This window comes from Callithrix jacchus, chromosome 1 (assembly GCF_049354715.1).
Source record: "Callithrix jacchus isolate 240 chromosome 1, calJac240_pri, whole genome shotgun sequence".
NCBI lineage: Eukaryota > Metazoa > Chordata > Mammalia > Primates > Cebidae > Callithrix > Callithrix jacchus.
This window is the reverse complement of record NC_133502.1, coordinates 27862856-27933933: the sequence shown is the minus strand read 5'-3', so window position 1 is coordinate 27933933 and position 71078 is coordinate 27862856. Positions and strand designations below refer to the sequence as shown.

The 71078-nt window shown below is 46.4% G+C and overlaps 1 protein-coding gene, 2 long non-coding RNA genes and 1 pseudogene across 4 annotated transcripts in view; 1 reads left to right on the top strand and 3 right to left on the bottom strand.

The window, feature by feature from the left end:
- Window positions 1-7348, bottom strand: part of LOC144578963 (uncharacterized) — a 17530-nt gene extending 10182 nt beyond the window's left edge. Inside the window, exon 1 of the long non-coding RNA XR_013525618.1 lies at window positions 7126-7348. This is a non-coding gene — a long non-coding RNA (uncharacterized LOC144578963). The remainder of the gene's footprint in view (window positions 1-7125) is intronic.
- Window positions 7349-17798: 10450 nt separating this feature from the next.
- On the bottom strand, window positions 17799-67346 carry SPACA7 (sperm acrosome associated 7). The gene is made up of 7 exons (XM_035294454.3): window positions 67219-67346; window positions 54676-54747; window positions 50674-50763; window positions 49711-49818; window positions 47792-47875; window positions 19799-19879; window positions 17799-18026 (listed from the first exon to the last, which is right to left on the bottom strand). The coding sequence occupies exons 1-7, from the start codon at window positions 67313-67315 to the stop codon at window positions 17962-17964; spliced, it is 597 nt and encodes a 198-aa protein (XP_035150345.1). The 5' UTR covers window positions 67316-67346; the 3' UTR covers window positions 17799-17961.
- Window positions 20118-21684, bottom strand: LOC100407730 (ADP-ribosylation factor 1 pseudogene; annotated as a pseudogene). Its single transcript, XR_013525617.1, has one exon. The product of XR_013525617.1 is annotated as an ADP-ribosylation factor 1 pseudogene (transcript).
- On the top strand, window positions 55824-64363 carry LOC128930702 (uncharacterized). Its single transcript, XR_008479001.2, has 3 exons — window positions 55824-56152; window positions 60944-61136; window positions 64124-64363. It is a non-coding gene; the product is annotated as an uncharacterized LOC128930702 (long non-coding RNA).
- Window positions 67347-71078: the final 3732 nt, after the last annotated feature.

Below are 71078 nucleotides of genomic sequence, written 5' to 3'. Positions count from 1 at the left end.
ATTTCACATCATCACAGCAGGAGCTAATCTATTTTCCATAATAATCTGCAGGTAGCTTGATTAGTTTCCTCTGAAGGGGGATGGAGGCTTGGCTCACTTCCAAGGGGCTGGGGCTGTGCCTGGCCACGCTGACGCCTTATTGCCCACGTCCTCACGCAAGGCTTCACACCTTTTGTGTCATGGTCTCGGGAGTTCGGAGATGCGGGTTCAATGTGGGTTGGGGGTGAGCCCTTCCTCAGCAGATCATGGCCAGAGGTGGTCGGGCCAGTGCCTCTGCTTGCCGCCTACTGGAGCCCCAGCTCCCTCAGAAGGGGTGGCGCTGCTGACCTGGGGTCTGACCTTGCCCTTCTTTCCTCAAGGCGGCTGAGGCACCGTCCCAGGGCTCAACACAGATTCCCATGTCAGTGCCACAGGGTGGGCTCCTAGAAAGTATGTGTGAGACAGACGTGCAGACAAACTGTCGAGGAGCAGGGCGTGGGCCGGAGCAAGTCCTCAGGACTGGGGCGGGGCAGGGGTGGGGGCAGGAGCAGGGTGAAATGGGGCAGGGGCAGGGCAGGGCAGGGAAGGACTGGGGCAAGGGTGTGGACAGAACTGGGGCAGGGGTGAGGCAGGACTGGGGAAGGACTGGGGCAAGGGTGAGGCAGGAGTGGGGTAGGACTGGGGCAGGAGTGGGGCAGGACTGGGGCAGGGGTGGGGCAGGACTGGAGCAGGGTTGGGGCAGGAGTGGGGCAGGGGTGGGGCAGGAGTGGGGTAGGACTGGGGCAGGGTTGGGGTAGGACTGGGGTGGGGGCAGGACTGAGGCAGGGTTGGGGCAGGACTGGGGCAGGGTTGGGGGAGGACTGGGGCTGGGTTGGGGCAGGACTGGGGCGGGGTTGGGGCAGGACTGGGGCAGGAGTGGGGTAGGACTGGGGCGGGGTTGGGGGGCAGGACTGGGGCGGGACTGGGGCTGGGTTGGGGTGGGACTGGGGAAGGAGTGGGGCAGGGTTGGGGCAGGGTTGGGGTAGGACTGGGGCGGGGTTGGGGCAGGACTGGGCCAGGAGTGAGGCAGGACTGGGGCGGGGTTGGGGCAGGACTGGGGCGGGGTTGGGGTTGGACTGGGGCAGGGTTGGGGCAGGAGTGGGGTAGGACTGGGGCAGGAGTGGAGTAGGACTGTGGTGGGGGGCAGGACTGGGGCAGGAGTGGGGCAGGACTGGGGCAGGGTTGGGGTAGGAGTGGGGTAGGACTGGGGCAGGGGTGAGGCAAGAGTGGGATAGGACTGGGGTAAGACTGGGGCAGGGGTGGGGCAGTCCTGCGCAGGGCCCCCAGTTCCTGCGCTTGTGATCTGCCTCCTGTGTCCCCACCTTTACAGACTGTCCTGTCCCTCTGGCGGCCTGCTCACGCCTGCTGCTTCCTGCTGGAATCTTGCTCGCACGATGCAACATTCTGATCACTTGTGGTTAGAGTGACTCTCAGACTTCTGTGTCTTCTCCCCCAACCTTTGAAACATGAACCACGATTGAGGTGGTGAATAAAAGCTGGCATAGAATTACGTGGACGATGGACGCGACATCATCTTCTGTGCTGCGTGCATGGCCGGGCTTGCCGCTGTCGGTGCTGGGGAGACACTCGGGGGTCCTGACGTCTGAGCGGTCCTTCTTCGATGCCACCTCCTGGGCATGGAACCCCCTAAATGAAGGGGCTTCTCTCTGTTTTCTCAAGACAGTTTCATGACTGGCTTTGGCCTCGTGTTCCTTCCTTCCCTCACCCGCACATGGGCCGACAGCCTGGGGTCAGGGCGCTGCTGGGGGTCAGGGCGCTGCTGGGGGTCAGGGGTGTGCTGTGGGCTGCAGACGGCTGTGGTGAAGCCTGGCCTCGAGCCCATTGCAGGCTCTGGGAAGCCCCCTGCTTCCTAGTACTGACGGGGGCTGGTCTCCACCTTCCTTTGGTGCCCCAGAGGCCTGCAGCAGAGTGGCCAGTGTGGCTGGGTGGCTGGGGCTGTGAGGTGGGCTCCAGAACCCCGAAGCGCCCTCTCCACACCCTTCCCAGCCTCTGGGATGCCCCAGGTTAGGCCTCATTAGAAAGGGCTCAGGAGCCAACTGGGTGTGGGCCAAGGAGAGCCTCTGTGGGCCGGCGTGCTCACCTCCAGTGCCAGCCAGGGCCCTCCTGTGACACCTGTCCCCTGTGACAGCCAGCCTCCTGATGCTGTCCAGGTGGGCAGGGGCCTTTCAGGCCAAGGGAAGAAAGTGATGCCTGCCCTCAGGGCACTTGTGCCTGTCCCAGGCTGCAGGGCACAGCTCTGAGGGCTCTGCTGGGTTGCTCAGCCCCTGGCACAGCCCCGACAGCCCGGCCCTGAACACCTCTCCCCTCCAGGCTGGGGGCAGACAGCCCCCACCTCCCGCCTCCCACCTCCTGCCTCCCACCAGTCCCAGGACGTGGAGTCACACCCTGGACGAGATTCTTACTGTGCCATTTCCGGCACACAGGTGACTCCGGAGCGAGGATGGTGTGGTTAGCTCGGGGAGGCCCTGCCCGGCCACCACCTCTCCTCAGGCCCTCCACCCAGGCCCATCCACCCCCTGACCCACACGCCCTTGGCTCTCACCCAGGATTTAGGGGGTTATCGGCAATTTAGAAATGGCGTTCTTACTTGCTGAATTCTAAAAGTGAAGCAGCACAGCTGGCCAGTAAATCAAATGTGGTGGATAAACGAGCCGTTCTTGCTCACATTGTCTTTAGGTCTTATTTCTCATGGCTCCTTTCATCAGAGGTTTTCATTGTAATCTCTTCGGCTCAACAAAGACAACTGAATCTGCCCTGTTAATTTTGTAATTGAGGTCTGTGCAAACATATTGCCACAGCCACGGAAAATGTTTACTCTTTTTCAGCTGAACACACAGTACATTTTTAGTTGAATAAGATCCAAGTGAAAGGCATAAATCAAGCGTTTAAAAATAGAAAGAGCATCGCAAAGCCTAGTATGTCGTACGCTCGTCGAGTGTTGGTGCTGCCAGGCAGAGGGGCCGGCCGGGCGCGGGAACGGCATGGGACCTCCTGTGCGTCGGCAGCTCGGTTCTCACGGAGGCCTCTGGCCGGAGGAGCCAGCACTTAGAATACAGACGGGAAGGGAAACACCATCTTTAAATAGTTACTTTAAAAAAATCCTTTCAGATGTAAGAATCTGCTATTGTTGATCTTTCTGGTGCTGGAAGGAGAACTACCTGTGTGAGGAGGCCCCAGGCAGCGTTCGGGACCCAGCCCTGGGCACCGGGAAGGCCCCGGACCGGACCCATCTTGCAAAACAAGCCTCCTGTTAACAGCATCTAGGTCAGTTGAGGAGATGTAAGAAGACAGGTCCCTTCCCAAAAGCACCGTGATTAGCTCCAGCTGCTTGGACTCGCACTTAGGGGGACGATGGGATCAGAGAAGGCTGGGCCAGGCCAGACCCCGGCTAGAGGCAGAGCCTGGAGACATGGCTGGGTGAACATGCCTTCCGTCGACCACCTTCCCTGAAGGGCTGCCTGGGGTTGCATTTGTGGAAACTGACCATCTCTCATCAAATATCAATTGTTACAATCTACACATTTTCATTTTCGTAATTTTATTTGTATGTATTTGAACGCCCTGAGGTTCGTAAACATTTAGTAACTTATCCGAAGGTCATAGGACTATCGCACTTCAAATCCAGGCCCCTGTCCTGGGCTTGGGGATGCAGGGTGAAGCAGCCCCAGCCCCGCTGTGAAGGACCTGAGGCCGCTGGGAGAGCTGGGAAGTGTGGTGTTGGCGATGAAGCAGCGTGCACGGTGCCAGCGTCACAAAGCATGGCAGAGGCTCTGAGCAGGGTCCCCAGGGGCCGGGGGGCTGGGTCTACCCAGGTTGGGGCTGGCCTCATGGAAGGAGCGAGAAAGGCGCCTGGGGAACAGTGATGTGTGGCAGTGGGGGGATGAGACGTGCCCCTAATTCTGGAGGAGACCCTGGTGATGGCAAAGGCGGGTTGGGACAGAACGCGTGTGAGAGGCTTTGAATATCGAGACATGAGGCGGGACTTGTTTATAGTCAGGAGGTTTTTTATGAGTTAAACAAACAAAAAGACGTGGCATTTTGGGGTCTGGACACTTTTAAATCCATGACTCCTAAGGGTTTACAAGGCAGGAAACAAGGTTTGAACCATGGGCTTCAGGAGCAAGACAGGCCCCTGGAGCCTGGAGTGAGCCGTCACCTTCTCTGTGGGTGGCCAGATACTCCCAACTTGGGTCAAGAGGGAGAGTCGTTCTCCTGGTCTCCTTGCTGGTCCGTGACCACTGCCTCTCATGCATGATGTCCCTTTCGGGGTGTCCAGGACTGACGGCTCTGGCATGTCACCTACCTGTAACCTAACACAACCTGCGCAGCTGCATGGGTGCTGGGAGGAGATATGGGGCTCTGGGCTCAGGGAGGGAGGACAGTTTGTTGGGGACCCGCAGGGCCCTGTGTGTAAAGGGACCAGTGCTGCCCATACACACCATGAGTCTGGGTAACGGGAGAGCAGCCCGTGTGGCCTGCCATGGAGGAAGACCCTGCCCCTGCCTCCCAAGGCTGTATCTGCTTTCAGGTATCCTTGACAGGTCGCCCAGAATGGAGGGGAGGCTGGCGTCTCACTTCATGAGGGGCATGGAAAATATGTGAGACTCACTCACTCCCAGTGGTGAGTCAGTGGGAGCTGCCAGGCCCAGCCGAGCCGTGCTGTGGGCGAGCCGGTGGTGGGAGAGCCCTCGCCCGGTGAAGCACGGTGCCCACGTATGCCGCCACGGCCGCGTTCCTGGTGCCTCCGGGCTGGAGCTCCAAGCTCGTCTTCATCGTGAGGAAGCACATCAAGGCTATGGGCGGAGCTGCCCTGAAGCCATCCAGCGGTTTAAATTCTGCCTTCTGTGGTGCATGCACAGCGTTGGCTTATTTAACCTTCCTTCCACCCTCCCTGTGACTGGAGAAAACGGAACAAAGTGTCTCATTTCCGAGATGCTTGGCAGTTGGGTTCTGCAAGCCAGGTGGAGCCCACCAGAGGCAGGCGGGAGAAGAGCCCGTCTTGTGCCATCGTGTGCTGTTGAGAGGTGGGTCTTTCTGCCTGGTGTCTGTTCTTCAAACCCCAGATGTGGGCGATGACGGCTGCAACCCATGGGCTCCTGGCTTCTGCTCCTGGCCCCCAGCTGGCCGAGGTAAACCCACGAGTCTATGGCAGCCCAGGAACGGTGGCCCTGTGCTGGGTGGACTCTGCATTGTCCTGCAAGTCATTTCAGGGAGCCAGCCACGTGACAACCTGCTTCCACTTCCCAGTCACTTTCAGGACACAGGCATTACCTCCTTTCCTGCTGAAGATGCCTGGAGCAGCTTCCCCGCTCTGCCTCAAACCCTGACTGGTTCATGTTCTTAGTTCACAACTTACTGTTGGTTACAAATCACTTGCAAACTCCTGACACAGTGCAGCAGAGGCGTGGCTGAGAGCTCTCCTCCCAGGGTGCAGTCGGGCAGGGATCCAGGCTGGAGAGGGGGTGGCCCCATCAGGGGCGATGCATGCTCCTGAATTGGATTCCGTGGTCCTGCCCCTGCTTGGATTCCGTGGTCCTGCCCCTGCTTGGATTCCGTGGTCCTGCCCCTGCTCCTCAGCCCTCTGGAGCTGCGGGCCACCTTCAAGGCTGCTGAGATGTTGATTTACACCTGGCGTCCACGGATAGCCATGCCCAGTGGGGAGAGGTGTGGGAGGAGGAGAGCCTCTCGGGGGTCCCAGCCTCCTGCCCCGGACACACTGCTGCTGCTGGAATGGCAGGGGACACAAGCTGTTCCAGACACAGCTAGCCCTCATTAGCGAGCTTTCCTCATGGGCCCAGGAAGGTCTGCGGCCTTCTGTCTACTTTTGTGTAATAAGTTATCCCAAAATACAGTGGCTTACAGCACACGTGATGGCATAGTGTGTGGGGTCGGGAATCCAGGGCCTGTTGCTGGGCACCTCCCACCCAAGGCTTCTCCTGAGGGCAGCAAGCTGTGGCCAGGCCAAGGTCTCGTCAGAAGGCTCAGCGGGAAAAGGATCCCCTTCCACGCTGGGCTCCCACGGACTGTGGCCAGGGTATCCCTCTGTTCCTCATCACGTGAGCTTTCTGAAGGGAAGCCACAGCCTGCCAGCTACCTGCCTTGGAGCACATAAGAGAGAGAGAAAGCATGAGAGGCCCTGAAATGGAAGCCACTGTTGTTTTGTGGCCTGAGGTCGGAAGCAATATTTCTGCAGTGGTCCCCATCAGCGTTCAGTAGAAACACACAGAGCGTGGCGGAAGTAGATCGTGTGGCTGGGAGTTGGTTAAAGGTAAGAGTGGATTCAGGAACACTGGGAAGCTGCTGCCCAGACAAGTTGGGATGCTGGCGGGGGCCGAACCTCCCCAGGACACGGCACTCTCATCCTCTGACCGCTGGGCCCCCTGCCCCACCTCTGACCACTGGACCTGAGTGTGGTGTGTCCCTATTCTGTGCTCAGCTGCTCCTCCCAACTCCTCCCAGCCCCTCCCACACATGCTCCTTGGAGTACTCGTTCAACTTCGTTCAGCAAAAGACCATGAACCCTACTGTGTCCAGGTACAGGACTGAGGTGAGGCCTCAATCAAACAAAACAGATGCCAACGCTGAGACAGTGACAGTGAGCCTTAGTGAGCACCAGCGGGTCCCCAGCCCAGCTTCTCACTGTGAAATCATGAGGGGCTGTGGGGACATAGGGGCCGACCTCGCTCCAAGTCCCTAACAGGGAGCCCACCTCCCCAAGGGTGAAGGCAGAGGGGCTCAGCTTGTACAGGTTGGGGGGTTGCGAATGCCCAGTGAGGGCAGGGTGAGGCAGGCAGGGGTGGCATGGGGAGCTGACCTTGAGTGGCTGCCTGCCGCCCCCTCCGCCCCCCATGGGGGTACACAGGGTGGAAGCTGTGAGTGTGGACCTAAGTGAAGCTGACCTGGGCAGGGCAGCCTCGGGTACCTGATGGAGGATTTCTGGGAAGAGTGGGAGGGGCCTTACATCTGTGGCTCTGCGGTCACACAGCCCTTACCCAGTATTGAAAGGTTATGTTGCCTTGTGGGGAAATGAAAGTGGCCAACAGGAGTGGGTGGGCCAGTCCTCCTCACTCCCACCCTGCTGTTCACCTTGGTCTCTGAGACAGGACCAGATGCAGAGTCAGCGCTGGTGCAGCAGGGTCCAGGGGCAGCCTGGGTGCCCTCGGGCTGTCGGCCTCTCGGCCAGTCGTCCCTGAGCCTGTCTCAATCTGTTGGTGCCTCCTTGGGTTCTTCCCCAACTGGCATCATTTTCAGCAGCTACAGGGAGGCTGCGGAGGCTTCTGGGCTGTGTAAAGCCTTGACCAACAGAGCCAGGGGCCAGAGTCATGAGTGATCATAGCCACTGTTGCCGAGCGGGCATTCTAGACCATAGACACCATCACCGAGCGGGCATTCTAGACCATAGACGCCATCACCAAGAGGGCATTCTAGATCATAGACGCCGTCACCGAGCGGGCATTCTAGATCATAGACACTGTTGCTGAGTAAGCTTTCTAGATCACAGACGCTGAGCGGGCTTTCTGGGTCACAGACGCTGTTGCTGAGTGGACTTTTACACTCAGTCACAGGCCACATGCTCTGCATTCACTGCCTCCTCTGCTTCTGCTGACTTCTCTAGGGCTCACCCATCCTGCAGATGAGGAGCCGAGGGCTCAGAGGGAAGGGGCCATGTACACTGAGTGGATCACTGTACAGATCCCACGTGGTGAGGCGTGGTCCCAAACCCTGGTTCAACCCCAAATCCTAGTCTTTACCCCCACCCCAAACCCTCAAAGCCCTACATCTCCCAAATCCTTTCACAGTCGCCCAAACCTCCATATCTTCTAAGCCCTTTCACAGTCTGCTCTGCCCACTCCCCACTCTCAGGGCCTCTGGTGCAGCCACAGGGCCTTGGTAATGAGGGGTGGTGGGGGTTATATTTTCAGGGTCTCCTCTGTGGCCCCGTTTGCCGGGGAGGGAAGGTCATGGGGGCACCTGTGGGGAAACGCAGCATGAAGGGCTTTGCTGTTTTGCTGTGGGGATGTAGGTCTGGGATGGGCTGTCGGTCACCCTGCGGCGGTGGCCACTGGTCGGGTGTGCACAGCTGAACCTGAGCTTCCTGACCGCAGGCAGCTGTCATTCCCAAACCAGCCATAGAGGGGCAGTGCAGGACAGGGGTTGAGGTCCCGGCCCAGTCGCGGCAGCTTCTGGGCTCAGCCTGGGCTCTGTCCACTGACGGATCCTGACAGGTTCTCTGCCAAGCCTCCCTGTGTTCACCAGGGTGAGGATGGAAGGGTGAGGTGATGGTCAATCCTCACGCCCACCTGGCTGGGCCATGGCACCCAGATATCTGGGCAGACACCCTTGGACATGGCTGTGAACTACTTTTTCTTTGAGATGAATATTAATTCAGTCGACTTCGAGTGAAGTCATGGGCTGTGGTGTGGGTGGGCCTCATCCACCCCGTGGAAGGTCTTAAGGAAAAGCCTGGGGTCCCCACAGAAGGGGGGGCTCTGCCTTCAGAGAGCTCTGCACTTGAACAGCAGTGTTGATGCTTTCCGCTTGCTGCTGGTTCCTGAAAATCTCCCCCTCTGTGAGGCATGTGTGCTTGTGTAGAGGGTCCCTGGATACAGCTGGTGTGTAGTGTGTCTGTCTCCTGGAGCCCCTCACACCACAGGCGTGGGCTGCCCTCAGGGCTGGAGGGTGCGTGATGACCACAGGGTGATGGTCGTGTGTCCTCACGGGACGTGCGACTCCGAGTCAGCCCCCAGCAGTGGCGAGGGGGATCCGTTCTTATTATTAATCACGTCCTTCACTTCCTGCTGTTTCCATTGTCAAGTCTAACTCCGTCCTCACCACCACTGACTGAGACGTGGAGCCTGCCTTTCCCAGGACGGGGCGACTGGGCTGGAGCTGGGAGCACCTGGTTGCTGGGCTCCAGCCAGGCCTGCCTGCTCCACGCAGCCCCAGGGATGGAGTCCTGGTGTTTTGGGGGTGTCTACTGGCCATCTGCCTTGTAGGGCTGTTGGAATCACCTTTTATAAAGCTCTTTTATCAGTGATTCAGAATCAAGGCGTACATGCTTTCTGGGTTGAAAACATCACGTGGACTCTTTAGCTGGAAAACATTTTCTTACAAATATTTTTTAAGTCTGTGTGGCCTCTTGAGAAGTCCCATCATTTTAAAACAGCGATTCCCGGGCCCGCCACGCTGAGCCTTCTAAAGCTTCACATGCAGCCGTTCTCTTTCCAAGGAAACGGTGCTGCTGCTCAGTCTTTCACAAGGAACAAGCCTTTGGGTCTGAGAAGCAGCATCGTGGGTGGAAGAGGTGGTGCTCAGAGACTGCCCCCAGGCACGCATGGAGGTGCGGCTCAGGGGAGAGGTGGGGCCTGCACTCCCAGAGCTGTGCAAGGCAGCGTGGAGCCACCGGCCACACAGCTGGTTTACATTTAAACTCATCAGGTAAAATTAGTTCAGTTCTCCAGTCACACACACTTCCTGGAAGTGCTCAGGAACTCACTGCAGTCCCTGTGCAGGGAAGGAGTACAGGGCAGGCCTCTCTTCCTGCTGAGAAGCTCCAGCAGCTCCCACCTAGGTTCATAAAGATCTTGGGACACAGCCATGCTCATGTCATGGACACCCCTGCTGCTTTTTTCCTTTTTGAGACAGTCTCCCTCTGCTGCACAGGATGGAGTGCAGTGGCGAGATCTCAGCTCACTCCAGCCTCGGCCTCCTGGGCTCCGTGATTCTCCTGCTTCAGCCTCCCAAGTAGCTGGGATTACAGATGGCCACCACCATGCCTGGCTAATTTCTTTTTGTATTTTTAGTAGAGACAGGGTTTCATCATGTTGAGCAGGCTAGTCTCGAACTCCTGGCCTCAAGTGAGTCACTGGTGCCTGGCCCCTAGCGCTTTTGTGCTACAATCTGGAGGTGGAATTACCACAGCGCACGGAGGACCTGCGAAGCTCCAAATGGTTTTCATCTGGCCTTTGATGGAGTGTTTGCTGACCCCTGCCCTGGAGCACAGCTGTGAAATCCAGGTGGGTCTGCCTCCAAGGCAGCGTGGCCGGGTCACACCTGAGGCCTGACGTAGGTGGCCACGTGGTGCACTGGGGAGCTAGCCTTGCCACGGTGTGAGTGGCGGGTGTGGGTTGTGCTACGGCACTGGACACAGTGGGGCTTCTGTGCACAGAGGCAAAGGCACCAGTCGCAGAGAGCACTGCAGACCGGGAGGGAGCGGCCTCAGCACAGCTGATCTCAAGTGTGCCTGCATGTGCCTGCTTCCCGTGGGGTGCGTCCAGCCAGCTGGTGGGTGGCATCTCCTGGGCAGAGATATGTCAGGCATGGGACTGCCTGGGACCATTTCCTCTGGCCGGGACACAGGGAGATAGAGGACCACACCAGAGCAGAAACCACCCTCTGCCAAAGGAAAAGGACCACAGACCATTTTCAGAGATGAGAAGGAGCAGGCCTTCCGGCCCACTTTCCCCTGTGGAAATAGGCACATGATTTACAGTGGACCAGAGGACAGGTTCTTCTCTGGGGAGCTGTGTCTAGAAAGTGCAGTTCACCAAACAGCATCAGGAAAGGGAAACTCACACATGGAATAAAGGCAAGGAGGGCACCGGCATCAAGAGCAGAAGCCATGTGGACACTGGCACTGGGGTGTCAGGCTTGGGCCCATGCATTCTGGAAGGGTCTGTTCCAGCTGTCGAGGTCTTGGGCTCAGCTGACTGTGCAGCGAAGACAGAGGTAAGGCAGGGACAGGGTGGGTCATGGCAGTCCATCCCTCTTCTCTGTGGGAAAGCCATGGCCCACAGCCAGGTCCTGCATAGCTCTTGTGTAGACGCCACTCAAAAGTAGCATCTTCTGAAAGGTGGGTGAAACTCCTGTAGTTGGTTTAACTTCAGAGTCTGTGCTTTTGTGAATAAACAAATGGTTTGTTGACGCGTGTTTGGTTAAAATCTCAGGGAGGACCAGCAGGTGCCCTGCCTGCAGTCATCTGTCTCTGAGCGCAGCATCTCGCCTCCCCGAAGGTGACTGTCCAAGTTCTGCTGCTGCTTATCTCTGGTCACGGCAGGGCAGGGGGATGCTTTGGGTCCCTGGGCCTCTGAACTGTGATTCTCAGAGGACCCGGGGTTGGACTCTGTTCATCTGGACACAGCCATTGGCTCGTGGGGACAGAGGCAAAACCTCCTCTGGAATCAGAGTGAGGAACTGGGAGGGTCTTGGGCGAGAGGTCAGCTGTGGTACCGTGCATCAGCACTTCATCACGGTGTTTTAGAAATCCAGGAGTCTGGGGTGTGGCTCTCAGACTTGCTCAGGCACCAGTTTTCAGTTTCCCCCAGAGCACCAGAGGCGACCATGCCCTGTTGCAAGATGCGGAGAGAGGGTTGGTGCCTTTAACATCAGAGCGGCTGAGAAACCCGGACTGCAGAAGGGATGATACGTAGTTCACTAATGGGTGACTCACTCTGTAAAGATGGAAGAGGCGTTGCAGGTAACATACAGGTGTAACCTGATTATAGTTTGAAGTTCCAGTTCCTCCTCATTGATAGAGCCCTTAGCCAGCAATTCTCTCTCTCTCTCTCTCTCTCTCTCTCTCTCTCTCTCTCTCTCTCTCTCTCTCTTTCTCTTTCTCTTTCTCTTTCTCTTTCTCTTTCTCTCCTCTCTCTCTCTCTTTCTCTCCTCTCTCTCTCTCTCCTCTTCCTCTCTCTCTCTCTCTCTCTCCCCCTCCTCCCCCTCTCACACACACACACTCACCCACCATGGATGTATCGAGCAGTGTCCTTCTGCGGAGCACTTTGTCAAGGTGGTTTGGGGACCAGCCTTGCCCTGGTCCTGACCCTGCTACCTCTGTTCTTCCATTACCCTGGTCTTGTTCTGTTCTGGGTGCACGTGCTCTTAGACATTGATGCTTTGGTGACAGAACACAATGCTCACAGCCCTCTCAGTCTGCAACAAAGTAACATTCAATCCTAACGCTCTGGAGAGTTTGGGAAGTGTCTGGCTGGCGCCCTTGGTGTTAGGCTCTTGGTGGGTCCTGCCAGACCCACAGGAGGTGGCACGGCTGCCACCTCTAGTTTCTAGAGCTGTCTGTAAGATCCCTAATGTTGCAGCGCTCCCCACAGGGCACACACACCCCTTCCTCTGAGGCAGTTCTGGTCTGTTCCCTCCCTGACCCCAACTACAGAAGCCCTGTGTTTTCCAATTTGTGGCAAAATCCCGTCTTCCTTGCAGATGTCAGGATGAAGCTGGTTAACTCCTCTGTTTCTAGATTAATGATTCTCAAAATGGGATTCTGGGATAAGTAGCAGCCACATCCTCACTGAAAACTACCGGAAAACCCAGATAAAAATGCAAATGTGTATATTGAAAAACTCCCAAGATGGGCAGAACTTGAGTGGTCAAGATTGAGAGAGAAGGAAATGTATGGATGTGTTACATTCTGAGCTCATTGCCCCTCGAGGCATTTGCTGATTCTTACGCATCGCAGGTTGAGCAGCACAGCAGAAAGCAGTTGCAGCTTTCAGCAATCTCCCAGGGCTGGGAAGAAAAATATTTGAGTTAAGAGCTTCTTACACAGCCGGGGATTCAGGTGCTAATATCCCAGAAAGAAGGCATGTGCCGTGTAGTGAGCCCAGCCAGCCAATCTGCTTGTCTCCCTAAGTCCTCAGCTGTGCAGCTGGAGAGAGGGTCAGCAGGAAGTGGCAGCAGAGAGGCTGAGGAGCTAAAGAGCTTTCAAGCAGTCTCCCAGTGTAAAAAAGAAAAATTGCATTTGAAGGGCCCTGGTAAATTTTCAGACCTCTAAATTGGAACTCCCATAGGAACAAGGAAAATTAGAAGTAGACCAGGTGTTGCAAAGACAAATCCAGTGTCAGAACAACAGAACAATCTGTTTTCTAACTGGCTACCAGAACTAGATGCCTTTCAGAGTTTCTAGTTTTTCATAACACGATGTTCACCAATCCATCCAAAAGAACCAATCATAACAATAATCTAGGCAATAGAAACAGACCTCCAGATAATACAGATACTGGAGTTACCAAATACGGGCTAGACATATAATTATGTTAATATAGTTCCATAGAACAGATGACATAATGGTGAGTGTCACAGGTAAGTGGAACCCATAAAATAAAACCAAATGGAAATTCCAAGATGAAAAGACATAGTAATTAACATTTAATTATGATGAATAAATGATTAGCCAAAGCTGGAGAGATTTAGTGATCTGGATATAAGTCAGGGAAAAATATTCAGGTGAAAATCAAAGAGAACAAAGAAAGAAAAATAAAAAGAGTATAAGAAACATGCGGGACACAGCACAAACATCGAAGATGTACAATTGGAGGAGAGAGGAGAGACAGAAAAAAGCCACAGAATATTTGAAAAGACAGCTTAGAATTTTTCAGAATTGACAAAAGAAACAAGCCACAGGTTCAAAGATCACCATAAACCCAGATGAGATAAGCAATAAAAACACAGCTAGGGACATCATTGTAAATATGCTGAAATGAAAAGGCAAAGAAAAATGATTCACATTAGCCAGAGGTAGAAAGACAGTACTGTCTGAGGGGCAGTCATACAACAGACAGCAGACTTCCCCGGAGAAATGATGGAGTTCCAAAGACAATGGAAAGCATTCTGAAAATGCTGAAAGAAAATGACTGCTAATCTAGAGTCTACGTCTGGTGAAAACACTCTTCAAAACATGAAGATCTTTTCAGACAAAAACCTGAGAACCTTCCCAGTAGGCCTACACCAAAATACTAAAAGTAGTCAGTTGGCAGGAATGTACTGATGGCCAGAAGCACTAAAAATGCACAACAGAACGAAGAACAAATGAAGGGGTCAATATGTGGGTGCATCCAAGACAAGTACTAACTGCATAGAACTGGGTATAATATTTTGAAGCATTTAAAATATATGCAGAATTAAAATTTGTGACAAAAATGCAAAAAATGGTGAGTGGAGTTAAATATTCTCCTATTCTTGCATTACTCAGGAAATGGTGAAAGTACTGATTTTAGGTTATAGGAAGTCCAGGATGCATACTGTAGTGGTCTCTAATATAACTTTTAAAATAATATTAAAAATATATAATGAATCATATAGTAGAGGGGGAAATTGAATGAAAAAGAAAACTTGCTCAATCCAAATAAAATGAAAGAAGAGAAAATTTAGGAAGTGGTGAAAGAATTAATTTTAGGTGATAGTAAGTGAAGGATGTATGTTGTAGTGTCTAATATCACCTTTAAAATAATATTAAAGTACATAATGATCTAATAGAAAGGAAAATGGAATGAAAAAATACTTAATCCAAATAAAGTGAAATAAGAAAAAAATTATGCATGTGAGATGAATGAAAAATAAATAGTACTATCATCTACACAGTAAAAGTAAATAGTTCTATCATATACACAGTAAAAATAAATAGTTCTATCATCTACACAGTAAAAATAAATAGTTCTATCATCTACACAGTAAAAGTAAATAGTTCTATCATCTACACAGTAAAAATAAATAGTTCTATCATCTACACAGTAAAAATAAATAGTTCTATCCATACACATAGTAAAAAAAAAGTACTATCATTTACACAGTAAAAATAAATAGTACTATCACAGATACAAACCCAGCTGTTATAGCACTACTTATATTTCATGTAAAAGGATGAAACATTCCAATTAAAAGATAAAAAACTGGATTTCTAAAAACGTCCTCCTATATGTTACCTAAAAATATCTATGTTAACATTACAATGAAGTTTTAAAGTGATAGGACAGAAAATGATATAGTGTGCGAACATTTACCGAACGAAAGTTACTGTGGCTATTTTAATATCACACCAAATGCATATCAGGCCAGAAGAAACACTAGAGATAAAGAGGAGCATTTCACAAATATAGAGGCTTAAATCCACCAGAGACAGTTCAGTCTATAAAACCCTAGCAACATAGCTTTGAAACACATAAAACAGAACTGAGAGCAGGAAAGAAGTGCATCCCTTGCACTCGCAGTGGGGATGGTTCCCGCACCTCTCGTGGTACTTGATGGCAAAGAGCCATGTGTAAGGAGCCATTTTAACCACATAATGAGCCAACTTGACTCACTGACTCTGCGGGATCCTGCCCTGACAACTGTGGAATACACCTTCCTCCCAAGTTCCAAACAGAATATTTACCAAAACTGTATGTTTGGCCATAAAACACGTCTCAATAAATTTCAAAAAACTGAAATCATGCAGTGTGCATTAATATGTTTCACCATTTTCTCTCACCCATAGTATATAATAGGAAACCACTCTAGCTGCAATTCCCGCCCTGGGTGGCAGAGCCTCAGACCCACCCACCCCTGCCCTGGCACCTTGGGATGCTTTCTTCCTGGAGTGCCCATCCTAGTACATGTCGGGGGTCACTGCCCCCTCACAGGCATGTCTTTAACTCCCCTGTAAGCCAGCTCCCTTGCCTTGGGGTAGCTCATATTAACACTGGTGTTTTTCCTCATCAACTTAGTTCCTGCTCTGTTTGAAGCTCCCAGGAACAGCACTGCTGTGTCCCCTCAGCAGGAAGAACGTGTGGAGCCTGCACAGCAATTGTCCATCTGGAGACTCAGCGTGTTTCCTTGGCTGTTTTCAGTGCTGTCCTGAGAAAGGGAATATCCTGATGTGATCAGACTATTAAATCAAACTTCCAGCTTTTGAAGACTATGTGATCAGGGCTGTCACGTGGTCAGGACAGAGGAGAGAGAGTGGCCAAATCAGTGACGCTTTTCCATCACGTGGTCAGGACAGAGGAGAGAGAGTGGCCAAATCAGCGAAGCTTTTCCGTCACGTGGTCGGGACAGAGGAGAGAGAGTGGCCAAATCAGCGACGCTTTTTCTGTCACGTGGTCGGGACAGAGGAGAGAGAGTGGCCAAATCAGCGACGCTTTTTCCGTCACGTGGTCGGGACAGAGGAGAGAGAGTGGCCAAATCAGCGACGCTTTTTCCGTCACGTGGTCGGGACAGAGGAGAGAGAGTGGCCAAATCAGCAACGCTTTTCCGTCACGTGGTCGGGACAGAGGAGAGAGAGTGGCCAAATCAGTGACGCTTTTCCGTCACGTGGTCGGGACAGAGGAGAGAGAGTGGCCAAATCAGCGACGCTTTTCCGTCACGTGGTCGGGACAGAGGAGAGAGAGTGGCCAAATCAATGAGGCTTTTGTGTTTTGTCTTCTCTGGGTCAGCCCTGCTCTGCCACGGTTTCTGGGGGGACAAACCCTGCCAGGCCCGGCTTGGAAGACGATGATGCCACTGATGATAGAAACCTCCCGCAGCAAGGCCCTGGCTTGGGGCATGGTGTCGGGTCCACAGCAGGCCACGAGACGGTGTGGCGGTGAGTGAGCCACTTAATACCTCTGAGCTGCAGGCCCGCACATGTGGAGTGGAGGTGATGCTGGCCTCCTGGCCTTGCTGTGAGGACTCTGTACCCACTGTGCAGGCAAACAACTTATAAACCACAAAGTTCGTTCAAAATGGTTTGTGAGATCCACGCGCAAAACTGAAAAATCAAAACTGCAAGTGCACGAAGGAAGGAGAAGAACTACATGGGTGTGTCCATGTATTAATAGAGGGGCTGCAGCACGGTTTAGTAGGCACGGGGGAGCACTGGGCCTCAGAAAGAACTGCAACCGGCTCTGCCATCAACTTACTGAGTTACCAGCAAGTCATGTGCCCTCACTGCCTCAGTTTCCTCTTCTGGAATCGAGGGGTTGCATGAAAGGCCTCAGAGGGCCCTGATTCCAAGCCCTTGGTCCTCTGCAGTCACCTCGGAGACACATAGAAAGAGGGGATAGGATGTTTGCATCTCTTAGGAAGAGAGCACAGCCAGCAGCTATAAGCACAGTGGCACTGTCTGATTCTGTTTCCAGCTGCCTCCATGGATGCCCGCCCACTGCTACACCGCACAAAGGGCACACACGTCCTCTGTCCAGGATTGTTCTAAAATGTGATCCATGAGCTTCTCCAAACCTCTCTGCCTTTCTAGAGAAATGGGAAAGTCATGTTTTGTCCTAAATCATTCCAGATAGGTCACCTCAATGAGTCTGGTAGAGGCTGCAGCCCATCCACAGTCAGAGTGAGTTTGGGTAGGAAAAGCTGCTCAAGACGTGTGCTTGTCACCCCCAGCCCCTGCCCCAGGTAGCGCTATAGGCCACATGCACCACCTGCAGCAAAGCTTCACCTTCTACAACACATAGGCCCAGCCAGCATTCCCAAGCTCAGCAAACATTTCTGTTGCAAGGAGGCTCCATGCGTGTTGCATGTGTGTGTTGTGTGTGTGCATGTTGCGTGTATTGTATATGTGTTGCATGTGTGCATTGTATGTGTGGACATGTGTGTGCATGTGTGTTGTGTGTGCATGTGTTGTGGATGCATGTGTGTGTTGTATGTGCATGTGTTGTGTGTGCATGTGTGTTGCGCACGTGTGTGTTATACATGCAGGTGTTTTGTGTGCATGTGTTGTATGTGCATGTGTGCACTGTGCATGCATGTGTGTTGTGTGTGCACATGTGTTATATGTGTGCGTGTGTTTTGCAGGGCATAGCGGCAGGAAAGACACTCTTGGGCCTTCATGGTTTCTGTTCCTCATGGACAGATTCTTTTTCATGAACTCTGAGATTGCCGTTTGTAGACAGAATCTTCTGATGTGCTTATTTCAAGGCTCAATATGGTTTTTGTTTCTTGTTTTCTTTAAAAAAAAAAAAAAGAAACAACCAAATCCCACACACCCTCGAGCTTAACACTTAAATAAACCAACTCCATTTGGATGGTGTGAAGTAGTGATTTTCCTTTATGCAAATGGCTCACGGAATGTGGGTGCGTGCACACATGTGCCCTGTTCCAGAGGCTGCTGGGTGGAGGTCCTAGCAGGTACGTCTCCCGCTCGGGGCTCCGGCGGCTGTGGCCTCACTGACTGCCTGGGCGCCTGCTCTGAGCACTCGTCTTCGGCTGTTCTTTACGGAAATCGTTTCCTGTGTGGAAAGAGGAGATTTTGAGCCTGGCAGTGTGTGGTGTGAGGGAGATAAGGACATCGGCAGGATCACAGGGACACAAGGGGACAGGAGGAGCTGGGGAGGGAAGGGAGAGCCCTGCGGATGTGTCCCAGGCAGGAGGATGGTGGGGCACTGGCTATGTCTGGCTGCCTCTGGTTCTCCCTGCAGGTCCACTCTGTCCAGTGTCGTTTCCCCCTCGTTCTCCCTCAAAACCCATCAATAACTCCGAGCTTGGTGGGGCTGGTCTTCCTCCTCCTCCCCTCATGGCAGCTGGCTGTGGGGCCCATTCCTGGGAGTTAGTACCAGGAGGTTGGAGACTCCTGGTCCTTCACTGTCCTGCATTGCCGAACAGTCAGGTCCCAGAGAACTGGATCTTTGACAAGGTCTCTCATGAAATCTGTATCTAAAGCAGCAGAGTTTGGCCTGGACGGCGGCACAGTCTGGGAAATTGTCTGTAGCTTGAACGACCGCTCACTGCCCTTTCTGCACCACGTGGGTGGGCCTGGTCCCTGCTGCTGCGGACACGGACAGACCTTGTGGCTTGAGGTTTTGTGGTCCTGGGATGGACACTGGCCGGCAAAGTCTGAATGTGGGGGGCTGGGAGCCCCACTTCAGAGCAGCTCCTGGCCTGTGCTTGATGACAACCTGTGCAGCAGGGAGGCCTCTAGGGACGCGTCCCAGGACCGTCCTCGTCAGCATTTTAACAAAGGACCAGCTGGCTGGCTTCCCACATTTGTGGACAGTGAGAGGCTGCAGCAGACAAGCTGGATGGAAAAGTCAGAACCTCAATGCCTTAAGAGGGGACAGGGAGGCCCACCTCACCGTCCTCTAGTGGGTGAACTCCCAGGCAGGGCTCTCTGTTTTATGGGAGAAACTCCAGAGCCTAGGACAGTGCCAGGCACGTGGTGGGTGCTCGGGAAGCACCAGTGAAGGAGAATGAAGGTGACGGGGTCTCATCGTCTGGCCCTGTGCTGGGGCTTTGAAAAGCCAGCCGTGTGGCTCAGCAACAGCTCATGTGCCAAAGCCCTTGGCATTCACAGACAGCAGCTCGGGATTCATGGTGTGACGCGCTCCAGATGGATGGTCTCAGGCTGTGTGGACGGGTGTGTGCTGCAGGGTACTGGGGGAGGGTCTAGGCACGCTGGGCTGCCATGTGACTCAATGGCTGGGAGGGCAGGAGGGCTGTCAGCCTCACCCAGGACTGGCTCCAGGAAAGCTCAGAGGAGAAGCCTGGGGCCACAGGCAGAAGCCACAGGACCCGCACAGCCAACTCTTAGCAGGCGGGCAGTGGTGGAGCTGTGTGAACAGGGAGTAGGGAAGGGCTGGACTGGGGGTCCACCTCATGAGAGGGTGGGGGGCCTCCTGACAGGGGTGTGGGGGCCCTTCCTGGGCCTGTCACAAGGGAGCAGGCTCCAGCCACCATGTGGTTGGGACCCTTGTGTGGGTGGGTGGTGGCAGCCCTTCAAGTCCTGATTATTCTTGGGAAAATGGGGACTGGTTCCTTGCTCCATTTGGCTGAGAAGGGAGAGTGCTCCCTCATTGACATGGGTCACAACTCCTTGGACTGGAATTGTCTGGTCAGGTGTCCACACGTCAGTGGCCGGATGGGGCTCCTGTGGAGCTCAGGTGGGTCCACCTGGGGCTGGGCTCACCTGCTCTTCCAGGAGCTGCTTGGAGACACTCCTGTCCCTTGAGCAGGAAAAAAAAAAAATCCCCAAACGGGAGATACTTACCTATTATTCCCAACCTACCTGAAGATCTTCCCATATTTTGAAGGATTTTGTCCAGAACGGATAGATTGTTATACTGAGTGTTTTTTGAATTCTTCTCTTCTGTGGGGAAAACAGTAAGCACAGTGGTCACGCTTTGTAAATAATCAAGGCATGATTCCACTTTTCCTTGTTTTTCTTGATTACTAATCGTGTATTGAAAACAGTAAGAGGCTCCACGACACCAAACAGAACAGTTCTGAGGATTCCCCAAGATAAATTGAACAGCTCCAGCTTCTTCAGTGTTTATCAAAATACAAAAGAAAAAAGTAGAGGTTGTCTTTTTCGATGGCAAATTGGACCCTTGCAGGCTGAGGGAAAGAAAGCTACGTCACACATGGAGGTGAGATGCTCCGGAGGGGCTGTGGGTGTAGGTGGACCGCCTGCCCGGCTTTCACACACTCCTGCTGGTGAGACCCCAGACATCCTGCCAAAGTGTCTGAGCGAGCATGAGCAGTGGGGATGACGGACTCACTCTGGCCACATGCTGACTGAGGGACAGGTGGGGCCCTGTTTCCCACAGGCTGCCTGAAGGTGGGTGGGGCGGCCTGCGGGAGAATGGGGCGGCTAAGGGCTCCCAGCCTGGCCCCTGGGAACCATGGGGGCACAGGAACAAGCACATGGCTATGGAATGCAGGGTGACCCAAGGACAAGTGAGTTGCCAGATCTCTATTGTGACCATGCAGAACTAATCGTGGTCTGCCGCGCCACCGCCTCACATTCCCAAGGGGAACAGCCAGGCTGGCGACTGGTATCCAGGCCGTAACTGCAAATCTATGCTAGGCAGGGTCTCCCTCCTGTGTGTTCAAGTGTTCTTGACTTGGATTTTTAACTATTTTAAAAAACGCACTGAGTTTGGATTAAAAAGCAACCACCAAAATGGACTTCAACGCAGCTCTAAAGCCAAGAGTGTGCCCAGCTTTCCCAACACAGTGACTCCTGGAGGCCAGGTGCCCACAGGCCTACGTCCCCTCTCAGCACTGAACAGTGAGTTGATTTTTCTTTTTACAATAAAAAAAGCTGAGTAATATCACATAGGAGTACCAGAAACTGCCTCATTGGAAACAAAAACTATTTACATTAAATAAAAAGCCTGGCGGCAGGCTGCGTCCGCCACATTTACAGCACGGTGCGATGCACACGGTGACCAAACCACGGAGGCAGCTTCTGGCACTCACACCACGAGCCGCACGTTTGCCACATGAGAGTAAAGCAGAGGGTGAGAGGAGTGAGAGGGAGGGGGTCGCGTTCACTTCTGGTTCCGGAGCTGATTGGACAGCCAGTCCAGTCCTTCATACAGCCCGTCACCGCTGGTGGCGCAGGTGGCCTGAATGTGCCAGTTCCTGTGGCATAGGGAGTGCAGCCCCAGCTTGTCTGTGATCTCGGCCGCATTCATGGCGTTGGGCAGGTCCTGCTTATTGGCGAACACCAGGAGGACAGCATCCCGCAGCTCATCCTCAGCCAGCATCCTCATGAGCTCCTCACAGGCCTCGTTCACGCGCTCTCTATCATTGCTGTCCACCACGAAGATCAGGCCTTGTGTGTTCTGGAAGTAGTGGCGCCACAGAGGCTGGATCTTGTCCTGGCCACCCATGTCCCATGCAGTGAGGCTGATGTTCTTGTACGCCACGGTTTCCACATTGAAGCCTATGGTGGGAATGGTGGTCACGATCTCACCCAGCTTTAGCTTGCACAGGATCGTGGTCTTCCCCGCAGCATCCAGGCCCACCATGAGGATGCACATTTCCTTTTTGCCAAAAAGGCCCTTGAAGAGGTTGGCGAAGATGTTCCCCATGCTTGTGGACAGGTGGAAGGACACTGGCCAGGGACACCTCAGCGGCTGCTGCTCCGAGCCAGGCGTTGGTTTCACTCCCACAAGCTTTATTTATTTATTTTTTTTTGAGATGGGGTTTCGCTCTTGTTACCCAGGCTGGAGTGCAATGGCGCGATCTCGGCTCACCGCAACCTCCGCCTCCTGGGTTCAGGCAATTCTCCTGCCTCAGCCTCCCGAGTAGCTGGGACTACAGGCATGTGCCACCATGCCCAGCTAATTTTTTATTTTTAGTAGAGACAGGGTTTCACCATATTGACCAGGATGGTCTCAATCTCTTGACCTCATGATCCACCCACCTCGGCCTCCCAAAGTGCTCGGATTATAGGTGTGAGCCAGCGCACCTGGCCCCACTTTTCCTTTTAACTGCAGGGAGCCATAAGCTCTGAGCAAAGCAGCATCCATGCACAGAGCAAGCGAGATAAGGTACCGTGGCTTCTCGAGACACAGCCTCAGGGAGGCTCAAAAACATGTCCTCCAACAAGTCCAGGAAAGTGTGTCCTGGTGCCTGTGCAGTGAGTGGAGTCCAGCATCTTTATGCTTCCTCTCTGTCTTCTCGTTACCCTCTTGGGAGACGCTCGCGAACTATTCTGTGCACTGTGTGTCCTCAGGCCTCCCCACCACCAGTGGTGAGCTGGGTTCCCTTGTGTGCATCTGATGCTCCTGGTTACTTGAGCTGTGGGCCTTAGACCTGGACACTGAATTTGTTTTATAGACACTGAATTTCCCCCACCTCTCTTCCCGTCCAGCCCTTTCTACTAATAACTGGGCAGTATGATCCCACTGCTCATGGAGAGGTGCAGGTGGTGTGGGGTGACACCAGTTCAGGAGCAGCTCTGAGTCCCCCAAGACCGGTCCTGGCTGCTACAGCTGGTGGGGGGGCAGGCTCCCTTCAGAGCAACCCCCAGCCTGGGAGGTGCCCTTTCCTAGTGGGGTACACCCTACAGAGAGCCCTAATCCTCTTCCTTTCTTTACTCTGCTTACTCTCAGGAGGAGCCACCTCTCCCAAAACTTTGTGCAGATGCAACCTGGAACCCTTAAAAATACTGTTTGGTACGTCTGCATTTTGCGAACACAGGAATGATGACTACGGTTGACTGGCCTGGCCCCGCAGTCTGAGTTCTTGGAAACAAGAGTGTTATGTATCTGCCTAGCATCTGGCAGGCTCAGCAGGTATTGCTGAGTAAGTGAGTCTCTTGTTGACATGAATGTTACAGGAAATGAATGATTATGACATGAATTTACATATGTCCCATGGGATTCTTAGATTTCACCAGGTCCCAAAGACTTAAACTGAAGTTTAGGCACAGCTGGTATGTCAGAAATGATATTATGAACCTTGGGACTTTTCCTACTCCCAGAAGTCACGAATGACATGGGGAAGTTGGGTTTTCTGGCAACAATGAAAGGAAGATAGTTGCAGGTGCATTTTCCTCTGAATGTCAAATGGATTAAGAAGAAAACAGATCTGCAAACACTCACCAAAGGCTGCTTTGAGCTTTAAAAACATTTATCTAAATTTATCTTACATGCTCAGTTTGTATGTTTAATAAGGACACAAGCCCATGGAACAATTTTTAAGTGTTAGAAACGGCATTCGGTGAGACATGGGGCTGTGCCACGGCTGGCCCTCACCGCCACTTTCCTGCTGGAGGCCGCAACTGTGACCCACTTTCCTGTGTATCTTTCCAGGAATAACCTACACCAGAGAGATCGCTGCCAATTTCATACTCAAAAGGAATTCACACAGTGTGTTTTAGAGAAGATTCTTCAGAAAATTTTGGCAGATAATTCAGGTTAGCTATTTGTGGAAACATATGTAATTCATCATTTAACACAAAAAAGTTTATCTTATGTTTGCTTATTTGTAGAGTGTAATCTCTAGCCCTTGGGAGTCCCAGGGAAGTATACATGATGCTAACACTTCCCTGTTCCCTGCTTATGTGTGGTTTCTTTCGACCATAGTGCACCTGGTGAAGCCTGTGGGTGATACTTAGTCTTCGTGTGTAGATGAGGCCCCAGTAAGGCAAAGCACCTTCCTAAGGGCACCAAGGTTGTATGCAGCTGAGCTAGAAGAACCCAGGGGCCATCGTCCCTGGTCCTTGCTTTTCCTTCCAGGGTTGAAATGCCAAACTTTTCACAGTTCCAGGATTCTCAATGGAATCACATGGGTAAAAATCTAGTATTTGAATTTTTAATGTTTGGAAAGGATGGAGTAACAGGATTAGATTTATCCTCCCAATTTAATTAAAAAACAAGAAAACATATACGAAACAGTGATTTCTCATATATGAGAGAATAAGCAGCAAAGGCCAGTGATTCCTGAGAGATGGAAAGCAGCTGAGTGCAGTGCTATGATTGCTTCAGGTGCTGTCTGGGTAGAGTTTCCAGGGCAGCATCAGGGGTGAGAACTTAGGCAGAGCCTAGTGGTCTCAATATGTTAAGGAGTTTGGAGAGGTCAAAGTAGCTAGGATTCAAAGGACAGAGTGAGAGACAGACAGAGAGATACAGAGAGAGAGAGAGAGAGAGAGAGAGAGAGAGAGAGAGAGAGAGAGAGAGAGAGATACAGAGGGATGCCTTGAGCCTTCGGCTGATTATTGGCTAATGAATGGCTGTAAGAAAACTACTCAAGGATGGAAAAAGGGACACACAGTGGACAGGCAGAATAATTTCCAGAGCTCACACAGGCCAGAAATAGGTGGGGTTCCCATCAGTAAACATTTTAAAAACCCTCATAATACACAGGACATTGAGTAGAGTACACAGAATTACATTGCCTCAGTAGTGGGGAATAGTTGACTTAGAAGAAATGCTGCTTGGTACATCTAACAAAGCATAAAAGCAAGTGTCAAAAGGACCAAACTGCTTCAAAGTAACTTAAATGGGTAAAAGAACAGGCTCAATACTAGTTTTAAAAATGTAAGAATATCCAACACACAATGTAAGTAAGATACACAATGTAAGATTCACAATGTCTGGCTTTCAAACAAAAATGACCAGACATGTGAATAAGCAATAAAATATAATTTATAATGAGAAGAAAAGCTAATCAAAACTGACCCAAAAATGACACAGAGAGTAGAATTAGAAAGCAACGATATGAAATGTTTTTATAAAACTATATACTATATGTTCAAGAAACATAGAATGTCAGATTAGATAAAAGCAAGAACCAGCCATATGCTCCCTATAAGAAACTCCCCTAATGACACAAGTAGGTTAAAAGTAAAATGATAGACAAAGATATGACATGCTAATTCCAACCGAAAGAAAGCTAAAGTAGTTACTTAAATCTCAAAGTATACTTAGGGACAAATAATATTACTAGGAATAAAAAATCATTTCTTTTTTTTGTTTGAGATGAGGTCTTACTGTCACCCAGGCTGGAGTTCAGTGGCACAGTCTTGGCTCACTGCAGCCTTAAAACCTGGGCTCGAGCAATCGTCCTGCCTCAGCCTCCTGAGTAGCTGAGACTACAGGTATGTACCACCACACCCAGCTAATATTTTATTTTTTGTAGAGATAGGGTCTTGCTACATTGCCCAGGCTGGTCTTGAATTCCTGGGTTCAAGTAATCCTCTTGCTTCAGACCGCAAAGTGTTGAAATTACAGGCATGAGCCACTGCACCTGGACAAGAGTCATTTCCTCATGTTGCAGGGATAACTCACCAAGAAAACATAATAATCCTACAGGCTTATACACCAAATAAGAGCTTCAAAATACATAAAGCAAACACTGCTAGAAATAAAAGGAGTAATGAACAATCCACAATTATGGTTTGAGATTTCAACAGTGCTTTCTCAATAACCAATTGAACAAGTAGATGGAAATTTAGTAAGGATATAAAAGAACCAAATAAGTCTACTTGGCATACTTGATCTAATTGACATTTATAGAGCAGCCCACCTCTTAACAGTATAATACACATACTTTTCTGAACACTTGGAATATTTGCTAAAGTACACTATATTCTGAGCCATATTTAAAGTTTTAAAATTCACTGAACAATAATCAAGCCATATAACATATGTTTTATGACCAAAATGAAATTAAATTATAAGTCAATAAAATTATGGCATCTGGAAAAATCTTGGAATATTTGGAACTAAACAGCATACTTTTTTTTCTTTTTTTTGAGATGGAGTCATGCTCTTTCACCAGGGGTTGGAGTGCAATGGCATGATCTCGGCTTACTGTGACTTCTGCCTCCTGGGTTCAGGTGATTCTCCTGCCTCAGCCTCCCATGTAGCTGGGATTACAGGTGCTCACCACCACGCCCAGCTAATTTTTGTATTTTTAGTAGAGATGGGGTTTCCTCATTTTGGCGAGGCTGGTCTTGAACTCCCGACCTCAGGTGATCTGCCCACCTTAGCCTCCCAAAGCGCTGGAATTACAGGTGTGAGCCACTGTGCCCAGCCTCACTAGCACACTTCTAAACAACCTATGGATCAAAGAAGAAATTTAGAAGGTGAATCATAAGGTATTTTGAACTGGGTGAAAATAAAAGCATGACATATTGGAATTTATGGGATGAGATAAAAGTTGTACCTAGAGGAAAATTTTAACAGTGAGCATTTGTATTAGAAAGGATGAGAGGTCTCAAACCCAGGATCTAAGTATTCACTTCAAAAAGTTAGATAAAAGGGAAAATAAAATTTACAATAAGCAGAGGAAAGAAAATAATGCTGAGATAAGAAACCACTATAATTAAAAACAAAATCAATAGAAGAAAATGAAATAACCTGGCTCTCTGAGCAGATTGATAAAATAGATGAACCTCAAATCAGACTGATACAATTTTTAGAAAGTTACAAATTACTAGAGAATTACTATCACCACAGTTCCTACCGACATTGAAATGAATAATAAAAAAGTATGATGAACAACTTTTGCCAATAACTTTGCCAACTTAGGTGAAATGAGAAAGTTCCCATAAGGACCCAATTTATCAACAATTATTAAAGAAGAAATAAACACACTAAATGGCTCTCTATTAAACAAATTAAGCTTACAGTTAAAAACCTTTCCATAAAGAAAATATAGGCCCAGAGGTTTTCACTGGGAAATACTAGCAAACATTTTGGGTAGAAATAACATTCATGTCATACGAATGTATCTAGAAAATTTAAGAAGAGAGACAACTTCCCAACCCATTTCTATGAAACTATTATTAAAACTAAAGCTAGAGAAAAACATTAAAAACACAGCAAACTACAGACCAATGTCCCTCAGGAATACAGATGTAAAAGGTTTGAACTAAATGTTAGCAAATTAAACCCAACAATATCGTGACCAAGTGGGTCAAAAATCAATCACACGTGATTCTCCTCATCAACAGAATAAAGTAAAACCAAGTGACCATCCCAACAGATGTCACATAGTGACTGAGTGTAGCAACATGTGCCTGCGTGGGGCTATGGTTTATCAAGGATACCATGCTGAAAGCACATCAGTTCCCTGGGGATCCTGGACTAGCCTCCTGGCAGATGGAACGCTGGTGCTATCCACCCTAGGACCCGAGGTGCCAGCCTGGGCTCCAGTACCTTGGCAAGGGGTGGGGAGGCAGGGAATGCTTTGCCTCTCCCAGACCTCAGAGACTTGCAGAGATGATGTGCCCCAAAAGCGAAACTTCCTGTTCTTTAGCTCTCAACCAGGGCACATAGAAAATCATGTTATGTTGTGAGAGCTCGCTCTCTCTCTCTCTTTCCCCCTACCCATTCTGTCTCCCTCTGTCTCTGTCTGTCTCTGTCTCTGTCTCTCTCTTTCTCTCATCCTCTGTCTACTGTCTCTCTCTCTCCCCTCTGTATATTTCCCACTGTCTCTGTCTCTCTCTCACCTGTCTGTCTCCCTGTGTCTTTGTCTGTCTCTCTCATCCTCTGTCTCCTGTCTCTCTCTCTCTCTCTCTCCCTCTGTCTGTCTCCCTCTGTCTCTCTCCCTCCCTTTCTCTCTCCCCCACGACCCTTGGTGGAAACAAAAATGTGTCACACTCGAACTCTGTCTTTATTCTGTTCTTCATTTTGAAATGTTGGTGCCAATAAAATAAACGGACTTTATGGCCCATCCTGGGTGGCCTTGCATCCCCTGAAAACTGGGAGTGGAATCAGGGTGCTCCCTACCTTGGCTCCAGTGGCCAGGCCAAGCTGAGGGGAAGCCATCTTGTTCCCTAACCACCAGGGAGAAGGCAAGTTTCCTTCCGGTTGTATTGGCTCCATCATTCATCTTTTCTGTCTCAGACAATTTATCCTTGTCACATGCCATCAGTAAACCTGGAAAAATGGTTTTCCCCATCTTTTCGTCAAATGCTTTTTCAATTCATGCCCTCTGTGACCCACATCTGTTTCTATTGCAATGTTCTCCTAGCCTCTGTCACCCTGCAGGGTAGGCTGGGCTCACCCTTGGATCCTAGTAGCGTGGGCTGCCCTGTCAGGGGGCATCTGAGTTGCTGGTAAGGTCACTGGGACACTGTGGGATTTTGCCTTTCCTCCACGTTAATGAATCCCAGGCGTTTTTCCTTTACGTTCTCACAGAAGCATCTTGTTCAGTCCTTTGCTCAAATAAGGGTCAAAGTTTCATGTTCCCCTTAGTGTTCATTCATTCATTCATTCATTCAACAAACACCTACTCAAGGCAAGGTCCTAGGGTGGGCGTGGAGAGGGGGTACTCTCTCCCTCCGGAGGCCTTGTTCCACTGGGGGAGATGGACGTGCCCAGAGACACCTGCAGCTCATCATGGCAGGTACTGAGACAGTGTGAACAGACAGCTCCCAGCCTAGGAGACCACACCCCAGCACCACTTCTTGTGTTCCTGTCATCTTAGGAGCTGAGCAAACCAGGAGCTGCCTGGGCACTTACATTTGGTTTTTGCTAAAACTTAAAAGGCATGACTCAGACTGGAGGAGGAGGTGAGAGAAAGCAAAGCAATAATTGGCAGTAGAGAGTCCCGGAGGAGGCGCTTTGTAAGATTCAGACTCCATTTCTTTAACCCTATGTCATGGAAGAGGGTTTGAATTTCAGAATGGACCAAGCCCCCAGCACAATGCCATTGTCTGCATGTGAGCTTCTGTCATTCTGTTCTTATTCTGAGAAATAGCTCATTTGAGTAGATCATCCAAATCCTCCCTGGCCCCTGGCCAGCCCTCATTCCTGATGCATCCTGAAGTCCATAGACTGTTGCATGGAGGCTGTAACTCGATAAGAAGCAGAAACCCCACTTCAGTGTGATGAGAAGGGCTAAATGCAGAACTGAAATGACAGCAGTGATGAGGGGAATCTTCATGCTCCCAACATAGCATCACCACAGATGCACCTGGATTCTCTGGAGGGCAGCAGAGACGCCGGTGGAGACAGGGAAGAGCAGTGCTGGCTGTGTGCAGAGCCCTGTGGAAGTGTAGGGGCTGCTCCGCTTCACCCAGGAGAGTCCTTGTTCAGATTCACCCCATATTTATCAGGCTTTTGTTCTCTCCACCTCCTGCATGTCGCTTTTCCTGCCTCAAATCCTTCATGACGTTTTCTTTAAACTGAAGTTCTCTCAGTGTGAAACACTTGACCTTTTCCAGCAAAGTCTGTTTTGCTCTCACTGGTAGATACTTCAGCTGGGTATGAAATTCTAATTTGATAGCTGTGCCTCTTAAAAAATATTTTGAAGACATGATTCGCTGTCTTTTGACTTCTATTGTTTTCCGTGGAAATAACCATCTAAGCATTCTGCTTTAGAAATCTTAAGTTCTTTCAGGTTGACTTCCAGATCTCTTGGACTTTGGAGTTCTGCAGCTCTACAAGTGATATGTCTAATTTCATTTCTATTTCTCTTCCTTTAGAATGTACTGTGTTTCCTGAACCTGAAGATTCATGTGTTTCACTGTTATTGGGACAGTCTTGATAATCATTCCTTCAAACACTGCCCCTCGCTCACTCTCCATTCCCTCCTGTGGGATGTTGGTTCTTGCCTTTTATGTTTCCTGGTCTCTGGTTTTATAGCTCTATGTGCTAAACTTGTGTAATTCCCCAGATTCATCTTCCAATTTACATCTTTTCAATTATGACAGGTCTGCTCTTCCACTCGCCACTACATCTTACATTTTAACAACTTTTTTTTTCATTTCTCCTAGTATTTTTTTTGGTATTTGACGAATTTGCCTGTTTTTCACAGTGTCTTGATATTTTCTGTTCTCAATTCCAGTTTCATGCTATAAATAATTTTAAACATGCTTATTTTAGCATAAGCATTTAATGCTATAAATTTCTATGTAAGCATTTCTTCAGTTGCATCCCACAACTTTGACATGCTGTGCTTTTATTTTCATTTAATTAACCATTTCCCATTTGCCCCAAGAATACTTGCCAGTGGTACGTGTGGCTGCAGCACTTACCCCAAGATGCTTTGCCACAAAACATTTTGCTTTTTATTTTCAAATCACTGAATATATTGACTTTGGAAACAAAAGACATCATTCTATTTATAGCATTCTGTTTTTAGAAGTGGTATTTCCATTTACAAAATATAGTAATTCTTGATCACTGAAAATATCAAATTCTAGAAAATGTAGCATTCCTACGTTAACATCATGCTGAAACAGCTGTTGGCCAAAGATTTGTTCGATGAATCTGATTTTTCTGAAAAAGATAATTCTGATAATTCAGATGATTCTGATGGTTCTGTTTAATTCTAAGAATAGTTTTCCTATTTTATTTTGACATTGAAAATCAGTCAGATTTGCTTCTGCCTTAAAGAGCATGTTTATGGGCCGGGCGCGGTGGCTCACGCCTATAATCCCAGCACTTTGGGAGGCCGAGGCGGGTGGATTGCAAGGTCAAGAGATCAAGACCATCCCGGTTAACATGGTGAAACCCTGTCTCTACTAAAAATACAAAAAATTAGCTGGGCACAGCGGCGCGTGCCTGTAATCCCAGCTACTCGGGAGGCTGAGGCAGGAGAATTGCCTGAACCCAGGAGGCGGAGGTTGTGGTGAGCCAAGATCGTGCCATTGCACTCCAGCCTGGGTAACAAGAGCGAAACTCGGTCTCAAAAAAAAAAAAAAAAAAGCGTGTTTATGTAAAAGCAAATGAGCACTGGCAGTGAGCTGCGCTTCGTTTTACTAAACGGAAAAAGGGTTAAACATTTTCAAATTTCCCTTGTGACTTCTTTGCACATTGAGTTATTGAGAAGTGTGTTGCATAATTTGCAAATATTTGGAGGATTTCCCCACATCACTTTCTATTATTGATTTCTCGTTTATTTCTGTTGTGTACAGAGAACATACTTTGCATGATTTTAATTTTTTTGGACTTGTTGAAGTTTGTTTTGTGGTAAAAAATATGGTGGATGTTGGTGGATGTTCCAAGAGCATTTGTAAAGATGTGATTTCTTCTGTTGCTGGGCGGATTGTGTTCTGTAAAAGGTCAATTTCAGTAATTCAGCTGAAAATGTTGTTTTGGCCTTTTATGTCCTTATTCTTTCTATTTCTTTTATCAATTACTAAAAAGGAGTGAAGTTTCCAAGTATAACTGTAGATTTGTCTGCTTTTCCTTTCATTTCTATCAGGGTTGTCTTTGTACTTGTTTTGAAGCTCTGTGTGGAGTGCATAAATATGTGAGATTATCTTGTGTTTTCTTAAGAAACCAACCCTTTTTAAAATGACCTAGTTTTCCTTTTATCCTTGAAAATGTTGTTTTGAAGTCAATTTTGTCTGATAGTAACATAGCCACTTTAATTTCCCTTTTTCTTCTTTTTTAAAACGTTTTCTACAAAATTATTTATTTTCTCCAAGTTTTAAAGTGTGTCACCAGGTTTGTTGTACAGATTACTTCATCACCTAGGAATTCAGCCTAGTCCCTATTAGTTATTTTTCCTGATCCTCTCCCTCGTTCCATTCTCCACCCTCAAGTAGGCCCCAGTGTGTGTTGTTCCCCCTAGGTGTACACGTGTTCTCATCATTTAGCTCCCATGTACAAGTGAGAACATGTGGTATTTGGTTTTCTGTCCCTGTGTTACTTTGCTAAGAATAATAGCCTCCACCTCCATCCATGTCCCTACAAAGGACATAATTTCATTATTTTTTATGGCTGTATAGTATTCCATGGTATATTTGAACCACGTTTTCTTTATTCAGTCTCTCCTTGATGGGCAATGCATTGAGGTTGATTCCACGTCTTTGCTATTGTGAGTAGTGCTGCAGTGAATGTACTCATGATTATGTCTTATGATATGATGATTTATATTCCTATATTTATATTTGCCCCTTGGCCTATAGTTTGACAACCCCCTAAGTGTAAAGCACTTAGACTTAAGGTAATTATTGATGCATTTGGATTTAAAACTGTCAACTTTCTAGCTGTTTTCTATTTGTCTTATCTGTCCTTTATTTCTTTTTCTGCTTGTCTTCTTTGAATTAATTGGGTATTTTTAAATGATTCATTTTACTTCCTCTATTGATTTGTTATTTACACCTTAAATATTTTTAGTGTTGGACCTAGGCTTTACACATATATATCTTTAACTTATTGCAGTCCAACTTTTTTTTGACACAGAGTTTTGCTCTTGTTGCCCAGGCTGGAGTGCAATGGCGCAATCTCGGCTCACAGCAACCTCCATCTCCTGGGTTCAGCCAATTCTCCTGCCTCAGCTTCCTGAGTAGCTGGGATTACAGGCGCACGCCATCATGCCCAGCTAATTTTTTGTATTGTTAGTAGAGACGGGGTTTCACCATGTTGACCAGGATGGTCTCGATCTCTTGACCTCGTGATCCACCCACCTCGGCCTCCCAAAGTCCTGGGATGACAGGTGTGAGCCCCGGTGCCCGGCTCAGTCCAACTTTTAATAGTAATTTATCCCTCCTGCAAAATATGAAAACCTTTAAATGGCATACTTCCACTGCCCTCCTTTTTGCTTTGTTGACATACATTTTCTTTTGCATGTTTCTTTCTTTCTTTTACCTTTGGAGATTTGATTGTATTTCAAGTGATCTCAACTGATCGTAACAAAATGTCTTTCATGTTTACTTCATTTCTTACCATTTCTGGTGCTTTTTATTTCTTTGTGCAACCTACATCTTGGCCTGGAGAATGCCGCTTAACATTTCTAATTTTGCAGACGTCCTAACAATGTGCTGTCTTTGTCTGAAATAATCCTTATTTTGTCTTCATATTTAAAATATATTTTCTTTGGGAATAGAATTCTGGGTTGGCTATTTTTTTTCCCAGTCATTTAAAGATACCATTCCAGTATCCTCTAGATTGTATAGTTTCTGATATGAAGTTTGCTGTAATTCCTATCTTTGTTTTTTTTCTATGTAAACTGTTTCTTTTCTCCCTTCTAGTTGTCTTCAAGATGCTCTTTTTTTAAAAAAAAATTCAACTTAAATATGATATGCTTAGAGTGTGTGTCTCTGTGTTTAAACGTATCCTACTTGGTGCTCTCTGAGATACTTGGACTTGTTTCGACTTTTGGACATTTTCAGCCATGATCTCTCCATATATAGCCTCTATCCTGCTCTCTTATCTCTTTATCTTTCTGTGATTTCAATGATACATATGTGAGGAAGTGAGGTACTGACCCATAACTCTTTGGTAATATGGCATTTTTTCATTCTTTTTCCCCTTTATGTTTCAGTTTTTATTTTTATTTATCTATTTTCAAGATAGCTGACTTTTTTCCTAGCTGTGCAGAGTCTACTGCTGAGCTCATGGAAGAAATTTTTAATTTGAGATATTATATATTTTATTTCTAGTATTTCCATTTGACTCTTCTTATAGTTTCCATATCGCTGCTGAAATTCCCCATCTTTTCATACATGTTTTCCACTAGATCATTTAACGTAGTAATCGTAGTTATCATTGGTACTTCCAACATCTGGGACATCTTTCTGTCTGGTTCATTGTTTACTACTTCATAATGTGTATTTTTTCTTGCTTCCTTTTGTGTATTGTAATTTTTAATTGAATGTTAGACATTGTGTATTGAAGCACAGTAGAGATTGAGGTAAATTGTATTTATGCCTTAAAATGGGCACACCTCTTCTTCTGTCGTGCCATTAGCATGGGGGTTGAGCCATTTTGGTCAGAGGTAGGTTCAGCTTGGAATCAATTGCCACTATGGACTTCTTCAATGCACCAAAGAATCACATTTCTCCAGAGGTGTGCTGCTATTGCCTTGTGTTCATAGTGGGAGCCAGAGGGCCAGAGACTTTCCCAGTGTTTTTATTTTCCTTTAGCCTTAAGCTTTCCCAGAACACCTGCATGACAGAGCGTGTTTCTCTCTGAGTTCTCGTCCTTCCCTCGGGGGATATGCTCCCTTTACTGGTTACTCCCTGCTAGGCCTGTGATGGACAGGGGATTTCTCACTTGTCCATATCCAGCCTTACTCTCAGGCAACCTATGATGTTTCATCAGCACCTGTGTCACTTCTCTCAGTAGCCAATGGTTGGCCTTGGGTGGTATTTCTTGTCCTTTCCAATGATAACAGTTCTGTTAGTAATGGTGAAGGGTCCCGGCCCCAAGATAGTTTAACATCTTTCTTCTAGAGGCAGAAAAGTTTTGCTTTTACTCCTATCCCCAGAAGCCATAGATCTTTGCTTGTGTTCTGGGAACAATAGGGTTTGGTGTCTCTCCCCAACAGACTTTTGTAGATTAAGAGCTACTGAGAAAGTGGGAGGGGTCACCTGCCTGCCCCCACCCATGGGCCCTCATCCCTACATGCCTCTGTGGCCATGCTGTGCCCCAGTCCTTCCTGTGAGCATCTTAAAGAGACCTATGGAGAAGCTTGTGAGTGTAAGCCCTCTTGTGCCTGGGGCCCCTGGATTTTTCAAATGCACATGATATCCCACATTTGGCTGTTAAAAGATTCAGTGGTTACTTCTTACCCACTTGTATGGTGGTGACCTGTTTTTCTCCTGCTTGGCCAAAAATGAGAAGGCTCATGTGTTCCATCTCTCTTTGGGTGGGCTTGCCTCTCTTTTGAATTTTGCCTGCTTAATTACCCTGCTACTTGAATGTCCTTATGGGCTCAAAGAAAGCCATAGTTTTGTAAATGATCCCACTTATTATTAGGATGAGAGTAGCATTTTTTTTTTTGAGATGGAGTCTCTCTCTTGTCACCCAGGCTGGAGTGCAGTGGCATGATCTCAGCTCACTGAGACCTCTGCCAGGGTTCAAGTGATTCTCCTGCCTCAGCCTCTCAAGGAGCTGGAATTACAGGCACCTGCTACTATGCCTGGCTAGAGAGTTACTTTTTTTTTTTTTTTACAACATTCTAAGTGGAAGTAGAGAACCTGAAACACTTATGTCAAATGCTCTATCAGATTGTTCAGTTTTCTGAAGTTCCTAAAGTCTAGTAATGCTATTATTTTCCTGCAGCTTATTATCCATGGTGTGTTGCTTCCCATAAGTTTGTGTTTTGAATTGTAAGCTCACCTTTGGCAGAGCTATTGTCTGTGAAAATCCTGTGTAGCTGAAGTTAAGAGAATCCTTCTTCATATCAAGTTTGTAGTTGCTTCTGCCAAGTGCCCTCTGACCCTCTGTGTCACTGAATGAGACTCCCTATCATGCTGGTTTCACAGATTATCCATTCCAGAATACACAGAACTCAAAGTCCCCACGTGGTGCAGGCTGACACAGACATATTTCCATTTTCCTGTGCTGGTGGATGGTTTCCCATCTACAACATCCTTTTACTGAGGGTGTAGTCTTGTTAGCAGTCATAGCATTATTCAGGGATTTCATTTGGAACACTTTTCTCCCCTAGTCCTCATCTTCTACAAATAAATGCTTAACAACCAAATTTCTATGTTTCATAAGGGAAAATTACAGTTGAGGATTGTTCTGCAATTAGATCTGTAACTTACCACTCTGGATTTTAATTCTCTCTTGGTTTTCTATCCCTGAAGATTCCTTTACTTTGCTGTCAGATCATAACAGACATTTAAAAATGTTTATTATGTTTTATCTAGAATTCGTAAAGACTTTCAAGCTATATGGTTTTCAACACTGGCAAACACAAATAAGTAAATTGTATCTTCTAAGTGCTTTGATTTGATTTCCATGCAGCTAAAGACCATGGCAGCTGCCTATGCCTATGTCTCCCAATATTTCCTCAAAAAATGACACAGAAAAAACAGGAAAGAGAAATAAGATTACACAAAAGTACACGCTCAGGCATGACCTAACTATAAGATGCTCAAATATCAAAATAACAGTAAGTAAAAAATAAGAAAATGAAAGTTACAGTAACAGTGAAGAATCTCTGCTCCTGTTCCACATCCACTGTGTGCAAGGTTTATTGGTGAACAATGGCAGTTTGAGATAAAACAGCAAGGAAAAAAGTGAAATAGAAAAAGCCTCATATTGATCTGAAAACTCTATCAGAATGAGAAAATCCAATATGAAACCCAAAATACTAAATATGTGTCCTGGTAGATCAGAGAAAGTCTACAGAGAAGGAACTTAAAGAGCACATGTGAATTCTATGTATCAGTCTTCAAAATAAATAACACCTGGGAAAGAGAAAAGTTTAAAAAAATAAGGAGTAGGCTCCCTTTAGAAATTGAATAATAAAGGACAAAAGTAGCAAAAGGGGAACATGTGTGGTCCTGTAAGATTAAAAAGAACCAAAAAATCAGAGAACACACTTATTTTCCTTGTACCAAAGCAATCAAACTATTCACTAAAGAGCTTAAACAGAAACTTAATAAAAGGTAGAAAAGGCAAAAAGAAAACTCAAGAAAATTTAATGAGATAAAGAAAGTAAAAACTGTCAACGAGGAAATAATAGTGAAAATATAATACAGGCAAAGAAGAAATAACATCTGTATAATTGGTGTAATTGAAGACAGCAACAGCAGCATCAAGTATGGAATAGAACTAACATTTAAAATTATAATTAAGATAACTATGGGTAAAGAATAGCTGAGTCTAATTTTGAAAGAATCCATTATGTATATGGGAAAATTAACACCAAGATGTATCCTAGTAAAAATATTTTATTTCAAAGATAAAACAACCAAAAAAACAAGGTAACAATGAAGCAGCATTCTTTATCAACTCAATAAAAAAAAGTGTAAGCCATGGATTTTGTATCCATCTAAGTGTCCATCAAACATCAATTTAAACATGTAAGAATCCAGAGTTGTGTGTCCATAGCACATTCTCAGTAATCTGCTATAGGATAAGCTTCATCCAATCAAAAGATGAGTGGACCACTTCAACAAGAACAGTGATGGTGAAGGTGGACACACACACATATACACACACACAACTCATATATGTAAATGATTAAAACGTGGGTGAGACTGGAAAACTAGCATGCAAATGCTGTATGTATTAAAATAAAAGTGATAAAACTAAACTATAGGAGGTAATAAGGGAGATGAAGAGGAAAATAGAAACTCACTGATATCGATATTAAAACTGACAAACCAGTGGCTGGGTGGTGGCTCACACCTGTAATCCCAGCACTTTGAGAGGCCAAGGCAGCTGGATCCCTTGACATCAGGAGTTTGAGACCAGCCTGGCCAACACAGGGAAACCTAAAAACACAAAAATTAGCTGGCTGTGGTGGTGGGTGCCTGTAATGCTAGCTACTTGGGAAGCTGAGGCCGGGGAATTGATTGAACCCAGGAGGTGCAGGTTGCAGTGAGCTGAGATCCAGCCTGGGTGACAGTGACAGTCCATCTCAACAACGACAACAACAACAAAAACTGACAATCCAGAAAGTGAAGCAAGATAGCCAAATATGACCCTCCAGTGATTGACCCCAGCAGGAACATAAAATTGAAAAACTATGCCTGCAAGAAAGCACTTTCACAAGAACTGAAAAATCAGGTGAGTGATCATAGTATCTAGTTTTAGCATAATAACACAAAAACACACATCAAAGAAGATAGGATAGTCTAATATTGCCTACACCACCCCAGCCCCGACACCAAGTAGTGTAGTGTAGAGAGAATCTGTGTACTTCAGGGAGGAAAGGAAGTGAGTATGGGCCCTTGCATTGGAGCTCAGTGCTGACCTTACCACTGTGGAACACAGCACCTGGGAGAATTCTATGGTCCTTGATTCCAGGCCAGTGTGCACAGAGGGAGCACTCAGATCTACCCCAGGCCGGAGGGGAATCACCGTGCTGGATGAACCTGAGCCCTGCCCTGCTTCATCACTGGCTAGCTAAAGTGGCCATAGGTCCAAAATTAATTTCAGTGCCAGCGGAGCTGTAGTGACCACAGTCCTTGGGTGAACCCTGTGGTGCTGCACTGGTCTGGGAGGCAGGAGGCTTGGGATACAACCAGTTTAACACCAGATGCAGAGGCCATAGGAGTGCCCACATCACGATTCTCCCAACTCCAGGCACTGTAGCTTAGAGAGAGATTCCTTCTGGAGAGAAGGAGAGAAAAGAGTACAGGGGCCTTTGCATTGGAACCTTGCATAAACCCTGCCAGAGCAAAACCACACTGGGAAGAACCCTGAAGCTCCTGAGTCCAGGCTATTGCTTCCAGACAGCATTTCTAGACTCACGCCAGTTTGAAGAGAATCTACCACCCTGGTATGATGATCCAGAGTCCTGGCTGGCTTCACCAATAACTGACTAAAGTGACCTTGAGCCTTGACCAAACATCAGTGGCAGTTAGGCAGTAGCAACTGCAGGCCTCAGATGAGCTCTGGTGCTTGTCTGGGCAGCCATGGAGCTTTGGGTGAGACCCAGCATGGTGCCAGCTGTGGTGGCCACGAGAGTGCCTATATTACTTCTCTTCCAACTCTAGGCAGCTCAGTGTGGAGAGAGACTCCTTCTGCTAGGGGGAAACAGAGGAAAGTGACTGAGGGACTCTGTTTGGGAGCCTAGAGAATGCTCCCTGATTTTCCCTGAATGCATAAGAGGTGGGTATCTAGGAGGTTGCAAGAGACTTGCAGTGTAGCTGGACTTAGGATACTCTCCAGTGCAAAAATGTCTGCAGTGACCACAGGCTTAGGGAACTCAACCGTCAGTCAGTCTCCTTTGGATTAATGAAAGGTCCTCTGAAGGACGGGTACAAACAGCCTATGTGATGATGGGAATAAATATCTAACTCTTCAATAACCAGGCACCAATGAATATTTACAAAGGTCAAGAGCATTTGGAAAAACATGACTCTATCAAATAGATGAAATAAGGCACCAGTAGCCAACCCTAGAGATATAAAGATGTGTAACTTTAAGACAGAGAATTCTAAAAAAAAAAAAAAAGCTATTTTGAGGAAAACTTCAGTAAGACACAGAAAAGGCTGGGCACAGTGGCTCACAGCTGTAATCCTAGCACTTTGGGAGGCTGAGGCAGATGGATCACTTGACATCAGGAATCCAGCCCAGCCTGGCCAACATGGTGAAATACCATCTCCACTAAAAATACAAAAGTTATCTGGGCATGCTGGCATGTGCCCATAATACCAGCTACTTGGGAGGCTGAGGCAGGAGAATTGCTTGATCCTGGGAGGCAGAAGTTGCCGTGAGTAGAGACCGTGCCATTGCACTTCAGCCTGTGTGACAGAGTAAGACTCTGTCTCAAAAAACAAAAAACAAAAAAACGGAAAAGCCATTCAGAAATTTATCAGATTAATTTAACACAAGATTAAAATGATAATAATAATAAGTAATTAAATCCTGGAGCTGAAAAACATAATTAAAAACTGAAAAATTCATCAGAGTGCCTCAATAGCAGAATTGATCAGACAGAAGAATGGGGCTTGAAAACAGGCTGATATAGTTTGGATGTTTGACCGCTCCAAATCTCATGTTGAAATGTGATCCCCAGTGTTGGAGGTGGGGCCTACTTGGAAGTATTTGGGTCATGAGGGTGAATCTTTTGTAAATGGCTTGGTGCCTTCCCCTTAATGAGTTCTTGCTCTTTTAGTTCACACAGGAGCTGGTTGTTCAAGAGTGTGGAACTCCTCCCATCACTCCCTCTTGCTCCCTTTCTGATCACGTGACACACTGGCTCACCTTGCCTTCTGCCATGAGGAAAAACTCCCTCAGGCCCCCACCAGAGGCAAATGCTGGCAACATTACTTCATGTGTATAACTGTGAGCCAAATAATTCTCTTTTCTTTATAAATTACCCAGCCTCAAGTATCCCTTTGTGGCAACACAAAAGGGACTAATAGTTAAGCCATTAAAAAATATACAGTCAGAGGGGAAAAATGAATAAAAAAGACTGAAGAGCACTTATAAGATCAAGAAAGGACAAATCTAGGAGTCCTGGCCTTAAGGAAGGAGTAGAGAAAAAGACAAGAATAGAAAGTCTATTCAAAGAAATGATAACAGAGAACTTTCCAAACCTAGAGAAAGATAGGAATACCAAGGAACAAGAAGATCAAAGATCACCAAGAATATCCAACCCAAGTAAAACTTCCCCAATTTATCTAATAATCAAGCTCTCAAATGTAAAGGACAAAGAAAAGATTATAAAAGAAGCAAGATAAAATAATCAAATAACATCTAAAGAAGCTCGGATATATCTGGCAGCAGAATTCTCAGTGGAAACTTTATAGACCAGGAGGGAGTTGGCTGACATATTTAAAGGGCTAATGGGAAAAAAAAACTCTTCCAACCAAGAATGCTTTACTCAACAAAGCTGTGCTTCAAGCTTGCAAAAGAAATACTTTCCCAGACAACAAAAGCCAGGATAATTCATGCCCACCAGAGGTTTCTTACAAGAAAGCCTGAAAGGAAGTCTTTAGTCTGAAAGAAAACATTGCTAATGTTCAGGAAGAAATAATCTGAAGGTATAAAGCTCAATGGTAAAAGTCAGCAGACAGAAAAATTCAGGACACTCTACTACTGTAATTGTGGTGTGCAAACCACTCATCTCTTTAGTATAAACAGGAAAAGACAAATCTATTAAAGAATAGTAACAATTTTTAAAGAGATAGGCAAAATAAAAAGACAAATTGAGACAACAAAAGGTAAAAATATAGGAGGAAATAAGGCGTAGGGATTTCTAGTTTGTCATTTGCTTGTTTATTTTCTTTGTGATCAAAGTTAATTTGTTATTAGTTTAAAATAACTTGTTATAGGATGTGTTTTTTAAGTCTCATAGTAAACACAACACAGAAATCGGTAATAAATACACTAAAAACAGACACATAGACCACATAGAATAGAGAATCTATAAGTAAATCTATGCATTTATAGCCAATTCATTTTTGACAAAGGCTCTAAGAACATACATTTGAAAAAGGAGAATCTGCTTAATAAATGGTTCTGGGAGAACTGAATATTCATATGCAGAAGAATGGGACTTGACCCTTATCTCTCACCATATACAAAAATCAACTCAGAATGGATTAAATACTTCAATACAAGACCTGAAACTATGAAAACATTAGAAGTAAACTTAGGAAGACACTTTAGAACGTTTGTCTGGGCAAATATTTTTTGAGTAAGACCTTAAAAGCACAGGCAACAAAAGCAAAAATAGACAATTAGGGTTACATCAAGCTAAAAAGCTCCTAAACAACGAATGAAATAATCAACAAGGTGAGGAGACAACTTAAAGAATGGGAGAAAATATCTGCAAACTATTCATCGACAATAAATTAATAACCAGAATATATAAGGAGCTCAAATAACCCTATAGAAAAAAAATATAATTTAAAAATGGGCAAAAGATCTGAACTGACATTCTCAAAAGAAGCCATACAGTGGCCAATAGGCATGTGAAAAGCATTCATCACCAGGGAAATGCAAATCAAAACCAGAATGACATACCATCTCACCCCAGTTAAAATAACTTTTTTCGAAAACCTAGGCAACATCAGATTCTGGCAAGAATGGAGAACAAGAGGGAATCCTTGTGCACTCTTGGTGGGAGTGTAAACTAGTTCAGTCGCTATGGAAAACTGTATGGAGGTTCCTCAGCAACTAAAAACAGATCTACCATATGATCTAGCAAGCCCACTGATGTGTTGGGTGTATTTGTAAAAGAAAGCAAATCAGTACATCGAAGAAATCTTTACACTCCCATGGCCATTGCATAAACAAAACATGGCATCAACCTAAGTGTCCATCAGGGGATAAATGAATAGAGAAACCATGGCACATATACACGTGGAATACTATTCAGCCATAAAAACAATAAAATCATGTCAGTTGCGGCAACATAGGTGGAACTGGAGGACATTAGGTTAAGAGAAAGGCACAGAGCCTAATAGTACATGGTCTCACTCATTTGTTGGAGCTAAAAGACTTGATCTCATGGAGGTAGAGATAGAATGGTGGTTACCAGAGACGGGGAAGGTAAAAGGGGAGAAGGAAATAGAGATGGATTAATGGGAACAAAAATACAGCTACATAGAAGAAGTCAGTTCTAGTGTTTAGCAGCACAGGAGGGCGATTACAGTTAGCAACAGTTTATTGTATATTTCAAAATTACTGGAAGAGAATATGTGGAATGTTCTCAACACAAAGAAATGATTGAGGTGTGGACATCTGAGTTACCCATATTTGATCATTATACATTGTATGAATGTAGCAAAATATTAAGTGTACCCTGTAAATATGTGCAACTATTATATACAAATTAAAAACTGAAAAACCAGATAGTACATGATATAATAAGAATAAAAGGGAATTTGAGACATTTAAAAAGTTATAAGTACAAAGGTAATTACTAGAACAAAAATATAAACTTTCTTAAATACCCAAAATATTTTTTACAATTTAAAGAACAGGAATATTTACCTCCTAATAAAAACAGCAAATGTAACACAATCCACATAATTTTATATTTTCACAGAGTCATGATGAATTATCCATCACATCAATAATGTAATGGTGTGTCATGTGTCTCTTCAAAACCCTGCATTCAGTTATTTTGGGTGTATACCCAGAAAGGTAATTGCTGAGTCATACAGTAATTCTATTTTTTATTTTTGAGGCACCATCAGACTGTCTTCTGCAGTACCTGCACTATTTTACAGTCCCACCAACAGTGCACAAGAATTCCCATTTCTCTGCATCCTCCCCAGTACTTGCTGTTGTTTTAATAGTCTGAATTTGACTACTCAGGTGCCTCATATAAGTGGAATCACACAGTATTTGTCCTTCTTTGATTGGTTTATTTCACTTTGCATAATATCTTCAAGGTTCATCCCTGTTTTACCATGTGTAAGAATTTCATTTTTAAGGCCAAGTAATTTGCAAATTATATATATATGATTAGAGATTAATATTCAGAATATATAAAAGCTAAAACCCAACAACAGACAACGTTTATAATTTAAAGAACAAGGAATATTTGCCTCCTAAAGAAACATAGCAAATGTAATACAATCCACATAATGTTATGATTTTTTGACAGAGTTGTGATGAATTATCAGTCACATCTATAATGTAAATGGGCTTAACTCACCCATTAATGTTGCCCATCCTAATGGGTGTGAGGTAATATCTCATTGTAGTTTTGATTTGTATTTCCCTAATGATTGGTGATGCTGAACCTCTTTTCATGTGCTTATTGGCCATGTAAATCTTCTTGGAAGAAATCTCTATTCAAATCCTTTGCTAATTTTTAGATAGAGTTATTTGTTTTTGGGTTTTAGGAGTTTTAAAAATATATTCTCAATATTAATCTCATTATATATGTAATTTGCAAATTACTTGGCCTTAAAAAGAGATAACATTTTGACATATGCTAGGACAGGGATGAACTTTGAAGACATTATGATAAATGAAATAAGCCAATCACAGAAAGACTGTGTGATTCCACTTATATGAGGCCCCGGAGAGTGAAACGGAAAGTAGAATGGTGTCTGCCAGAGCCTGGAGGGAGGCAGAAAGGGGAGTTATTGGTTAATGGTACAGAATTTCAATTTGAGATGATATAAAGAATTCTGGAGACAGATGGTGGTGATGGTTGTACATTATGAATGTGTTTAACATCATGGGACTGTGCAGTTAAAAATGTTTACGTGGCAAATTCTGTTAAGAGTATTTTAGCACAATTAAAAAGATGAAGAAAAAAGCAAATGAATAAAAATAAAAGTTTAAATGGTAAGCTAATAAAACAAAGAATGGACAAAATATATTTTATTGTTTAATATGAAAGCCGAGAGATAGTGGTCCTTATGGCAAAGATGTAAAATCCAATCCTCAAAGCATTAACATGACAAGTAAAGTGTCCGTTTAATACTAAACGTTTGAACTCACAATGAAGATATAATATTCATAAAAATCGATGTACCAAATAACACAGGAAACTCATAAAGCAAAAACTACAGAAAATGCAAGGGACACAGAAAGAAAAACATTTGTAGTAGAGAAGTTATACACTATTCTTAACAAAAGACAGATTGAATAGGTGAAAAATTTAAGAGGAGACCTAAACAACACCATCAATAAGGTGGCTATTATTAACACACACCAGATTCCTGTTAAATCTTGACACTGGAGAATACACCTGTTTCTCAAGTGCTTATGGGACATTCACAAAAATTGAGTATATTTATGTAATTATGAGCAACTTTTTTTTTTTTTGAGATGGAGTTTTGCTCTTGTTACCGAGGCTGGAGTGCAATGGCATGATCTCCGCTCACCGCAACCTCCGCCTCCTGGGTTCAGGCAATTCTCCTGCCTCAGCCTCCTGAGTAGCTGGGATTACAGGCATGCGCCACTATGCTCAGCTAATTTTTTTGTATTTTTAGTAGAGACGGGGTTTCACCATGTTGACCAGGATGGTCTCGATCTCTTGACCTCGTGATCCACCAGTATCGGCCTCCCAAAGTGCTGGGATTACAGGCATGAGCAACCGCACCCAGCCCATGAGCAGCTTTTGTAAAGCAGAACTATTACAAACAGTACTTTCTGATCACAGGGCAATAAAACTAGAAATTATTAAGAAAAACAAAGACAAAATGCTCTCCCACCTGGGAATTAGAAAATTTTGGGTTAAAAAGGAAGTACAAACTAAAATGACAGAATTTCTGGAAAATAATGAAAACACTATACATGAGAATCTATGGAATAAATTTAAAGAAATATAGTGCTAAACATTATTGATAAAAGGAAAAAAATTACTCAGGTCTAAAACTAGAAAAAGAGCAAGAAAGTGAACAATAAAAGAAAATAAAGAAGGTAATATTAGTGACAAAGGCAGAAATTAATGAAGTAAAGAAGAGAATATAATGGAGCTAATTAGTATATCAAAATCCTGGATTTTGTCCTAAAATCCATATAGAACCAGAAAAGAGCCTGCATAGCCAAAGAAAACTAAGCAAAAAGAACAAATCTGGAGGTATCACATTATCTGACTTTAAACTACACTATAAGGCTGTAGTCATCAAAACAGCATGGTACTGGTATAAAAACAGGCATATAGACCAACAGAACAGAATAGAGAACCCAGAAATACAGCCAAATACTTATAGCCAACTGATCTTCAATAAAGCAAACAAAAACATAAAGTGGAGAAAGGACACCCTATTCAACAAATGGTGCTGGGAGGATTGGCTAGCCACATGTAGAAGAATGAAACTGGATTCTCACCTCTCACTTTATACAAAAATCAACTCAAGATGGATCAAGGACTTAAATCTAAGACCTGAAACCATAAAAATTTAGAAGATAACATTGGAAAAAACCTTCTAGACATTGGCTTAGGCAAAAACTTTATGACCAAGAACCCAAATCCAAATGTAACAAAAACAAAGATAGATGGGGCTTAATGAAACTAAAAAGTCCTGCACAGCAAAATAAAATCAGCAGAGTTAACAGACAACCCACAGAATGGGAGAAAATCTTCACAATCTGTACATCAGGCGAAGGACTAATATCCAGAATCTACAAGGAAAAATATCAGCGAGAAAAAAATCTCACCAAAAAGTAGGCTAAGGACATGAATAGACAATTCTCAAAAGAAGAGATAGAAATAGCCAACAAACATTTGAAAAAATGCTGAACATCACTAACGATCAGGGAAATGCAAAGCAAAACCTCAGTGTGATACCACCTCACTCCTGCAAGAGTGGCCATAGTAAAAAATGAAAAAAGATAGATGCCAATGTGGATGTGGTGAAAAGGGAACGCTTCTACACTGCTGGTGGGAATGTAAAGTAGCCAGTAGGAAAAACAGTGTGGAGATTCCTTAAACTAAAAGTAGAACCTAAATGAATCACTTTTCCAAGAAGAAATAAAGTTATTAAGGACTACCCCAGAAAAAGCACCAGGAAGAGAAGGTTTTACAGAGCATTTCTCATAAAGTTTAAAAGACAAAATTCTTCTGATGCTCGATAAGAACCTAGAAAGAAAATTTTCTAACTTTTTATTATACATTTTTTAATTATAACATTGGTATTTCAACCTGATAAAGTGAGGCTAAAAAACCCACCAGAGACTAATGTTATTTGTGTATTTGGATGCAAAAATATGAAAGAAAATATTGGCAAATCAAATCCAAGAGCATTCTAAGAATATAATCAACATGACCAAATTGAATTTATTTTAGAAATGCAAGGTTGGCTCAGTATTAGGAAACTCATTAATATCATTCACTTTATTACATAGATTTAAAGAAAAAAAACTATTGGTTCCAAAAATGATGAAAAAGACTTCAACAAAATGTTCAATGGTTGATGGATGTTTTCCTTACATGTTAAAATACATATGCCTCTGTTCCAAAGCCAGAATCTTACTTGCTGGATAAAGACTACAGGCATTTCTATGACGGCTGTAAACAAGGCAACAATGTCCACTCACTCTGCTACTATTTCTATTAAACATTATCCTGGATATATCAGTCAATGAAATTAGGCAAGAGACATCCGTGAGATGCATAAAAATTAGTAAAGAAGAAGAAAAGCATTTCTATTTACAGATGATAATATGGCATGTCTGGAAAACCCTGGATAATCAATGATAAAGCTTACCTCAAGCAAGGAAATAATTCAGTAAGATAGCAGGATAAAAAATTAACCTTGAGAAGTCAGACATTCATATAAAAAACCAGTTAAAGTACAGAGTGATAGATAAAAATCTTCCTTCCAATGGCAAGAAAGTCGACTGAACACTTAGAAATAAGCTTATCATGACAGTATAACACGTATACAAGGAAGACTTAAAAATATTCCTAAAAGTTAGAAAATGACATTGAACAAATGGAAAGACATTATTCATTCTTAGATAAACCAGTCAATACTGTAAAAATTCCAGTTATTTTCTAAATTACTTTACAAATATAATGTAATCCCAATAAAAATATAATCAAACTCAAGGAAAGGAAATTAGACATGTTACCAAAACCATAATCAGGGAAACATGGAAAAAGAAAAGCTAAAACGAAGAACTAAGAGAGGGAAGTGTGTCCCAGTGGTTAAAACACACTCTGAATAACACACTGTGGTGCTGGCCCCTTAGTAGAGGACTGTGCTGCATGGCCCAGCTGGGACAATCACACCAGGAAAACTCAGCGTGTCATACGTGTGGTTTTGCAAATCATGGGCAAAGATGGGCTTTTAAAACATGGTTCAGGGATAACTGGGTAGCCATTCGTAAAAAGATGAAATTGGGAGCACCTCACACCATGCTCAGGGATAAACTCCAATGGAGCTGAGTTTTGACAAAGCAGATGAAGTCCTGTAAATACTGGAGGAAACAAATTCCTCTTCAGCCTCAGTGTGGAGAAAGACTTTCTAGCTCAGATTCAAAGCTAAAGGCAGTCAGAAATGGATAATTTTGTCTATATAAAAATTGACTTTTTTTGCATGAAAAATTATAAATGTAGTCAAAAGTCAACTAGCAAGTTCCAACAATCATCTATCTATCTATCATCTATCGATCAAACATCTCTATATCAATCATGTATCTCAAAGTTTTAATGTTCTTAAAATATAAACAGCTTTGAGAAATTGAGGCTAAAAAACCAAAACCCTAAAGGAAAATGGGAAAATGTAATAAACGCAACATTTACAAAGGGATATAAAAATGGTTCTTAAACATATGAAAATTTCAAACTCACTCGTAATGAGACAATCACAAACCAAAGTAACACAAACACCGCTCCTCATCATGACGAGGCTGTTGGAAACCTAATGATGTAACTGGCGTCGTGGCGAGGCTGGAGGGGGACAGTCACCTCACACGCTTCTGCCTCCGTCTCTCCCGTAGGGCTCTCAGCATGGGCAGGGCACGTTTACCTTTGCTGGAAACTCTCTTCTCACTGCCAGGCCCATAGTAATTCTCAGAATGAGCACCACGGAGATTCGCATTAGCACTGGCTTCTTCAATGAAGAATATGGAAAAAATGGGGGAAATGTTCTTGATTACACACTTATAAGCATTTTGGTCATTTATTTAAAAAATGCTAATATCATTTTCAAGTTTTATCTGAAAATAAGTGAATGCAGAGCCGGCCTCATCTGACTGTTAAAACTACATATTCCCTCCTCAGAATTCACCCTGGAGATAATTATCCCTCGAGATAACTTCCAACAGTATGAAAATACCTGTGTCTCAGGCTGCTCGCTGCAGCTGTGTTTGAAATGGCAGAATACCGCGAACGACAGAAAAGACCACACAAAAGATCACGGCTACAAAACCGGGTAGGAAGAAGGAGGGTTTCCAGAAAGGGAGGATTTGCACAGATCTGTGCTTTGCAGGGACGCGTTTCCTAGCTCCGTCTGTGGAGAGGGCCCGGAGGTGGTGCTGTGCCATTGCACTTGCTGAGCACCGAGTTCTTGGCTCACGGTCAGTAACGGTGTCAGTGTTTTATAACCCTCAGACTACGGCAAATCACCAGGAGCCCGTGTAGACAGTAATAGACAGCCGAATACGTAAACAGGGGAGTGGAGGTAGCACTTTCTTAAAGCAGAATCTCAATTAATAAATGGAGAAGCAATGACGGAAAGAGAAAATCCCCAGTTGGCAAACACCACACTAACCATAAGGCAGCAGATTAGGTATTCGTGTTAATTTTAAATAGAGTCTGATTCTTGTTTAAGCCTTGAAAAAACTAGTTCAATCCTTCCCAGCTCCAGATTCTGTCTTAGTCGGGGGACTGTTTGGGGTAATGGATGCAGATTCCCGGGCCGCTACAGAAATGCTTCGCTCCTGGCACACCTCAGACTGTGGATCTGTGAGCTGGTCCTGCGTGTGGGGAACACCACAGATGTCCTACACGTGTGTCCTGGTGATATGGCGTGGTTCTGTGTCCGCAGCCAAATCTCACGTCAAAATGTAACCCCAGTGTTGGGGGAGGAACCTGGTGGGCGATGATCAGATCGTGGGGGCAGATTTCCCGCTTGCTGTTCGCACGACAGTGAGTTCTCATAAAGTCTGGTTGTCTGTAAGTGGGTAACACCTCCCCCTTCACTCTCTCTCTCCTGTCTCCACGTGAAGATGTGCTTCTGCCCTGTGCCCTTCTGACATGATTCTGAGTTTCCTGAGGCCTCCCAGCCATGCCTCCTGCACAGCCTGCGGAACCACGAACCAGTCAAACCTGGTTTCTTTCTGTTACCCAGCCTCCGGCAGTTTGTTATAGCAGTGTGAGAACAGACTTACACACCTGGGTATATACATGTGCCCCTTCTGGTTTTGAATCTCCAGGGTAAAGAGGAGGTATTTTGCCACCCCCCTCCCCGTGGGGTCCAAGTGTCTTGTCCTCAGAGCCTTTGCATACTGATTTTTTCCCAGCAGACTCATCTGTTGGACAGAGGCCTTTCCCCACTTCTGGCGGAACACCCAGGGGGCACTCTGGCTCGCCTGCACCTGTTCTGGGGAGGAGAAGTGACTTAGCTGAAGCTTTGGGAGAAGGGGCCAGGCATTATGGCGGCACCTGCCTCCCTGTCCTGACATCTGCCTGCCCTTGAGACATTTCTGCTGTGCTTCCCTGGGCTGTGGATTTTCTAGGGTCAGCCCCATGGCAGGGGGTAGGGGTGCTGGGGGTCCCTCAATCCCAACAGAGACCGGGAGATCTGCCCAACCTGGGGAAGCAGGCACGTTCTCCCATCAAATATTTATCCTCCACCAAGGAGATGTTTGCGCCTGGGTCTGCCCGACTCCTGCCTCTCCTGTTACAGCTGGACTTGGGCAGGGGTAATTGCTGGGTTGCATTTACCGTCATTGGAAATTTTGTCCTCAGTGCCAGAAGAAAATGGTAGATTCTGTAATAATTCATGATAATTCTCAGAACCATCCACTTGATAATTCTCATCAGTACCAGCATCTTCAATGAAGAACATGGAAAAAATGGGGAAAGGTTTCCTTTATTACACAGGTATGAACATTTTTGGCCCATACTTTATTGTACAGTGTAGGGACAGGGTGCTAATACAGTTTGCAAGCTCTATTTGGAAATGTGTCTTGGCAAGTTAATGTGTAAGCAGAGTCAGGCATTTCCTGACCCCCTTGAACCAGTGGTGTCGGGTCGGCTTTGGCCGATGGCGGGTAAACCAGTCCTGGGAAGTAGAATTTACATCTGGATGCAAGATTTCAAAAGAGTGCTGAACTTTCCCACTGCTGAATGCATTTTCAGGCACTGCATGGGGATTTCTGATACCCAGTTCTGTTGATTTAATGCGTGGTCTTGGTTTTAAAGGAGCTGTCCTATGACTTGCATGTGTCTTTGACCACGTGAAGCTGCACTTGGGGAAAGCGCATTGTCTGTGTTTGTTCGTGGCTCACTGTGTGGCGCTGGGCAAGTCATTTCCTAGACCTTGGTTTTGCCTTCTGTCAAATGGGGTCCTGATAACTGCCCTGCTCTCTCAGTGCTGAACTGTACTCATGTGCCTGTGCCCTGCGTGCCTGCAGTGGCTCCCGAGGGCGAGAACGTGCCTGAACGCGCTCTCCAGAGATCCCAGAGGAAAGGGAATGATCCCTGCCAGGCTAGGGTTGACTTCCTCCGCCTCGGGAAGCTGCAGAAACAGTGTTGGACACCATAGTGCTCACATGTCCATGTGCCCTTGCCCCAGAAATAGCTGGTCTTAATGCCCAAATAACAGGGTCACATATGCAACACTGCAGACCTCTAGGAATAGTGCAATTCGAGGGCTAAAAAGGGGAATCTTGCTTTTTTCCTTACGTATTGCTGTTAGTAATGTTGATGCTGTACTTGGCATTTCAGTCGATGTTGTTTTGCTCTGATCCAAAATCTCCTGGACTAGAATTTCATCTTGGGAGAAGCACACAAGAACACGTTAGAGTCGCACCGCAGGGCTGGCCCTCGTGCTGCTGTCCCCAAGGCTGACTGTGCACACAGTGACTGGGAACAGGAATCTAGGGGATGTGGGACCTGACTTTCAAAAGAACCTTGTCTGGGTGGGCAGGCCGCTGCCTCCCTCAATAATTTCAGAACAACCGAGACCATCTGGACGTCCTGGACACTGAATATTGCCCCCAATGGTAATGATGCTCAGCCCAGACCTGGTCCTAAGTCTCCTTCCTGCCCTGGGTCCCTCTGTCCCATCTCTGAGGCTCTCCCGAAGCTGCCCTCCCTGTGCGAGCGAGCATCACTCCTGATCTCTGCATCAGCGTGGCCTCATTTTCTTCCTTACGTCCCTGTGGCCCCTCCTAGGGAGCTTTTACCAAGAGAGCCCTGGGCTTTGTGTCCAGCAGATCCAGACCCACACGCGGGCTCCGCCCCTACCGGAGTGTCATCTTGGACCAGTGCCCTCACAGCTCTGACCTTCGGTTTCCTGTCTATAAAATGGGGCTGTGTGTTTGCCTGTGGGCTTTTCTGAGAGTCAAGTGAAGCAGTGTATGCAGAAGGCGCTCAGCATGGAGCCTGGGCCATGGCCAGGTGTCGCAGCAGCTGAGAGTTGCCGCTGTCTCTGCAGCGCAGTCCCCAGGCCAGGCTGCAGTGCTGGGCAGGGCGGTAGGTCCTGCTTTGCTGGGTCCCTCCGGGTTTAGCACGGAAAGTCCCTCAACTGGGAGCTCCTCAGCCCCAGGCAAAGCAGGTGGCTGGTCACCCCACAGCCAGCTCATGCGGAATTCGAGGGTAAAGGGGAGGAGGCCGAAAATGCCACTGGAAATGAAGATGCCACCAACACCCCTGAGAAAAATGCTTCCGCCCTGGGCTCTTGGTATCCTGCCCAGCAGTCACGTTCTCCCTCTTCCTCACCTACGAAGCTGGGTTTGGCAATGTCTGCCCCCAGGGAGGCCCCTGTGGCCCCATAAGGTAGGCAGGACTACCAGCTCTGTGAGGAATTTGCTCCTCCTGACAAAAGAGAACCAGTGTCCCGGCCTGCACCCCGGCCTCCTGCCCTGGGAGGGGATGAGGCATCAGGCGCTGCAGGCACCATCCTTGATCATGAGGCATGAGCTCGAGGGGAGGCCAGGATGACCCCAGGGACATGGCCTCGTGTTGCAGAACTGCCAGACCAGAGCCGGGCGCCACCTCCCTCTTAGCTGTGTGTGCCCCAGAATTTCAGCCAAGGGGTTGGGTGCTGCCTCTCAGGCTCTGTCCACTGGGGCCAGCTTCGGTCTCAGCTGGGGCACTGCCCTGGCAAACACTGATCTCCACCTCACCTAGAGGAGACCTTAGCCAGGGATTGGACAGAGCACCAATCTTAGGAATTCCAAGTTCCTAAACAGTCGTGGTGTCCAGTGAGATACGGGGGCCTGGAGAAGAGTGGATACGCATTGGAATGGTAAGCACTTACTAGGCACCCATCTGAACCGGATGCTGCACAGGTGCTGGGGGCCAAGGATGGCCCGGCCTCAGTCCCTGGTCTCTGTCCCACTCCAGCCAGCCGTATCCAGGGGGCAGGATTCTACAGCCGTGACCAGGCACAGCAGGTCAGCAGGAACAGAGCACCCACCAGGGGCGGATGGGCCCCAGGGCAGATGGGGGCAGGCAGAAGTCGGGATTCAGCTGACCAGCTCTATGAAGTGGGCCCTTCTGGGGCACTGTCTGAACATCCTGGCCCACCCTGGCTTTAGTTACCTCATCGTTACTGGGGGTCACTCCTGTCCATGGCGGACGGGCTGTCTCTACAACACTCCATCTCTAACAACTGCACCCACAGTCCCTGACCTGGTTCAGTGTGAACCAATCCACTGCATGCCTGAAGCCAGGAGCGGCCCCCTGGGGACCCCAAATTCCACAAACTGCAGACACCCTGGGAGTCCTCAAGGTGGGTGGATGGTGGCCCAGCTGTGGTGAGGCATGCCCCTGCCCAGGCAGCAGCCACAGCTCTGGGGGCCAAAGAGACGCAGGAGGCTGAGCCACCCACGGTGAGCCGCCCATGGCTAAAGGCTGCCTTGACCCTTCCACAGGCCTCCCCACCCACAGGGAGATTGGTCAGGGATAGAAAAACGCTTTAGAAACATACAAACAATGACCAGCCCATCCATCAAAGCAGGGCCGACCACATCCACAGCAGCCAGTCCAGGGGACCCGCCTGCTCCACAGTCAAACTTGCAGAAGTCAGACCTCCTCCAGCAACAACTCAGGCAGCAAAACCGCACCCTGTCCCAGCCGGCCCCGGAGGGCCAGCGCTGGATCCATCACTGATAGCTCCTCTGGCTTTTGTCCTTGCTTCCGACTCAGAGCTGAGCAGAGAAAGCCACACACACTCCCTCTCCCTGCCCGTCTGACGAGCTGCCCCCAGCACACCCAGCTGACGCCTGCAGAGGATCTGGGCTTCCCTCGCCCTAGTGAGGCCCCATCCCCTGCCTGACTCAGAGGCTCTCACGTGTTGGTGGTGACTCCCCTTGACCTCAGGGAGCATAACTCCTGCCTGGCCAGTTCCCTTGGGTACCCGTAAAGTAGACTGGGTGGCAGAAGCAAGAATGTGAACATCAATTCATTCACTCGAGTGCTCACTCAGCCATCCACGTAACCACCAAACACGTAGGCAGGCAGAGCTTTCCCGGGCCTCTCCCACCGAGACCTGGAAACAGAGCAGACTGGCTTCCCAAAAGTGGCAGCTCCTGGAAGGGGCCCAGCACCTGGGGGCACCTGTGTTCCCACGGGAGCCCCTGTTCCAGGTCATGCAGCCTCTGCAGCCGCAGTCCGGGCCCTGCCGGGTGGAAGGTGACCCCACCCTCTACTCCTGATCCCACTCCACAGGTGACGCTGGCAGAGAGGTCCTGGGAGGTGACTGCTTCCCAAGGTGACTGCTTCCCTTCACATCTTCGATGTGAGCAGGGCACCAATGTGAGCACAGCTCAGGACCCCATGCTCTGAGACCCAGCACTCCAGGACTCAGTTTCCCCACATGTAAAATGAGAGATTGGAGCAGGACTGCGGGCACTGCCCATAAGGTAACCCTGGCCAGACGTTCACACGCCGGAGCATGGCTGTCCACGCATGTGAAATGCAAAGGACACACTGAATTGTGAAGATCCCGTGTGATGGAAAGACTGAAAATGCCTCATTAATAAATTTTACGTTGATCACATGTTGAAATCGTCACACGAAATAAAATGTTATCACAGTGAGTTTCATCTGTGTCTTTTTAATGTGGCCACTAGACAATGAAAAGCACATCTGCTGCTTGCGCTGTTTCTAATGGGCGGTCCCGGCCCAGGGCAGAGGTTCTCCACTGGCCGTATTTTAGCATCACCTGCAGAGCTCTAGAGAAGCACAGAGGCACCAGGCCCAGCCCAAGCAGCACGGTCTGCATGCCTGGGATAAGGCCAGGGTGTCTGTGGTTTCCACCATCTCCCCAGGGGGCTGACAGGGCTAAGGCTGTGGAGGAGGGGACGGCTGAGCCTCGGTGCCTCTCGGGTGCACAGGAATCAGGGGTGTCAGGTTGAGTGCAATGCTGGTGCTGGAGGGTTGGGCCCAGCTTGCCCCTGGGCCTTTCTAGCAAGGTCCCAGGTGATGAAGATGCTGTGGGTCCTCAGACCTCACTTTGAGAAGCCAGGCTCCCAGGCACTTTCTAGGTGTAATGGTGTCCTTAATTTCCTAAGTTTGACTCTTAGATGTCAGCACTAAAGCTTTGGGTCCTGGGGGTGTGATTCTAGCCTCAAACCAGTCAGTTTGTAGCATGTACCAGGTTATCTGGGAAACAGCCACAGATAACCATCCAGCCCCCTTCACGTACAGGCCAGAGGTTGATAGGAGGGGCTTCCTTACCAAATACTGTGGCCATATCATCATCTATATTTTTAAAACTTGACGAACTTGACGGCGGTCCAGAACTTGAACCTAGGAGGGAAATAAAAGCCCTATAGTTTAACAATGTTCACTGATTTTGCATTTGCTTCTCTTTAAATGGATATGGTTTTGTGGGTGCCCACCAGCCCCCCTCTAGAGGAAGGAGCCCTTCCCGAGTTCCATTCCCTCCTGTGGGTGATGAGAGAAGGCCCTGGGAAAGCTTTCATCTGGAAAATGCAGGGAAACAAACACTCTGGGGCGGCTGTGAAAATGGAGGATGGTTGCCCAGCAGCTCTGAGCTGAGCCTGCCCTCCTGGTCTCTGGAGTTACGCCTTGAGAGGCTGACACAAACTCCTGGTCCCGAGGATGACTGGGCTCAGCTGGCTGTTTTGGGGTAAGCAAAGTAAGGGGGCACGTCTCCTTCTGCGAAAGCAACACTCTGACCTCCTTCATCAGTGGCTCCCACAATGCACCTGGAAGCTTTGAAACATGTTCTGGGGAAATGGGAAAACGGCGTGCAATGCTATGGCTCCATTATGAAGCCATGGCTTTGTGGCTGTTTTAGGAAGGTCCAGACTCAGAGAGACGGACCACCCCACTTTCTCCTCCTTCATAAGCAAAGCGATTTCAGGGTGGTCCCATTTGCACATAACAGGTGGAGTCATGTGGGTGAAATCCCGAGGTCTGGAATGTGGGTTGTCCACAGGCCCCGTGGCCTCCTGACCTGTGGCCTCGGCTGCCTCACTGACAGGAGCTGATCGTGCTGAGTGACCCCAACAACGGGTGGCGGTTCTGAATACTGCTTTCGCCTGGTTAGCCCCCACACAATGGTTTCTTGCTTGTGTCATTCACGGGTTTTCTTTATTGGAGGCGTGGCGTTTCAGTGTGCTGGGGCTTAGACTCAAGGTCAAGGTCAGCTTCTCCTCCAGCCCTGAGGTTGGGCTCAGCAGGGCCGTGCACAGATTTCCCGTGGTGTCTGCTAGGATCTGAAGTTCCAACACCAAACCAATGACAAAGCTGATTTCCAAATGGCTTTAATGACAGACAATCTGCATACCAATGGACTTGTCTGCGCACTTGCAGGCTCAGAACAATGCGGGAAAATATGCAAAAAGGTCTGAGATGTGATGGCAATTGCTTCCCACTATGCTGACCTTCAGTAAACGAAACAAAGTACAGTTCTCTTTGGATGAGACATTAATGATCATTAAGAATGGGTACAGCTGCGTCGCGCAAGTGCTTTGTTAAAAATATTCTTTTCATTTTGTGTCTGTCCCATAATTATAATGGAAGCGTTGTGTAAGTCAGCCAGCAAGATGTGCAGTGAAGTATTTGTGTTTATAACATTCGCGTGGGTTTTAAAGTGCATTGTCAAGTGGAGCGGCTTTGCCATGTTCTTCCTGTGTCACCTCTGACTTCCGCCTCCCGGTTGTAAGATGCTGCACACTGTGTAATCGTGAGTATCCACTGCTCTTTCTCGATATTTGCATCATGCACACACTGGTGTCTGTGGAGTTCTGAGATTTCACTCCGGTTAATTTGGGGAAAATAGGACCCTTCTCCATCACTGGGACCACATCAACCGTTCTCCTCTCTCCGCCAAGGTCTAACATCTCAAGAAAGCCACGTAACACCGTCAACTCAATTCCAGCGGCAAACAGCTCAAGTGCCCACTGAGTCAGTAGGGCCCAAGCAGAGTAAGAAAACCCAGTGTCCCCTGGGAGAAAGGGATTTAGAAATGATCCCTTAATTGGTCTTTAAGCTGGGGAAGACCTTGATCACCTGATTCAACTGTCTGGATGAGGCAATCAGATCTTGGGAGCTGAGGACCAAACTCTGATCTTTTTTCTGTCTCACCCACTCCTTATTCAGCTGTGACCGGAGTGCTTTCCTAAGGAGCAAGCAGCAGCCAGCTCTGGAAAATGAGAAATGAAGAGCCCATTCCTCTGTCTCCTTGAGCCAGTCATTCCAGTCTGTGACCGGACTCCCCTCCCTTCTGTGGCTTAAACAGAGCGGTGCCCCCAGCATTCGTCCCGATGAGAGGTGACTGACCAGGGAGTGGCTCTGGCCCATCCACGGAGAACACACAGCATTCTACTTGCGTTACCAGCCAAATAAAGTCAAGAATAGTGCAGCTTGGAGGTTAAAGCTTGAGATGGCAGCAGCTTTGGTGTCATAGTGAAAGCACCTCTGCAAAGTTATGACTAAGATGACAGAAAAAGAGATTTAACTTAACAGACTCCATTTTGCTTCTAACCTCCAAGCTGGCCTTGTTTGTTCCTGGGCATAGGCTGAACTTGCTTTGGGAGAGAGTTTATAGTTTACAGTTTAAACAAAGACAGTAACAGCCAATTCCTAAAGCAGACCTCCTTCTTACCTGGGGACTAGATGGCCTAAGGTTAGAAATGATGGTTTAGGAGTAACGCAGCTGGAGGCTACAAGATGCTGACCCTCCCTAAACTGCAGGGTCCATTTTGCAGACCCGGCACTTGATGGGTCAGCTGGCACCACCCAGATGGATAAACTGGGTCATCTCATCTTGTGGCCCCACCCAGGAACTGACTCTGCAAGAAGACAGCTCCACCTCCCTATGACTTCATACCTGACCAGTCAGCACTCCTGGCTCTGTGTCTCCCCCCACACCTACTAAGTTATCTTTAAAAACTCTGCTCTCAGAGGGCGCGGTGGCTCACGCCTCTAATCCCAGCACTTTGGGAGGTCGAGCAGGTGGATCACAAGGTCAAGAGATTGAGACCATCCTGGCCACCATGGTGAAACCCTGTCTCTACTAAAAATACAAAAATTAGTTGGGTGTGGTGGTGCGTGCCTGTAGTCCCAGCTACTTGGGAGGCTGAGGCAGGAGAATTGCTTGAACCCAGGAGGCCGAGATTGCAGTGAGCTGAGATTGCGCCACTGCGCTCCAGCCTGGCGACACAGCAAGACTCTGTCCCAAAACAACAACAACAACAACAACAACAACAACTCTGCTCCCCAAATGCTCGAGGAGACTGATTTGAGCAGTAATAAAACTCTGGTCTCCCATACAGCTGGCTCTGTGTGAATTACTCTTTCTCTATTGGAATTCCCCTGTCTTGATAAATTGGCTCTGCCTAGGCAGCAGGCAAGGTGAACCCCTTGGGTGGTTACGAATTTGGGGCTAATCCGGGATTGCCCTTTTGGATACCCATCGTGTGGTTTGGTGGCCCCCATCAGCGATGGATCCAGAAGCCAGCCCAAGCCGCTGCCTAGTTGCCCTGGATGGAGGCTGACTCTGCTATTCTGTCTACTGGAGGGCACTGCGAACCCAGCATGCATGGATTGAATTGCAATGAAGAGATGGTCCTGGGGAAACCTCGCTTAACTGTAGCCCCGTCACGGAGTGTCTGTCTGTAGCCCCATTGCGGGGCGTCTGGACTGGTGAGCATCCTAGGCACTGCCAGCACCTCCTTCCTTCTTCTGACTGGTTCTGGAGCACTAGAAGGGGTGCCTGTAGCTCCATTGCAGGGTGTCTGTTTGGCTCCTGGGGGTCTCGGTTGGCTCTTTCTAACCAGCAGGAAGATTCCTGGTTTGGGAGACTTCTCCTGAATCAGGAAGATTTTGAGGAGGTTTCTCAGAAGGGGAATAGGAGGACAGGGTGTAGGATACTCCTGGAGTTCTTGGTTAGGGATCTGATTTGGAAGGCCTTCTGTCCTCTCGTCTGTGTGTGACTGTAGGTGTGGAAGGGATCTCAGAAGGGATTGCTGATGGACGTCAAGCAGGGCTAACTCAGAACCCTCCTCATTTGTCTGGTCATATTCGATGAACCCTTGAGGAGGCTCAACAGGCCTGTCTTGGGGTGACTATCTGCTCTTTGCCTAGCTCAGAGACCTTATTGTGAATTACCATGCAGAGGTTGTCTGTCCCCACCTGGAGTGGATCAAAACAACAGGGACCAATGGGAAAAGTTTGAGCTTTGCCAGGTTGACACTGAGTGCTGAGTGAGGTGACTCACGTTTGTTTTGTTATGTGTGTATTTAGCTGGCGTGGACAATGTTAATTCAGCTCCCCATGCAGCCCACTGGGCAGCATCTTGCAAATTAAGAATCTTGCCTGAAGTTTCATTAAACAGGAAAGGGTGATTTTTCTCTTGTAAAGTGTCCTGAACCCCACAGCTATGGTGCAGTGAGCAAGGTCATTAGAAGCCTCTCTGTTCTTCCTGAAGCTGCATAGAAAGGGAGCCCAGATGTCTGGTATGCTGTCAGAAAGCGTAAGAAATTCTTAACCAGCCAAGTTTCTGGTCTCTCTCTGTCTGAGCAAATGGTAAACATCAGTATTTGTCACTCTGCAAGGGTTTAGTTAATAGAAAAACGATGTGTGAGACTAGTGTTAGGCGGTAGCAAATCTGGTGTACTTTGTGCTAAGAATTTGTCGTTCTGCGTTCCGTAATGGAGAAAGGAGTATCACAGGATGAAACGTGTGTTCAGGACCCACTTTCAAGCCTGCTCTTCAGGCCAGCCTGGCAGGCTGGGTCCCTGAACGATACTGCATGAAATTTCTCTGTCTTGTTTTGTGTCCTTAAGAGCTTAATCTCGTGACCATGTGTGGATACTTTCTCTTGGTTTCCACCTTCTAGAAGACAGGAATTTGGGGATTCATGTCATAGTTAAGTCTAAAAATTTTCTTGAGCAGTTAAAAGCCTTTGCAAGCTTGAAATGGGCTTCTCAGGCTCCTTCTGGGAAGAGCAATAAAAAGTGCTCAGTACTGTGACTCAGTGGCCAAGACTTTGCCTTTGGACAATGGCAGCCTGGGTTCTATGCTTGGCTTCCGGAATGATTTCTTTCTGATTTTTAATTTATGTAACTTTGCCATTTATTTTTTTTTCCCCTCATGGATAGCTTCTGATTTCCTCTTTTGAATTTTCCTGTCTCTGAACTACCTTGTGGAGATTCTAAATCTTGTAAAGAAAGAAACGGCTTACCATGTTTTCGAAGCACCTAAAGTTCAGAAGCTAAAAACATTGGCCACTTGGCAGGGCTAAAGTCAGGTAATAAGAGCTTTGAAAGCATTTCTTTATAAAGAGCACTATGGTTAAAAGTCAGTGAATTAGAAGTGGATAAACAAGCCATTCATGTATTTAAAAGGCCTTTACGTTTTTCTCTTCTTGGATCTTGTTTTTCTGGAAAAAGTTTTTTTTTTTTTTATTCTCAATCAACTTTTTTTTTTTTGGTCTTGTCACTCTTAGTGCACACATGAGAGGCCCTAAGATAACTTCTGGTAGCTGGGGACTCCTTGGGAAAAGCAGAGGAGGCACCACAGGCCCTGTTTTGAAAAAAAATACAAAAAAAACCCAACCTCAACCAAACAAACAAAACCTCTGTTTTTCTCATGAAACCGCAGGAATTAAAAGTGGATAAATCCTCTCCAAATCAAAGGCTCTGTTCTGTTTTGCATTGTGTCACCTGACAGTTTTGAGTTTTGGGGGGTATCAGACATTACTTCACATTATAAAAAAGCTTTGGTGTGTAATAACTAGGTAGGAAATACACTTTAAGGGATGGCTAACAGTAATGGAGGAATACTTGACTCTGCACTATTGGATGAGAGATACATGCTCCTGGCCGTCTGAAAGATATGGAAACATCCCCACCCACACTGGGACATGGGACTGCAATGGGGGATGACCCCATCACAAAGCGGCTCATTGGCTCTGGGTTACCTTGCAGTAAAATGTACAGTAGAAGCGTCGCACCGTCTCCAGCAGTACTTCTCTCCTTTCGGGGATCCCGTATTAAGTATAAAATGACACCCTTAATTTTAGGGATCTGTCTTTGCTTTCAGCTGTGCCTGCTTAAAAATGCATGCTTTCCTGGCCCTGTTTCTCCAAGACTCCACCCTGAAGCCAGCATTCCAATTTAAAAACTGGCAAATGAAAAATCTTACAAGTGCTGAATCTTCTGTCTGTGTATTTATATGTGTTGTATGTTTGTTTATATATAAAAGAGCATTGATTAATTGGCTTAAAAAATAAGCACTTACATATTTTGTCAGAAAAGTAGAAATTTTAATGCATTTTTGTTAATGTGACTAGTAATTTTTTAGAAAGATTAGCCAGTTTTAGAAAGAAAGAATTTTTTAAATTATTAAACAACATATCTTAAAAATGTAGACATTTGGTCTAAAGGAAGATCAAATATCAGACCTGCTAATTGTTTTAAGGTCAAACTACTCCCTTGACTTTTGAAAATTGTTCACTTTCCCTACTTTGAAGTATCAGGTTATAGATAAGGCCTGGAGACATGTGGAGAGCCACACGCCTGGAGACATGTGGAGAGCCATGCCCCTGGAGACCTGTGGAGAGCCACGCCCCTGGAGACCTGTGGAGAGCCACGCCCCTGGCTGTGCTGAAGTCAGGCCTTGTCTTCACGTGTGCCTGATGTCCTCGGCTCCACCCCAGCACACAAGTAAAATCGCTTACTTACCAGGTTTTTCACTGAAAATAAAAGTTGCTAAGTGTTAACATTATAACATAAAATTAAGATGACTGGAGAAACAGTTTACATATAAGGCGTACAGAGCATGTATTTTTGGTAGATTATAAGAAGGCACAGGAATACGGCTTTTGTGAAAGGGAGTGTAATTTTGTCTGGTTCAGAGGGTTTTAAAGATTGTCTTTACCTAAAAGAGGAAATGGGACAAACCTAAAGGTTTAAGGAAAGTGAAAGGGTTTGTAAAGGGTTAATCTTAATTTAAAATTCTGTGAGTTTAAGCAAGTTGACTGAGATTTAAAGTTATTTACCTTTTTTCCGTAGGTTAAAACATTAAAATCACACTAATGTAGGGCCAGAATCTGGGCCCATGTGTCCGAATAACAGGGTGTTCTTAGAAAATTAATCTGCTGTTTGATGAAAAATTGTGAAGGGTTCTAAAAGTTGATAGAAATCTTACTTTGTGACCAAACTAATTAAAACCAAATAGAGATATAAAATTTTATTTAAAAAACTACTTTAACATTAAAAATGTACTAATACATGCATGGAATTTGGTTTTCTCTTTTGAAGACAAATGTTATATAATGTTAAAATATAATGAAAGAGTTTTGTTTTCTCCTTTTGGTAAAAGGGAAAAAAAGGGAGGAGACAGAAGACTTATAATGATCTGCGATTCTATTTTGTGAAATCCAGTGTTTTAAACCTTTGATATTTGACAAACCTTGCAAAATCAAATGATAAATTATGTCTCTTTCTAACATACTATTTAAAAATTAGGTCCTTTAAATTCCAAAATGACATTTGGCTTACTTGGTATAAAAACCATACAGGAAACATTGTCAAATATAAAATGGTGTTGGCCTTTCTTTGGGCTACATTTGTATAAATGTGTTACTAATATATGTTCTAAAATTATGTAAAACTCTTATAATTCAAAGATAAGTTAGTATATATTATCAGTAATTATTATAAATATTATGTTAAATGACCGTGTGCTACAGAGATAACATTTCCTTGTCAATCGTGTCTTTAATAGTGGCTACCCTATTCTTCTGTCATCCACAAACATTTTGCTTGGGTCCTTTTCAAAAGGCAATTTATAATCAAATATAAAACTCTAAGTGAAGGTCTCAGATAACTTTAAAAATTGTGCTACTGGAATAAAGAAAAAAATGAACTTCTAGAACTCTCATGGAAACCTAATGTGTTAGACGTTGCTAAACCTTTGTTTTCCAAGTCAAAAGAGCTTATTTCTTTAAAGCTATTTAAATAAACCCTATGGACAAAATTTATAACATGTTTGTTTCTCTCTACCTGATTTCTCCAGAATTTGGAAACTATCTCTAAGTATTCTCAGCTTATGGTAGTATAGTTAATTGCCCAAGTGGAATAAAAATTGGTTTTCTTTTGTAACAGGTCACAGTTGGAGAAATTGGTCATTTTACCAAGGCTTTAACTGGAAAGCCTTCTTTATCTTTCCTTTAAAGAATCAAAGTTAACTCATAAAGCTAATTAAAGCTTGCTGGGGAATCTCGCCTCATAGCTTGTCCGCACAGAGTCCTTGTACAAGGTTCCTGACCTGTGGTAAATAGAAAATGTCACTTTCTAACAGGCCCAGGAACCCCAAGTTACCGTGGGACCTCAAAAGAAGAGAAATTTGCTCAACTCAAAAGCCTTAGTAAAATGACCACTTTCTCCAACTGTGTCCTGTTACAAAAGAAAACAGATTTGTATTTCACTCATGCAATTAACTATACTACCGTAAATTGAGAATACTTAGAAATAGTTACAAACTTACAAAACTTAGAAAGGTTACAAACCTATGGCTGGGTTTGGCTTTTAAAAAGTCTTATCTAAAATGCTTCAGGGAACAAAGTTCCATCAAAGCCAATTAAAGCCTAAGGGACAAATAATTATTCTTGCTGCCCTTTATGCCATTGATCAAGCCAAGCAGGTACCGTAAGACTGAAGTTTGTTCTGTAAGCTGTGAATCAGCTCTATCATGATTTGTTTTTTAAAATATGGGGACTGGAGAGAGAAAAATTATGCTTCAAGAAAAGCCAACCGTACGCTGTTGTTAGCTCTTCTTAAGGTTTTGTTTTTTTCTGCAGTTTAGACTAAATTCTGAATTATTTACGAGTTAGAATCCCCAAACTAATGCTTTCAAATCTTTTTCAGTTTTTATTTTTTGAGACGGAGTTTCGCTCTTGTTGCCCAGGCTGGAGTGCAGTGGCATGATCTTGGCTCACTGCAACCTCCGCCTCCTGGGTTCAAGAGATTCTCCTGCCTCAGCCTTCCTAGTAGCTTGGATTACAGGTGTGAGCCACCATGCCTGGCCTCAAATCTTTGCTTTAAAAATTAAAAATTGTACTCATCCTAGGACTTATTATTTACCTTATAGTATGCTGTTTACTTAAATTCCGTCCTGAGAAAAGACAGTTAATAATGTTTCTACCATGCAAGCCTTGGAAGCCCAGCCAGGCCTGCAGGAGTCAGGTGCAAAGTGGTTCCACTCCTCTCACCTTGGGCTTCACTCCCATTCCCACTATATTCCCTGTCTGCAGGAAGAAGCCAGAGCGACGGACAGCCTTTGCCCATCTTCAGAGCCTATACCTTAAGATTAAGGTGCTATAAAACTCAAAGGGAGGGATTTAACCACCTTTGCAAAATTATGACTGAGACAGTGGAGGAGTGCCAACTTAACTGATTCCATCTTGCTTCTAACCTCCAAGCTGGTCTTGTTTATTCCTGGGCGTAGGCTGAACTAACTTTGGGAGAAACTTAGTTTATAGTTTAAACAAAGACGGTAACAGCCGTTTCCCAAAGCAGACCTTCTTCTTGCCTGGAGACTAGATGGCTTTTGACTAACATTAGCCACAAGATTAGAAATGGTGGTTTAGGAGTCGCAGCTGGAGGCTATAAGATGCTGACCCTCCCTAAACTGCTCCCATATTTTGCAGACCCTGCACTTGATGGGTCAGCTGGTACCACCCAGATGGATAAACTGGCTCATCTCATCGTGTGGCCCCACCCAGGAACTGACTCTGCAAGAAGAGAGCTCCACCTCCCTATGACTTCATCCCTGACCAGTCAGCACTCCTGGCCCACTGGCTCCTCCCACCCAGCGAGTCATCCTTAAAAACTCTGTTCTCTAAATGCTGGAGGAGACTGGTTTAAGAAATAATAAAACTCCGGTCTCCCACACAGCCACTTTGCCTGAATTACTCTTTATTGCAATTCTCCTTTCTCAATGAATTGGCTCTGCCTAGGCAGTGGGCAAGGTGAACCCCTTGGGCAGTTACAATAGTCTGTCTGCCTGTTTTGTTTTGTTTTGAGATAGGGTCTCATTCTGTCAGCCAGGCTGGAGTACAGGGGTGTATTCATGGCTCACTGTAGCCTTGACCTCCCAGGCTCAGGTGATCCTCCCATCTGAGCCTCCCAAGTATCTGGAACTATAGGCACGTGCCACCACACCTGGCTAATTTCTGCACTTTTTTCTTTTTTTCAAAGATGGAGTTTCTCCATGTTGCCTAGGCTGGTTTTAAACTCCTGGGCTCAAGTGACCCAGCAGCCTTAACCTCCCAAAGTGCTGGGACTACAGGTGTGAGCCACTGCACCCTGCCTGTGTTTGCCTTTAAAAAACAGTTTCTAAATATCTTTTTGGTGACTCATAACCCTAGAGTTATGATCAGTTAAGTAAAACAACAGTTTCCTTAATAATTTTTAAGATAACCCATTGAAATAGTACCAAGCACAAGTTTATATGCTTTTTACTTCTAATTTTATATCATATGGAGAGACTGACTGAGTCTGTTAACAAAAGTTTTTTCCACCTTGAAAAACTATGCTGTAGATGAATATGTGTCTAAAAACCGTAAGATGGTGTAGTCATACAGTTTGCTGTTTTGTCACAGAATGCTCTATGTGACAGACAATTCACAACTGTCTACGTCTAGTTTCCTCTGTGGAGCATTGTAATCAACATGTGTCATTAAAACTACTAGAAATGATGAGGGAGAAAAATGAAACAACTTCCAGTGCAAAGTATAAAGGAAAGTGGGATCCACTTTTGATAATACAGCATGTGAGTTATGAAGAATGTGTTTTCATTGAAGAAAAGGATGAGCAATTTTGTCCTAAAATAGCTAAAGGTTTTCTCAGGAAGAGAGAAAGAAGGACAAAATGCCTAAATGAACATGGAAGGATGGAATCGTTCTCTGAGAAAAAAAGAGAGAGAGAAAAATCTTATGTGGTAAAGATGCACTAAGTGAATTTTATTATAAGATTCTTTTAGATGAGCTTTAGTATCCATAGTGTAGCAATGCAGTACTGGAGTTTGCTTTTCTCTCTCTGATAAAAGGTCAACGTTTTCTTGAATTATCAGTCTGTTCTTTTTGTTTGTTTGTCTGTTTTTTTGAGATGGAGTTTCGCTCTTGTTGCCCAGGCTGGCGTGCAATGGTGTGATCTCGGCTCACCGCAACCTCCACTTCGTGGGTTCAGGTGATTCCCATGCCTCAGCCTCCCAAGGAGCTGGAATTACAGGCATGCACCATCATGCTGACTAATTTTGTAGAGATGGGGTTTCACCATGTTGGTCAGAGTGATCTTGAAATACTGACCTCAGGTTATCTGCCCACCTTGGCCTCCCAAAGTACTAGGATTACAGGTGTGAGCCACCATGCCCAGCCTGGTCTGTTCTTAGGAGGGACCAAGAAATCCTCGTTCCTTGACTTGCCTCATGCCAGGCCCCTCCGAGTCTTCTCTTTGACTACACTTTGACCCTAGCTTCTGTCTTTGTCTGCTTTTTTTCCATTTTCAGTAGGAATCCTGTGAAGTCTTTTGGTGGAAATCCCATCTTGGCCTGTTCACCCTTGATATCTGATCAAATTCCTCCCCCTCCATCTTTGATTACCTTGGCCGGCTTTCAGGCCCGGGCTCCTGTAGTGACCTACACTTCAGCAGAGAATTCTCCTACCTCTTAGCGGTGTTCATCCATGGACCTGCCCTGATTCTTGGCTGCAAATCTGCACTCTCCCTGTATTTGGAGTGGAGCCCACTCACTGCTGCTGTGAGACACCATGGTAGTAGCCCACTTTGAGTAAAGTCCTCCTGCCCATCTTTAACCAATGTCATATATATATATACATACATACATATATATATATATACATACATACATACATATATATATATACATACATACATATATATATATATACATACATATATATATATATATATATATATACACACACACACATATTTGTGAGACGAAGGTTCGCTGTTGTTACCCAGGCTGGAGTGCAATGGCGCGATCTCGGCTCACCACAACCTCTGCCTCCTGGGTTCAGGCAATTCTCCTGCCTCAGCCTCCTGAGTAACTGGGATTACAGGCACGCACCAACGTGCCCAGCTAATTTTTTGTATTTTTAGTAGAGACGGGGTTTCACCATGTTGACCAGGATGGTCTTGATCTCTTGATCTCGTGATCCACCCGCCTTGGCCTCCCAAAGTGCTGGGATTGCAGGCTTGAGCCACTGCGCCCAGCCTCTGTTGCAAATATTTTTTAACTGGTGTGAGTTGCTATAAAGAATTTTGGTAGTTGTGTTAGTGTGATTATGACACTGTGGATAATGCTTTTATCTCGTAGCAAGAAAATGTTTTACATGAAGTGGTAAGACATCTGGGACAGTGATAAAACACTCCCCAAACAAGAAAAGTTTGTGTGTGGTGTGTGTGGTGTGTGCGTGTAGAAAAAACCAAAATATGTACAATAATTGAAACTGAGGGTGAATACATGGAGATTCATGATATTCTTCCAAGTTAGACATTTTCCATAATAAATAGTTAAAATAAGTAACATATGCAACTCTCCCATGGACATCTAGATTTTAAAAGGTCTTCAAAAATAGGAAGACTTTTCAGCTACATTCATTCCCCAAGGAATAAATGGTGAATTTGCCCTGGTAGGGAATGAGAGGAACCCACGGGAGCAGAGGCCACCGTCTACCTGATTCAGTTCTCTTTCTGCTGAGCCATCCCCGCGAGGCCTTACCTGGAGTCATAGTTCTTGGCCATGTCCCACATAGTTCTTGCCAGCAGCACAGCAGGAGGACAAAGCAGAGGGTCCCAGCTCCTTGGCTCACTGCCATGCTCCCTCCAGCAGAAGGAGAAGGACGTTCTGAAGGTCTGCAGTGTCTCACCTTTGGTTTCCAGGACACTATGGAATGTCAGGACCTGTGACATCACAACCAGGAGGAGAGCTGGGTCCTCCTGTTGGGGAGGTCATGTCCAGGTACCAGGAAGGGAACTGGCATCTTCCTTGGGGTGGGCAGAGTTTCTGTCCAGAGTCTGTGATTGGGAAGGAGGGAGGAGGCTGGTGGGGGTCTAAAGGTAACAGAGATCCTCTCCACTCTCTCTGATTGCCTATTCTGGTGACTTCCTCTGTCCCAAGCACCCTGAGGACCGAAGGGGTAGTTACTAATCAGGACTTAATGGGCCGGTAGCCAAAAGTCCACAAAATCTGCTTCCATGGAAAGAAATGCATTTAAAAGATGGTGGAGAGGTTGTTGAATTACAGAACAAGTGCCAGAACCAGCATATCCACAGGGTCTAATCACCTCTTAAAGGACCCCTGAAGAACAGAGGCCAATGGCCCCATGTCCCACCTGCTCTCCCCTACCCTCAAAGTTCTGGGCTCATGAAGAACAGGGGACTGTTGACTCCAGATTTCAGCCTCCCTTTCCCCCACACCTCCTTTCTCAGCGTCAGCCCCAATCTCTCCCTGGCAGTGAGATTTTCATCATGAGAGGAGAACATGGCTGTATTCCCATGTTATCATTCTCCCAACTCAGTCTCCTAGAGTTTCTAGAGCTTTCTCCATCAGTGCAGTGACACAACTCCAAAGGAGTCACACTGATTGGCTCCCCTGGATCCCATCTCACCCCTGGACTGACGCCTACATCCAGGGCTTAGAGTGGGGCAGCTGGTCTAGACTGGGCCATGGATGGGGTCCCAGGTAGATACCCCTCAGATCCCAGCTCTGTGGTAGAGAGGGCTTGTGTGCTTCTCTGTTCTCACACTACTATAAAGAACTCCGCTGGGACTGGGTAATTTATAAAGAAAAGAGGTTTAATTGACTCACAGTCTCGCCTGGCTGGGGAGGCCTCAGAAATCTTACAATTGTGATGGAAGGGGACGCAGGCACTTTCTTAACAAGATGGCAGGAGAGAGAGCATACATGAAGGAGGAACTCTCAGACACTTATAAAACCGTCAGCTTTTGTGAGAAGTCGTCATGAGAATAGCATGTGGGAATCCACTCCCACCGAGTCCCTCCCTCAGCACATGGGATTATGAGAATTCTGATTCCAGATGATGTTTGGGGGAAGACACAGAGCCAAGCTGTATCCCTGGTCCTGGATGCACAAGACTAACAAGGGCCTTGAGGCCTGCTTGGGACCCCAAGTTCGGCTGGCTCACTGGGGATCTCTGGCTCTTTAATCTTTTTATTGCTGGTCTGGGGACCCACAGCATACCTGTGTTCAGGTTTTCCTCTTGGTAGCTCCAGTGGTAGACATTCTACCTTGAGGCACGGGGAGGATATTTCAGATTTTCAGCATGTCTATAAAGGCACAAGCATGGCTGACATTTGCAGAAACGCTGTGGGTTCCAAGTCCCACTCCGAGTTATGAATGGTCCAAATGAGATGCTTGCCTAAATAACCCAGACTCTTGCTATTCAAAGTGTCATCCTGGGGCCATTTGGGCCTCAGAGGCTGACTTGTTTGGTGCAAGAAAAGGCTTGTTGCCTCGGGCTTACTCTCCTTTCTGCTGTGACCAAGCCCAGGCTGCCTGCTAGAGGCAGAGAGACCACATGGAGGGAGGCCTCAGCCATCCCAAGCCCAAGCCAGAGCTCCCATGACAGCAGAACCCTGTACCACTGCCTGTCAGACGGCACCCACTGCACCAAGGGAGGACATCTGGCTACGGCAGGCCAGGGACTTTGACCTCAGGGTGAAGGACGAGGAATTTGATCAGGGCTGGGGATGAGGCCTCGTTGAGAAGAGGGGTCAAAGGAGCCTGGATGGTTTGGTCGAGGAAGGAGTCATTGTCAAGGCTGCCTGAAGCTCAGTGACTTAAAACAGCCCACATATGGCAGGACGTGGTGCTCACGCCTGTAATCCCAGCACTTTGGGAGGCCGAGGCGGGAGGATCATAAACTCAGCAGTTTGAGACCAGCCTGACCAACATGGTGAAACCTGCCTCTACTAAAAACACAAAAATTAGCTGGGTGTGGCAGCACATGCCTGTAATCCCAGCCACTTGGGAGGCTGAGTCAGGAGAATCACTTGAGCCCGGGGGTCAGAGATTACAGTGAGCTGAGATGGTGCCACTGCACTCCAGCCTGGGAAACAAGAACCAAACTCCGTCTAAAAAAAAAAAAATTCAGCCCACATGTGATTGCTCACAACTTCTTTGGTTGGCCCTGGTGGCTGCTGGCCTAGTGTGGCCCATGGACATGCCTGGGGCCTCAGCTAGGATGTTGGGGCTTGAGATGGCTGAGGCCACCCTCCATGTGGTCTCTCTGCCTCTAGCAGGCAGCCTGGGCTTGGTCACAGCAGAGAGGGGAGTGAGCCCCAATGCAAAAAGCCTCTTCTTACACCAAACAAGTCAAACTAAACGCAGATGCAGAGGGGAGGAACAGATTTGAGCGCTGAGATGTGGTAGTCAGACCAGCTTAGTTCATAATGCTCTGCCCCTTGTTTCATAGATTTGTTCAGCTAGTCGGAAAGAAGAGGCCAGAGTGTCTGGTATGTTTTTAATCAGTTGCTTTATGAGATTCTAGTTTGAAGAATCTCTCACCAACCCTTGGGAGGTTGATGGCAAATTTATTTTTCCTATTCTTTGCTGTCTTTTAGCAACAATTTTACACATAATTCCCTTTGCATTTGTATTTGCATGCAACATTAAAACCAGAAGGGAATTTAACAAATTAATCTATTTATATCAGTTTCTTTGAATGCAGACTTTGATTCATTTGCATAACTGTCATAGCAGCGGCATGTGGCTCCTGGAAGTTCTTTTCTCCATGGTTGCATTTCAGTTGAGAGATGGTCTCTGTCATGTGCCGACAGAGATTTGTTCCCTGAATCTTCCAGGGGAAAGAGGAAGGAACTCTTTATGGCTCTTTTTAAATAAACAGGCCTTCATTATTATTTTAATTTTTGGAAATGTAAAAATTTTGTAAATTAAAAATGCAAGGCCAGTTCCAGTGGCTTACACCGGTTATCCTAGCACTTTGGGAGGGCAAGGTGGGTAGATCGCTTGAGCCCAGAAGTTTGAGACCAGCCTGGGCAACACAGCAAAACCTCATCTCTACAAAGAATACAAAAATTAGCCAGGCATGGTGGCAAATGTCTGTAGTCCCAGCTACTCGAAAGGCTGAGGAAGGAAGATCACCTGACCTTGGGGAGGCAGAAGCTGTAGTGAGCTGTGATTGTGCCACTGCACTCCAGCCTGGGGAACAGAATGAGACCCCATCTCAGAAAAAAAAAAAAAAAAACGCCAGGCATGGTGGCTCATGCCTATAATCCCAGCACTCGGGGAGGCTGAGGTGGGTGCCACACCTGAGGGCAGGAGTTCTAGACCAGCCTGACCAATATGGTGAAACCCTGTCTCTACTAAAAATACCAAAACTAGCTTGGCATGGTGGTGTGCACGTATAGTCTCAGCCACTCAGAAGTCTGAGGTAGGAGGATCATTTGACCTTGGGGAGGCAGAGACTGTAATGAGCCGTGATTGTACCACTGCACTGCAGCCAGGGCAACTCAGTGAGACCCCATTGCAGAAAAAAATACCCAAAGAAGAAAACAGCAAACATACTCAGTTACATTGTCCAAAATTAGCACTGTCAG

Excerpts from the sequence above, each read along its gene's own strand:
- SPACA7 (XM_035294454.3), bottom strand. The coding sequence starts at position 67,315 with ATGGCAGTGAGCCAAGGAGCTGGGACCCTCTGCTTTGTCCTCCTGCTG. Across the intron at positions 50,764-54,675 it reads TGATATGGCCACAGTATTTG|ATGAAATTCTAGTCCAGGAG; the intron begins GTAAGGAAGCCC and ends GCTTCTCCCAAG. Across the intron at positions 47,876-49,710 it reads GGACAAAATTTCCAATGACG|AAGCCAGTGCTAATGCGAAT; the intron begins GTAAATGCAACC and ends TCTTCATTGAAG.